Source organism: Anomaloglossus baeobatrachus, chromosome 5 (genome assembly GCF_048569485.1).
Source record: "Anomaloglossus baeobatrachus isolate aAnoBae1 chromosome 5, aAnoBae1.hap1, whole genome shotgun sequence".
NCBI classification, from domain to species: domain Eukaryota; kingdom Metazoa; phylum Chordata; class Amphibia; order Anura; family Aromobatidae; genus Anomaloglossus; species Anomaloglossus baeobatrachus.
The window spans coordinates 449,431,650-449,503,738 of NC_134357.1; the positions used below are offsets into that span (position 1 = coordinate 449,431,650).

General features: G+C 47.8%; 1 protein-coding gene across 1 annotated transcript; it reads left to right on the forward strand.

Moving 5' to 3' along the window:
- The first annotated feature begins 15,627 nt into the window (after positions 1 to 15,627).
- Positions 15,628 to 44,625, forward strand: SLC52A3 (solute carrier family 52 member 3). The gene is made up of 4 exons (XM_075350520.1): positions 15,628 to 15,918; positions 18,094 to 19,284; positions 23,489 to 23,612; positions 38,243 to 44,625. The coding sequence occupies exons 2-4, from the start codon at positions 18,251 to 18,253 to the stop codon at positions 38,453 to 38,455; spliced, it is 1,371 nt and encodes a 456-aa protein (XP_075206635.1). The 5' UTR covers positions 15,628 to 15,918; positions 18,094 to 18,250; the 3' UTR covers positions 38,456 to 44,625.
- Positions 44,626 to 72,089: the final 27,464 nt, after the last annotated feature.

The window sequence follows — 72,089 nt, forward strand, 5'->3', positions numbered from 1 at the left end:
CTCCTGGCAATAAGAGTCCTGGCCCCGATGGGCTCCCCGCTAAATTTTATAAATCCTTTTCAGAACAATTAGCGCCCCTTATGCTCTTTTCCTTTAATTCAATTTCAGAATCTGTCCCCTTTCCACCCCAGTCCACCACGGCTCATATCTCGCTACTCCGTAAGGCCGGAAAAGACCCCACGGCGGGTAGTAGTTTAAGACCGATATTGCTTCTTAATGTAGATTTAAAAATCTATGCCAAGCTTTTGGCAAATAGACTTGGCCCCCTGCTCCCTGACTTGATCCACTTGGATCAGGTCGGGTTTGTCCCTGGTAGAGAGGCAAGGGACAACACCATAAAAACTCTGGATTTAATCCAACACGCACACACTAAGAAACTCCCCTTGATGTTGCTGTCCTTGGATGCTGAGAAGGCTTTCGACAGGGTGTCCTGGCAGTCGCTCTCTCAGACCCTAGAACATATAGGCCTGGGACCGGTTTTCTCGTCTAAAATTATGGCTTTATATAATTCCCCGACTGCCCACCTTAAGATTAATGTCACTCTGTCGAGACCCTTCTCCATTCGAAACGGGACCCGGCAGGGATGTCCCCTGTCACCGTTACTATATGTCTTAGTTATGGAGCACTTGTTGTCGGCCATCCGGGCGAACCCGGACATACAGGGCATCAAGATCGCCAATTGGGAGCATAAGTGCGCTGCCTTCGCTGACGATCTCCTTTTATATCTGTGTAACCCCATCACATCCCTCCCGTCCTTAATGACGGTGCTAGACCGTTTTAGCAAGTGGTCCAATTTTAAAATCAATTTCGATAAATCAGAGGCCCTAAATATATCTTTACCCCAATCAACTGTGAATGTTATAAAACCAAACTTTCCCTTCAGATGGCCACCTCACGGTAGTATTGGATATTTAGGCATCAAAATCCCTTCTGACCTGTCCAGGCTCTTTCAACTAAACTACCAAAGCTTCTTGTCACGGCTCGAGGGGGATTTAGCTCTGTGGCATAGGGGTACTCTCTCATGGTTTGGCAGGATCAGTGCACTTAGAATGACGGCTCTGCCAAGATTGTTGTATTTGATAAAGGCGGTTCCTGTCTATGTTCCAGCAACCTATTGGGCCAAGATGCAACGCATATTCGGTCGATTTGTTTGGTCTGGAAGGCGTGCCCGTATAGGGAGTAGCGTCTTAACTAGGACTAAGGGTGCGGGAGGAACGGGATTGCCTGACTGCAGAAGGTACTACCTGGCAGCCGCCCACGCCAGGGTCCTAGACCTTTTGCATAACTCTGGCTCTAAGCTTTGGGTTAGCCTGGCACAAAGTATGTGCCCCTTATCACTACTGACCCTGCCCTGGACTTGGCCGCTCCTCACCAGGCATAAGATTGAGATGTCCTATAGTACTAAACAAACATTCAAAACGGTCCACTCTGTGTCATCACGCAATCTCCTGATCCAGCCTAGAGGGCCCCTTATGCCACTGACCGATAACCCGGAGTTTTTACCGGGAGCGTCATCAAACAATTTTCTGGGAAGCACGAAATCGAATCCTTTGAGACTAAATCGGGTGGCCCCGGGGGGTCCCTCCTCCCACTACGGGAGATGATAGAGAGCCGTAATTTCAAACTACGATTCCATTTTGAATATGCCCAACTCAAACACTTCTTGACCTCACAAGACACTGTCGTGGCCCACCCCTCGCCCCAAACGCCCTTTGAAGACCTTTGCACTGGTTCCTCTGATACGCGCCATGCAATATCAAGAGTGTATAGGATTATGACGAGTGCAGTAGAGGTGTCACCTCCTCGCTTTTGTAAAGCATGGGAGTCAGAGCTCAATCAAATGATTTCCGAGAATCAATGGGAGCGTTGTTTCCGCCTGACCCACAGGTCCGTGGTTGCCACTAGGATGCAAGAAACCAGCTATAAAATACTTTCCAGGTGGTACAGGGTCCCGGCGTCCCTTCATGCATGGTGCCTCGAAATACCTGACACTTGCTGGCGATGTGGAGCCCAAGGTGGCACCATGTCTCACATCTGGTGGCACTGTCTGAGCCTGTCGGCCTTTTGGAGCAAAGTACTGGCAGCCATACAGGAGGCCACAGGGATCGTAGTTCCCAGTCACCCGGAGGCAGTTTTATTGTATATCTTTAGCATAGCAGAAAGGGTTTTTAAGAAATCTATCTTGGGCCACCTTCTCCAGGCCGCTAAGACAGTGATTCCTCGGCACTGGAAAGATTCTAACCCTCCGACGTTTGACGAGTGGGTAACTGAGGTAAATGTGATTCACCGCATGGAAATGGTGATGGCCCAGTCATGTGGGCAAACGGTGGAGACAGCCACTAAGTGGTTCCAGTGGGAATCTTTCCTATCTAGTAAAAAATTTCTGGACCTAATTTAATCTCCAGAATGGGGGCACTCTGGTTTTTTCTCTTTCAGACAGCTTACGCCACACTTTCAACAAATCTTAGCTCAATAGACATTGTATCAGTCCCGGTCGCTTCACCCTACTCTCATTCTGCTTTTTATCTCTCCTCCTCCTCTTCTGAATTACCCCTTCTTCTCTGGATTCTATGACTTTACTTGCCTTAAGGCCCCGTCACACTAAGCAACATCGCTAGCAACATCGCTGCTAACGAACAACTTTTGTGACGTTGCTAGCGATGTTGCTGTGTGTGACATCCAGTAACAACCTGGCCCCTGCTGTGAGGTCGTTGGTTGTTGCTGAATGTCCTGGGCCATTTTTTAGTTGTTGCTCTCCCGCTGCGAAGCACAGATCGCTTTGTGTGACAGCGAGACAGCAACAACTAAATGTGCAGGTGTAAGGGGTAGTCGGACACCTGGTAGTGAAGGAGTGGTTTTTCCCCCCCTGAAGACACCACAGTAGTATGGTGGCAAATTGTAAATGTTGATGGTAAAATGGTTACTTGTCATAAACTGTTTCCCCACTAGGTGCCAGTGTAGAGCAGTGGTTCCCCTGGTAACAGTGGCAGGGAAGGAAGGGGCAGGGCAGCCTAGGTGGGGAAGGAAGGGTCCTGAATTCAGAGTCCAGTGTGCAGTGAGATGTGAGAGGCGAGCAAGCTCGGTCTGAGGTGACGGGGCAGAGTGTGGGAGTGAGACGAGGCAGTCAGCCTGAGTGAGTACTCTTGGCTAGAAAGCAGAGGAAACCCATGAGAAACGGTGGAAGAGTTGGGACTAGTCCGGAGCCGGTGGTGTGTACTAGAGTGGAGTGCAGCTATCAGGGGGATAACAAGTGGCCCCTGCAGGCGAAGGTCAGTGCCCTGACAAAGAAGTGGAGAGGTGAGAACTTATCCAGAGCCGGTAGTGTGTGCTGGATCTGCCCTACAGTAAATCTGGGTTAGAGCGCAGCTACTAGGGGGTTAACGTATGTCCCCTGCAGGCAAAGGAAAGTACCCGTAGAGAAAAGGAAACCGTTTTTGTAGAAAAGGACCTGTAACTTGTAACGTACTAAAGTAAACCTGCTGCAAACAAAAAGATGGAAGCTTTGTTTAATAAATCGGTGTTTGGTTTATCCGCTGCCTGCAATTGTCTCTTTCCTGAAACTGAAGGAGCTGGAGAGCACAGAAAGAACGCTGTCATGAATGGGCCCCATGCATCCACACTCTGCCCCAACAACACACCTGTATTGCAAGTAACGGCCGGGCCGGGGTTCAGCCTGCGGCCCACAAGGCGAGGGGACCCGACTACACCCCCTGAGGCGCCCCCTGCCCCCGTTACATTTTGGCGTAGTCGGCAGGATCAAGCCCGCAGAAGAGAAACCCCGAGCAGAGACCAAGTGGTGCCTGATGTACTGAACAGGCCACAAGATGGCGGCAAGATGGCGGCCGTCCTCATGGATTTAGTGAAGGCGCGAAAAGTGCGCGCCAAACGAAAAGCGCTGGGCTGGCCTGTAAGGAAGAAGCCCGGAGTGCACCGCCCAAAGAGGGGAGGTGCTTGCCCCGAGATACTGCAGAGGTCTAGAGACGTGGGCGGCGCCGCAAGAAAGAAGAGGCGTCGCAAACGCTGTGCCGACCTGGTGGGTGAGGCCGTGGGCGGAGTATGGGCAGAAGCGGGAAAAGAAGAACCGCCTCCACCTTCCCCGGCGCGATTGCAACCTCGGCAGTGGAAGAAGAAGCAAACTCCAATACCTGGACCAAGCAGAATGGAGAACAGAGCATGGCACGCTCAGCATAAGCAAGCACTCGCTGAAGCCTGTGGGCTGAAGAGTACCCCGACGTTCGCGCCAAAAGCGGCCGCCGAGTTGTTGTCGGCAGCCCACTGCGGTCCCGTCCAGCTACCCCCTCACCCCCGCAGGAGGCTGAAGGGCCTGAACCGGAGACGGAAGTACCGGAGCTACCGGGTTATGAGCCGTTTCGTAGGCTACCCCGCTTACCTGGACAGTCCCTCTCCGACCATGTGAGGGCCCAGCGGGCTGAATGGCTGCGTGCATACCACCCAGTGTGAGGGTTAATCATCCGGAAGAAAAAGATCTGTTTGTTGTCGAAAGCCGGTACTGTTGGAAGCCGGTGAGTGTTTCTGGTTAAAGCTACGTTAAAAGAACTGAACCCGGGAATAGAAGAATGCAGGGACTATGCATGGACTCCTTCCGTGACTGTTAAGAAGGAATCTTGTTGTCCTGTTGTTTTCTGCCCACCCAAAGACCGGGAGCGCTTGGAAATAGCCTCCGGGCAGGAGGTCAGCTAATACCGGGAGCGCCTGAGGAGGGCCACCGGGCAGATGTGCGACTAAGACCGGGAGCTTCCCTGGAGGGACTCCGGGCACCAAACTTGTGTGCCAGTCTGTGTGTTTTAAGTATTGTGTTTTCCTACATGTGTTGTTTTGCAGGTACGAACCTCGCCAGGAGGCTGAGGTTAAAGAGGGGAGGAATGTAAGGGGTAGTCGGACCCCTGGTAGTGAAGGAGTGGTTTTTCCCCCCCTGAAGACACCACAGTAGTATGGTGGCAAATTGTAAATGTTGATGGTAAAATGTTACTTGTCATAAACTGTTTCCCCACTAGGTGCCAGTGTAGAGCAGTGGTTCCCCTGGTAACAGTGGCAGGGAAGGAAGGGGCAGGGCAGCCTAGGTGGGGAAGGAAGGGTCCTGAATTCAGAGTCCAGTGTGCAGTGAGATGTGAGAGGCGAGCAAGCTCGGTCTGAGGTGACGGGGCAGAGTGTGGGAGTGAGACGAGGCAGTCAGCCTGAGTGAGTACTCTTGGCTAGAAAGCAGAGGAAACCCATGAGAAACGGTGGAAGAGTTGGGACTAGTCCGGAGCCGGTGGTGTGTACTAGAGTGGAGTGCAGCTATCAGGGGGATAACAAGTGGCCCCTGCAGGCGAAGGTCAGTGCCCTGACAAAGAAGTGGAGAGGTGAGAACTTATCCAGAGCCGGTAGTGTGTGCTGGATCTGCCCTACAGTAAATCTGGGTTAGAGCGCAGCTACTAGGGGGTTAACGTATGTCCCCTGCAGGCAAAGGAAAGTACCCGTAGAGAAAAGGAAACCGTTTTTGTAGAAAAGGACCTGTAACTTGTAACGTACTAAAGTAAACCTGCTGCAAACAAAAAGATGGAAGCTTTGTTTAATAAATCGGTGTTTGGTTTATCCGCTGCCTGCAATTGTCTCTTTCCTGAAACTGAAGGAGCTGGAGAGCACAGAAAGAACGCTGTCATGAATGGGCCCCATGCATCCACACTCTGCCCCAACAACACACCTGTATTGCAAGTAACGGCCGGGCCGGGGTTCAGCCTGCGGCCCACAAGGCGAGGGGACCCGACTACACCCCCTGAGGCGCCCCCTGCCCCCGTTACATTTTGGCGTAGTCGGCAGGATCAAGCCCGCAGAAGAGAAACCCCGAGCAGAGACCAAGTGGTGCCTGATGTACTGAACAGGCCACAAGATGGCGGCAAGATGGCGGCCGTCCTCATGGATTTAGTGAAGGCGCGAAAAGTGGGCGCCAAACGAAAAGCGCTGGGCTGGCCTGTAAGGAAGAAGCCCGGAGTGCACCGCCCAAAGAGGGGAGGTGCTTGCCCCGAGATACTGCAGAGGTCTAGAGACGTGGGCGGCGCCGCAAGAAAGAAGAGGCGTCGCAAACGCTGTGCCGACCTGGTGGGTGAGGCCGTGGGCGGAGTATGGGCAGAAGCGGGAAAAGAAGAACCGCCTCCACCTTCCCCGGCGCGATTGCAACCTCGGCAGTGGAAGAAGAAGCAAACTCCAATACCTGGACCAAGCAGAATGGAGAACAGAGCATGGCACGCTCAGCATAAGCAAGCACTCGCTGAAGCCTGTGGGCTGAAGAGTACCCCGACGTTCGCGCCAAAAGCGGCCGCCGAGTTGTTGTCGGCAGCCCACTGCGGTCCCGTCCAGCTACCCCCTCACCCCCGCAGGAGGCTGAAGGGCCTGAACCGGAGACGGAAGTACCGGAGCTACCGGGTTATGAGCCGTTTCGTAGGCTACCCCGCTTACCTGGACAGTCCCTCTCCGACCATGTGAGGGCCCAGCGGGCTGAATGGCTGCGTGCATACCACCCAGTGTGAGGGTTAATCATCCGGAAGAAAAAGATCTGTTTGTTGTCGAAAGCCGGTACTGTTGGAAGCCGGTGAGTGTTTCTGGTTAAAGCTACGTTAAAAGAACTGAACCCGGGAATAGAAGAATGCAGGGACTATGCATGGACTCCTTCCGTGACTGTTAAGAAGGAATCTTGTTGTCCTGTTGTTTTCTGCCCACCCAAAGACCGGGAGCGCTTGGAAATAGCCTCCGGGCAGGAGGTCAGCTAATACCGGGAGCGCCTGAGGAGGGCCACCGGGCAGATGTGCGACTAAGACCGGGAGCTTCCCTGGAGGGACTCCGGGCACCAAACTTGTGTGCCAGTCTGTGTGTTTTAAGTATTGTGTTTTCCTACATGTGTTGTTTTGCAGGTACGAACCTCGCCAGGAGGCTGAGGTTAAAGAGGGGAGGAATGTAAGGGGTAGTCGGACCCCTGGTAGTGAAGGAGTGGTTTTTCCCCCCCTGAAGACACCACAGTAGTATGGTGGCAAATTGTAAATGTTGATGGTAAAATGTTACTTGTCATAAACTGTTTCCCCACTAGGTGCCAGTGTAGAGCAGTGGTTCCCCTGGTAACAGTGGCAGGGAAGGAAGGGGCAGGGCAGCCTAGGTGGGGAAGGAAGGGTCCTGAATTCAGAGTCCAGTGTGCAGTGAGATGTGAGAGGCGAGCAAGCTCGGTCTGAGGTGACGGGGCAGAGTGTGGGAGTGAGACGAGGCAGTCAGCCTGAGTGAGTACTCTTGGCTAGAAAGCAGAGGAAACCCATGAGAAACGGTGGAAGAGTTGGGACTAGTCCGGAGCCGGTGGTGTGTACTAGAGTGGAGTGCAGCTATCAGGGGGATAACAAGTGGCCCCTGCAGGCGAAGGTCAGTGCCCTGACAAAGAAGTGGAGAGGTGAGAACTTATCCAGAACCGGTAGTGTGTGCTGGATCTGCCCTACAGTAAATCTGGGTTAGAGCGCAGCTACTAGGGGGTTAACGTATGTCCCCTGCAGGCAAAGGAAAGTACCCGTAGAGAAAAGGAAACCGTTTTTGTAGAAAAGGACCTGTAACTTGTAACGTACTAAAGTAAACCTGCTGCAAACAAAAAGATGGAAGCTTTGTTTAATAAATCGGTGTTTGGTTTATCCGCTGCCTGCAATTGTCTCTTTCCTGAAACTGAAGAAGGAGCTGGAGAGCACAGAAAGAACGCTGTCATGAATGGGCCCCATGCATCCACACTCTGCCCCAACAACACACCTGTATTGCAAGTAACGGCCGGGCCGGGGTTCAGCCTGCGGCCCACAAGGCGAGGGGACCCGACTACACCCCCTGAGGCGCCCCCTGCCCCCGTTACACAGGCAGCAGGAGCCGGCTTCTGCGGAGGCTGGTAACCACAGTAAACATCGGGTAACCAAGAAGCCCTGTCCTTGGTTACCCGATATTTACCTTTGTTACCAACCTCCGCCGCTCTCACTGTCAGTGCCGTCTCCTGCTCTGTGCACATGTAGCTGCAGGACACATCGGGTTAATTAACCCGATGTGTGCTGTAGCCAGGAGAGCAGGGAGCCAGCGCTTAGCATTGTGCGCTGCTCCCTGCTCTGTGCACATTTAGCTGCAGCACACATCGGGTAATTAACCCGATGTGTGCTGTAACTAGGAGAGCAGGGAGCCAGCGCTCAGTGTGCGCTGCTCCCTGCTCTCTGCACGTGTAGCTCCGTGCGCTGGTAACCAAGGTAAATATCGGGTTGGTTACCCGATATTTACCTTAGTTACCAAGCGCAGCATCTTCCACGCGGCGCTGGGGGCTGGTCACTGGTTGCTGGTGAGCTCACCAGCAACTCGTGTAGCCACGCTCCAGCGATCCCTGCCAGGTCAGGTTGCTGGTGGGATCGCTGGAGCGTCGCAGTGTGACATCTCACCAGCAACCTCCTAGCAACTTACCAGCGATCCCTATCGTTGTTGGGATCGCTGGTAAGTTGCTTAGTGTGACTGGACCTTTAACCTCCTCTTGTTGTTTTATCATTATCTAAGGCCTTAAATGATTATCTATGTACCATTTCTGCCATCCATAGAATATTACAAAGCCCGGGAAGGCTTGGTGTTGCATTGACTTTTGATTAGCATCATTGATACAACATGGATGTGTGTTCTAATACTGTATTCTTTTGAAAATTAATAAAAAAAATTAAATTGTAAAAAAAAATAAATAGAAAAGCAGTTAGGTAGTATAGTTAGGAAACGGTAGGGAATTTTTAAGTCAAGTATATTAGAAAATAGTTTAGATTATGGCACTAAATAGATAGGGATTTAGGAAAATAATTACTTTGGCCTTCGGACCAACTGTTAAAACTATGAAAACATAGAGGCCTAATGGAGGGGCCTTTCACCTAATGTATGAGAAGGAGTATCTGTGGTGGAGAGCACGGGGCAGGCAGTAGTTGTGGCAGCAGGGGAACAACAGGCCACAGCTCAACCTGTCATTAACCCCTCACCTCCTAGTCGCTGCCACACACACAGGAGGACTCCGTAACAGTCTCAGGCGACACACATTCACTTCTCTTCATCAGACAATAAAGTTCAGACTCGGGTCTTTCTTAAAAAAAACATTCCAACTTTATTCCTGGAATCTTCATACAACTTTGGTACGCATCCTGCCGGCACCGGTATCTGTCTCATGGGGATTCACACTTTATACAATTTTGCAGCAATTGGTTCTCTGGCACCCGGGCACCATCTAGATTGTATGGGCCTCTCTTTCCCTCACTTCCCTTCATGTACTGCACAGGTGCCCGGATGCGTCCAGGGGTCTCCCCTTCGTGGGAAGCCATCCAGACATACCCCCACCAACCTTTTCCGTGAGTTAGGGCTTCTTTTGGTTCCTGCCAGCAGACACCGACGCCAAGCACCCAACTGTCTGACTAAACCTCTCTGCCTGGGGGACGCAGTTCCACCATCAGTACAGGATCCCGCGTGTCGCAGCCGTGTGGCTGACCCATAAGGTCAGGACTCTTTACTTGGGGGCTCATTCCTCTACATCTCCCTGGGGACTCTCCTCCTTCTCTACCATCAACTTTCCCTTATATAGTCCCTGTTCTCCTCCTCCTGCCTACCCAGGTGCCAGGATATACACACTGCCATCTGGTGGCAAACTACACAAAGTATTTACAGTTACAGGCCATAAGTGTGTCGGTTACAGATGCAGGGGTGGGCCTAACCCTTAACCTCCCTATACATCTACAAGGGGGAAAATGATCAAAGCAGCATCTGAGTAACCTGCCGTGTGATGGGCCCTCCTCCCCTACAGTCCCCTGTGCTGCTGAACTGGCTGCACATGTGGCATGTCCATCCCTGAGGTAAACTACAGTCCCTTACAGAAGGTCTGTTGCTTATCCATGTTATGTAAATAAAAGCTTATAACTAGGGATGAGCGAATGTATTCGCCACTATTCGCTATCCGACGGCTAATATGGTATTCGCTTCGATACTTTCATTTTCATTTCTGCCTTCCTGGCGCCTGTTTTCCAGCCAATGAACACATCTGATGTTGCTTGCCCTTACAGTAACGCCACAGCCATCTTTGTTGTGATGTTACTGTGATTGGCTTGGCCGTACAGGGGCTATATAAGCCTGCGACCATTTTGTGAACACGCAGCCATAGGGAGCTGGCGGTTTGCATAGACTGTATTGTGTGCGGGAGAGCGTTCTTAGATCCAACTAATAAATAGTCTTTGTAAGGGCTGAACACAGTGTCAAACAGCTCCATAAATGGCTTTTTTGACAAACAGAACGCAGGTCTTTCGCTCTCTCTCTCTGTCTGTCAGTCTATCCCTCCCCCCCCTCACACTCACCGATCACTGCCGCGGCGCTGCACGGCTGTCACACTGCTCTTGCGGCTTCTCCAGCTTTTGAAAATGCTGGGCGCTCATTATTCCATCTCGTATTCCCTGCTTCCCCCGCCCATCAGTGCCCATAATTGGTTGCATTTAGACGCGCCCCCACGCTGAGTGACAGCTTTCTCACTGCAACCAATCACAGCCGCCTCTGTCAGCTCCATGCAGCAACTGAAGTGAGACGCGCAATCAGCGGTGACGTCACTCAGGTGACCCGCGGCCACCGTTCTCAGGTGGAGGACTGCAGCTGGCCGCGGGTCACCTGAGTGACGGCACCGCTGATCGTGCAGCTCACTTCAGTCACTCAGGGGATTTGCAGTCACTGGTGAGTCCTTCACCTGTGATCACAAATCAGGCTGCGGGGCACAGACAGAGCCACGCGATGACAATGAAGTCGGGTACGGCTCTGTCTTGCAGCCAGCCATGCTCTATGCTCTGCTTGCTGCCAATAAATAGAAATATTCCCCATCATCTCTGGTTGCTGTCATTAAATGTAAACAGTTCCCAACACATCTACTTGCTGTCATTGAATGGAAACATTCCCCAACACGTCAGCTTGCTGTCAGTGAGTGGAAACATTCCCCATCATCTCTGCTTGCTGTCATTGAATGGAAACATTCCCCAAGACATCTGCTTGCTGTCAGTGAATGGAAACATTGCCCACCATCTCTGCTTTCTGTCATTGAATGGAAACATTCCCCAACACGTCTGTTTGCTGTCAGTGAATGGAAACATTTCCCACCATCTCTGCTTGCTATCAGTGAATGGAAACATTCCCCATCATTTCTGATTGCTGTCAGTGAGTGGAAACATACCACATCATCTCTGCTTGCTGTCATTGAATGGAAACATTCCCCAACACGTCTGCTTGCTGTCAGTGAGCGGAAATATTCCCCAAAACGTCAGCTTGCTGTCAGTGAATGAAAACATTCCCCATCATCACTGCTTGCTGTCATTGAATGGAAACATTCACCAACACGTCTGCTTGCTGTCATTGAATGGAAACATTCCCCACCATCTCTGTTTGCTGTCAGTGAGTGGAAACATTACCGATCAGCATTTTGGATGCATTTTTGACAGTGCGGTCCCACTCGTCTTGCTACATCCCCATACAACATGGCTGGCTGCGAGACAGTGCTGCGCGATCAGAATGAACTCTGTTGAACTTCACCCGACTTCATTGTCATCGCGCGGCTCTGTCTGTGCACCGCGGCCTGATTTGCGACCACAAGTGAAGGACTCACTGGTGACCGCAAATTCCCTGAGTGACTGAAGTGAGCCACGCGATCAGTGGTGCCATCACTCAGGTGACCCGCGGTTAGCTGCAGTCCTCCACCTGTGAGCTGTGGCCGAGGGTAACCTGAGTGATGTCACCGCTGATTGTGCGGCTCACTTCAGTTGCTGCATGGAGCTGACAGAGCGGCAGTGTTCCACGGCCGCTCCTGTCAGCTTCACGTAGCAGAGCTGGATGCGTCACGAGACCTTGTGAGGATTACGCCGGACCTGGAGGGGTATTTAGGGATTTTAATAAAGTTGTGAAAGAAGGTGTTTTTTTTGTCTTTTATCCAAACAAAGGATTTTTTTCGGGTGTATGCGTTTATTTACTTTCACTTACATCATTGGGGGTGTCTCATAGACGCCTGCCATGATTAACCTAGGACTTAGTGGCAGCTATGGGCTGCCATTAGCTCCTTATTACCCCAATTGCCACTGCACCATGGCAATTCGGGATGAGCCGGGTAGAGTCCCGGGGCTGTCGCATCTAATGGATGCGTCAATTCTGGGCGGCTGCTGGCTGATATTTTTAGACTGGGGGCTCCCCATAACGTGAAGCTCCCCATCCTGAGAATACCAGCCTTCAGACGTGTGGCTTTATCTTGGCTGGTATCAAAATTTGGGGGGACCGCACGCTGTTTTTTTAAATTATTTATTTTACTGCACTACATAGACCCGCCCACCGGCGGCTATGATTGGTTGCACTGAGAGAGCTGTCACTCAGCGTGGGGGCGCGTCTGAATGCAACCAATCATAGGTGCCAGTGGGCGGGAGAAGCAGGGAATATGAGATGGAATAATCAGCGGCCGGCATTTTCAAAAGCTGGAGGAGCCGCTGGAGCAGTGTGATAGCCATGCAGCGCCACGCTGGTGATCTTTCAGTGATCGGTGAGTATGAGAGAGGGGGGAGAGGGAGACACCAACAGACAGAGAGAGACCAAAAGACCTGCGTTCTGTTTGTCAAAAAAGCGATTACTTTGGTTTGACATCTGTTCTGGCGACTACTAAACGCCACGTGCTGCTCTGAGCACGTTATTCAAATACACCAGAAATGCAGTAACGCATGGGCTGTGCCCATACTGTTTCTGCCTCTTCACATCCATTTTAGCCTTTTCCTCAGTCACCACAGCTCGCCGTTAGGCCCAACGTGAAATTATTCGAGTTTCCCATAGATTTACATTGCACATCCAATATTCGCGAATAGTCGAATAGTGCCGACCTATTCGTCGGATATTCGTTGAAGCGGATATTTTGGTATTCAATCATCCCTACTTATAACCTGACTTTAAATTCATCCATTGGTTTCATAAATTACTCTTTTGAAAGCTGAAACCCTCCCAAATTTGGTTTAGGTTATGAAAATAAAGTTGCTGCAAAGCTGAAATATTGATCATTTAATGAACACAGAAAGGTCAGATTTTGGCAAGACAAAGGTTTTGTCGCCTTGTCATATAATGTACCCAATCCTAGTTTACATCCTCAACTGTGCTCACTAAATGATCGGTTAATTAGTGGGAGTGTATAAAAAGAAACCCAGCACCCCAGACCTTCACTTGAACTTCAACTTGACTTCTGACAACATGCCAATAATCCACCCTGGGACCAAAGCCTTGATTATCAAGACGATGAAGACCAGATCTACTGCAGAGGTGGCTGGCACCTTTAATGTGTCTCAGCGTCAAGTACAAAGAATTAAAAAAAGATTTGAAGAGACTGGAGATTTTTGACAAGCGCAGGTCCGGCAGATATCGCAAGATAACTGCTCAAGAGGAACGTTTGTTGGTTAGAAAATCCAAAGCCAGCTCCTCTTTCACTGCAGCAGAGCTCCAAAAGGCCTGGTCACCTCAAGTCCCTGTGTCAACTAGAACAGTTTGTAGGATTCTGTCTCGAAATGGCCTCCATGGTCGAATCAGTGCCTAGAAGCCAGCACTAAACAAAAGGCAATTAAAAACCCATGTGGCATTTGCCAAGTCCCACAGCCTGCTAAACAGATGGACGCTGGAAAAGTGGCAGAAGGTGGATTTCTCTGATGAATCTTGAGTTGAATGACACCACAGCCACTGCAAATACTGCAGGAGACCTACTGGAGCCAAAAACAGTTAAGTTTGGTGGTGGAAAGATCATGGTTTGGGGTTACATTCAGTATGGGGGTGTGCAAAACATTTTCAAGGTGGAAGGCAATATCAATAGCCTAAAATATCAAGAAGTATTAGCTACCTCTTACATTCCCAATCATAAAAGGGGTCAAATTCTGCTCATACATCCATCTCTACAACAAAGTTCCTCCTGGCAAAGAAGATCAAGATGCTCAAGGACTGGCCAGCCTAGTCACCCTACATGAACACCATTGAGCATGTTTGGGGTAGGATGAAAGAGGAAGCTTGGTAGACAAAACCAAAGAATCTATATGAACTCTGGGAGGCAAGTAAGACTGCATTATTTGCTATTCCTGATGACTTCATCAATACATTTTATGAATCATTGTTGAACCGCATGGATGCAGTCCTTCAAGCTCATGGAACTCACAAAATATTAAATATGACTCTAATAGCACCACAACTTCATTCACCAATGTTATGCAACATATCTTTGTATTAGAAGTTAATTATATGTTTGAATTTCACATTACTTTCAGTGGATGACAAAACATTTGTCTTGCCAAAATCTGACCTTTCTGTGTTCATTAAATGATCAATATTTCAGCTTTGCAGCAACTTTATTTTCATAACCTAAACCAAATTTGGGAGGGTTTCAGCTTTCAACAGAGTAATTTATAAAACCAATGGATGAATTTAAAGTCAGGTTATAAACTTTTATTTACATAACATGGATAAGCGACAGAACGTCTGTCAGGGACTGCATGTCACTTTGGTAATCTAAACTATTCAACCACCGATGATAACCTCAACTGATCAAGAAGATGTATTAGACGTTTATTCACAAAATATTAAACTAACCTCATCCAAAGGATAGGTGCCAACTTATTGATTGCTGGGGATCATACTGCACGGATCTCCACCGATTCTGAGATTGCAGCTCTGGACCACAAACCATTCTATTAAACACTATTCAAGTGTTTTTGTTTTTTTCATTTCACCCCTGAAATGGTGCATAAAATCTAAGTCCCCTACCCCTGTCTTCTACTCACCCTCTTGCATCTTCATCTGTTATCTGTGTTGCTCCCGTTGTTCTTCAGCAGTTTGCAACCTCCCGGCAGATCCAGTGTTTCATGGATCGTGCCAGAGGTCACTCTTCAATTCAAGTCTATGAGAGCATTGTTCTGCTCTCATAGACTTGCATTAAAAGCTTGTGTTGTGACTTTTGATTTCCAGATAGTCAGACGTTACGGGTACAAGATGGCACTGTGGGAGAAGAACGGGGTCACTAAGAGGTGAAAACGCCAGAGAGTGAGTATAAGACAGGGGGCACGGCACTTAAATTTAACGGGACAAATTCACTACCCTGATTCACTGCACAAGGGACAGATTCAAAGCACCCCTCCAACAGTGACCTCCCCCCCCCCTGCCAAATGCTGGAGTGGTGATTTAAAGATCCCAGTCTTGAATGGAGAGAAACTGCACATTCATGAACACTGCGCCTATCATTGTCTACTGGACTGCTAAAAATAACAAAGCACAGAGCTCAGCTGTCCCCAGCAGTCCCACCGGTAATGAGATGGAGCGAAGGTTGAGTATGTGCACCTCCACTCTGCAGATCTGGGTGCCGGTCTTCTAGAGCCCCTATGTCCCATGCCAGCGATCTGTAAATTATCCCGTTTACTGTAAATAGGGCATAACAATATTTTGGGACTAATCCTTTAATATGTTGCAGAACTTGTTATTGCACAATGATGGAGCTTCCTTTGCATAATGAGGAAAGAGATGTTATCCTGAAACTAGAAATAAAGTCTGCTGAAAAGAAACAATGAAAGACATTGTGAAGTTAGCGGAGCCGCTGGGTGGGTATGTTGGTATTTAATGGGTATTTCATGGAAAACAGGTAACTGCAATCCTGAGGATCGAGCGGGGGTTCATGCAATACTGCTCTGTTCAAAGATTAACAGAAGGGGCAGAGTGTCAGGAGGTGGAGTTGGAGATACTCGTCTTCTCTTGCCAGTACCAGATCTACAGGGACTGTTCTTATGTCAGGACATCTGGATTGAAAAACTTTTAGTATTATGGCCGCTTTCCATTTTTCAGCAGGCATGTGTGACGGGGTCTTCTATCAAATTCACCATAGTAAGTATGAAAGATCACAAATGATTACCTTCATGTATAAATTCCAGCATTATTTTCAGTATCTATGAGTGGTCACTTAAAGGGAATCGGCCATGTTCAAAACATAAACAGGGTGTTATTGAGCGAGAGGAGCTGATCAGATTCATGTATACAGTTGAAACCAGATTTATGAAGTCACTCTATGTGACTGCGGACTGCCCAATTGTGATAATGTGTGGTGCAAGCCAGGACTACCTTTGTAGGAACAAAGAATGGGGCACCTATGTAGCCAAGCAACTGATTCCCTTCATTGCCCTACAGTCCTGCAGAATATAGGTTGCCATTTCATACAGCCTATATGCTTCCACAGGCTGTAAGACCCTGCTCTTATTAAGACTAATTTTGGTCATAACAGCAAGATGTCTGACAATATAAGTTTATGAATTGCTACATTTTTACATACCATTGGCTCATCAACGCTGAATTCACGATTTAAAGTGAATGTCCACCGTTCAACACTGTGCTTTTAACTTAAACTTAAAGGGGTTGTCTGGGACTTTTACACCAATGGCCTATCCTTAGGCTAGATCATCAAAATCTGAAAGGTAAGGCACCTCCACCAACCAGCTGTTCCTGGTACTGGCTGGAAGTGTTTAGGGCCACTATGCAGTTGACGGAGCTGTGCTGGGCAACTTCGTGACTGAGAATAGCTGATTGGCAGGGTTGACGGATATTGAATTTCCATCCTAAAGGATAGGCCATCAATGTAAAAGTCCTGGACAATTCCTTTAACCCTAGAACGCGCAACCATAGAAATCTACCATAGAAAACAAGTAACCTAGCAGGCCGCGAGGCCCCAGGTATGCGTTCTAGGGTTAAGTCCAAAAATCTGTGCAGATTAATATCTCAGTTTTTCTGATACAGAGCTTAAATGCCACTCAATATCAATAAACAATATCAATAAAGTTCTCTTTATCTGTCACCTTAAAGAGTTTTGGAGCTGTTTGAGTACTGATTATACAATGAACTTGATAATACAACAGTATGCAGTAAGCTCCTGGGCTCCCCCTTGTGGTACCTATAGGCTGTCAATACTAGTTCTTGATTTAGGTCTCCCCTGACTTAATAGTTCTCTGTGTCAAATTTTTTTTGCTCTAATCGAAGTGTAGATATGTTATACAACCAGCACAGAATGTTGACCCTAAAAATGCCATGGAGATAAAACGTTGTGTATGTAAAAGATCATAATTTGTATTGTAATTATTCATTAGGGAGTTTATAAGACCCATCTCAAATGCATTAGAGATGCTACCTTGCACCCAGCAAAGGAGACGAGAGGGAATTTCCACTTTTGTGAATTTTGTATGGTCACCTTCCATAAAACAGAAATATTGTTGGCACCACAGTTATCAGTCTTTCTGCTCCTGCACGAGAAGATGGCCATAGATGCCCAGAACTGGAGAGAGGATCATTGCAGAACACGACCGGTAGTGGTTGGTTGAAGGCAGATGAATGATGTCTCCTTGCACAGGTTGTTACTACTGCAGAAAAAAATGTGGTTGGCAAAGCACCAACAATGTGCAGGAAAGAAGCAATTGATGAAATATGCAATGGCAATTAGAAGCATTCATGGTTTCTAAATAATTGCTGTCATATATTTATGGAATGTGGCTACTCGATAGCTTCAAGAATATGACATGAGGTTCAGGAGTTGAGCTGGCTCATGACAGAATGGACTTTGGCTACAGAAGACGAGATAAGATGCAAAGTATTTTATAAGAAGCGGCAGGATCAGGGAAAGTGCTGGTTACTGCCTTACATACAGTGACAGAATACGACTGTACTTTCTCTCAGGACACAAGAATACATTCTTGACTTCTCTATTCACCCTTGTGATTTGCTGAGAGAACATTGAGTCATGGACGTCCTCACTTCCCTCTGACTGTTCCATAATTGGATGGGTTATGTTGCAATTAATACTCTGCCCTGGCATAGAGTGGGTAACATTTTACATTGCTTTTACAATGAAATGCTACATTGCAATCATTGGATAAACTAAAATGTGAAATTCTTCATTAATATAGAAAAGTGTTTCTTAAGATTCCTAAAACCTTTAATGAAAAGTCCTTATGCTTTATTATTTGGAGAAAAGTTTTACCATAGTAACTAATGTGATTGATGTTGTTTTCTTTCCAGGGTCTGTGAGCTGATATCTTCTTGGACGGAGAAGTCTCAGCTAGGAGGCACAGCCAAAGAACAAAGATCTACCTTTGACTGTTGATAATCCCTTAACTTTCAGTCTGGACAGTCTCTGCTGCTTGGACACTTTGTGGTCCAGGTAAGGTTGCTAGACATGGCCTTTCTTACTCACCTGTTGGCCTGCCTCTTTGGAACCGGTGCATGGGTTGCCATCAATGGTCTATGGGTAGAACTTCCACTTATTGTGAATGATCTTCCTGAAGGATGGTACTTACCATCCTACCTTACTATACTCATCCAGATGGCCAACATAGGGCCTCTATTTGTTACTGTAATGCACAAGGTGAAGCCTGGCTTGGTGAAGGAAATCGCTGTTATATACATCATTATTGCTCTTGGAATCATGGCCTTGTTTCTCCTGGCTTTTTTCTGGAAAGAGACCACATGGATCGCAGGGCAGATGCACAGTACTGGATTCCTGATTCTAACCTTCTTTCTGTCGGTGGTGGACTGTACTTCATCAGTGACCTTCTTGCCATTCATGATGCAGCTGCAACCCAAATACATCACAACATATTTCATTGGAGAGGGCCTCAGTGGTCTCATCCCAGGATTGTTGTCCTTGATTCAAGGCGTCGGGATGATGAAGTGTGTTAATATTACAAGGAATGATAATACAACCTGGTTGAATGCTACAGATGATGGATACCACATAGAAACGCAATACCTTCCAGCTAACTTCTCAGTTCAGGTCTTCATGTTTCTACTGTCAATTATGATGCTCTGCTGCCTGGTGGCTTTTTTCTTCCTAACTAGGGTTTCCCAGGAAGACAGCTCCAATACGTCCTTACTTCAAAGTACAGTCACCCTGAACTCCTACTCAACAACTGATATAGAGGTATCATGTAACACCGGTCCTTCAGATACAAATAAAAGCACAGAAGACATCCATCATGGCGGCAGGATGTCTTCAGACTCTGATAATAATTTAGTAAACTATTCTTGGGCTCACTATGCTCTCATTTACTTCCTTACTGGATGGGTGAATGCTCTCACCAACGGCGTCCTGCCGTCTATACAGACATACTCTTGCATGCCATACGGTAATTTGGCCTACCATCTCTCTGCTGCCCTGGGCTCCATGGCTAATCCTTTGGCTTGTCTAATTGCCTTGTTTTTACCTAGCAGGTAAGTGCCCCAAATTAATGGGAATAGACTGTAATCTGAAAAACACTACAAAATGTGTAAACCAATTTATTAGCCTAAATTACAGAAGTAAAGACATCTTTAGCTAAGGAAATTGAGAACCTACTGTATTTTAGTCAATACAATTTTAGGCAGGTATACGACAAGTATAGTTTACATTTTCAATAAGTAATTTTTCTGAGACAAGTCATACTCTTCGTAGTTGCAGATCATGTAATTCATTTGCACAGGTTTTACTCATATTTATCGTAAGGCTGTAGATCAACCTTGGTTGTTACATCTGAATAGTACATGATTTTGTTTCCAGAGAAATATTGGCTCATAGTGACTTGCAGTTAGTCTAATAACACAATGTCTATCAAACTTTATAGCTGGCCAAATAACTTAATGTTATCACCAAATTAATGGTTAATCTCACTATTAAGTACTGATATCTACTGCCTTTGACCCCATAGCCCAACACCACATGTCTCACCTACTCTACCATGTTTGGGAGCTGCTATTCTAATAAAGAGAACTTGACATCATGATTTAGCATGTTAAAGTAGAAACATGGCCATGTTGGTGTTGTTATACAGACTGAATAGATAACTTTAGAGAAGAAAGAAATGGACAACCCCTTTAAACAGTTGGGTTTCAGCTATATTCTCGTTTTTGTCATAACTATGACGATGGTGTAGAAAAAATGTTTTAAAAAAAAAAAAAAGAAGTGTTATTAGTTTATTTGTTATCTATCAGTTAAAGAGATTGTTCTCTACTTAAACATTGAAGACCTAGCCGGGGTCTGACAACCGGCACCCTTGCCAATCAACTGTTCCCGATACCAAAGGCTGGAAATGCTCAGTTCTGAAGGTGCTCAATCTTCTGTTAGTGGCCAAGACCAAGTACTGCACATTTATTTATATCAGTACCCAACCAAGTGTCAGACATTCATGACCTATCCTAAAGGCTGCTTTACACGCAACGACATCGCTAGCGATGTCGCTGGTGAAAGCACCCGCCCCTGTCGTTTGTGCGTCACGGGCAAATCGCTGCCCGTGGCGCACAACATCGTTAGTCCCCGTCACACATACTTACCTGCCCAGCAACGTCGCTGTAGCCAGTGAACCGCCTCCTTTCTAAGGGGGAGGTTCGTTTGGCATCACAGCGGCGTCACTAAGCGGCCGCCTAATAGAAGCGGAGGGGCGGAGATGAGCGGCCGGAATATCCTGCCCACCTCCTTCCTTCCTCATTGCCGGCGGCCGAAGGTAAGGTGTTGTTCCTCGTTCCTGCGGTGTCACACATAGCGATGTGTGCTGCCGCAGGAATGACGAACAACCCGCGTCCTGCAACAGCAACAATATTTGGGATTAGAACGACGTATTAACGATCAATGATTGGGTGAGTAATTTTGGTCGTTAATGGTTGTTCCTGCGTTTCACACGCAACGACGTCGCTAACGAGGCCGGATGTGCGTCACGAATTCCGTGACCCCAACGACATCTCATTAGCGATGTTGTTGCGTGTAAAGCCCCCTTAAGACTAGGTCATCATTGTTTAAGTAGTGGACAACCTCTTTAACAAAATGCAAATTGAATGAACAAAAGAGAAATCTAAATCATATCAATATTTGTTATGACCATACTTTGCCTTCATCCATTCCTCTAGGTATACTTGCACACAGTTTTTGAAGGAATCCGGCTGGGAGGTTCTTCCAAAGTTCTGAGAGAACAAACTACAGATCTGTGGATGTAGACTTGTGCAAATACTTCTGTCTCTTCATGTAATCCAACACAGACTTGCCACTATTGAGATCAGGGCCCAGAGGGGCGACATCATCACTTCCAAGAATCCTTGCTCATCTTTACACTGAAGATAGTTCTTAATTTACATTGGCTGTATGTTTGTGGATGTGATTCTGCTGAAGAATAAACTTGGAACCGATCAGACGCCTGTATGTTTGTGGATGTGACTCTGATGAAGAATAAACTTGGAACTGATCAGACGCCTGTATGTTTGTGGATGTGGTTCTGCTGAAGAATAAACTTGGAACCAATCCGATGCCTCCCCAGATGGTATTACATGATGGATAAGTATCTGCATGTATTTCTCAGCATCGAGGACAACAGTAATTCAAACCAAATCCCAATTTGCTAAAATGCAAACTTCCAAGCACCCTCCATTGTGCTTTACTGTTGCTTGCAGACACTTATTATAGTATGGTTCTCTAGCCATTCAGCAGACAAACTGCCTTCAGTTACAGTCAAATATCTTACATTTTGTCTCATCAGTCCAGAGCACCTGCTGTAATTTTTCTGTACAAAGGTTCCTATGTTTTAGTGCATAGTTTAGTCACTTTGCCTTATTTCAATGATGAAGGTTTGGTTTTTGGCCTTAATTCTTCCACGATGACCACTTCTTCTCCAAACACCAGATAAGTGTAACTGGGTTCCACTGGTTGCTGCCAGTTCTGAGTTGATAGCAGTGCTGGACATCTTCAGATTTTGAAGTTCAGTGAGGTCTTTCATCTCCTGCACTGAATTTCCTTGGCCAACCACTGCATCTATGGTCATCAATGTTGGCCATTTCTTAAAGTCCTCTATGCTGAGAAATACAGGCAGACACTGTCTTGCGGTGTCCTCCCCTCAATCACTAGGTGCCATGACCATTCCAAACTCTGTTCACATTGCATAGTCTGGCAGCCAACCTGTTGCTTCTTAGATGCTTAGCCAGAGTTGGAGTCGACTGTTTAGTGCTCTCTGGTGATCGGTGTAGCAGAAGTTAATTCCTGCTGGCTGGTGAATTGCTGATGGGTTTCCAGGTTGCTGACGTCCTATCAAAGCTGCCCGCACCATATTAAAAATGGTGGAACTTAGCCTCACATGCCGAAGATAGATAGCTCTAGCTTTGCTCTAGCGATATTGGTTTTTGTGTGTGGTGATCCAGTTGTTGGTGAACTGTTGTATGCAATTTGCTGTGCTGTGGAAATATCCTTGTTGTTTATTTCCTCCCTGTACTTTATTTCTCCCTGAACACGTATTGTCTTTTCCCGTGTGTGCTTGCTGTGAGTTTGAGTATTGATTTTTTCCCCTTCTGTCGGTATTTGTGAGATTCTTTACTCCTGTCCCAGCCTTCCACGAGGGTGTTAGACCAGGGCTACTCAGGAGTTAGGACTACGCTGGCGGTCCAGAACTTGCCACCATTTGGCGTACCTATGGGATAAGGGACAATTTAGGTCCCATAGGCTGAGGGTCAGTCTAGGAGTCCTGGAAGTGATGATACGGCCTCAGAGCTCTGATCTCAACATTGAGTCTGTCTGGGATTATATTAAAGAACAGAAGAATTTGCACAGGCCTCACACATCACACAACAGAAGATCTGTGGTTAGTTCTCCAAAATGTTTGGAACAATTTGCCTGCTGAGTTCCTTTAAAAACTGTGCAAGAATAATTGATCCTTTAATTCTGTTTTGAAGGCAAAAGGTGATCACCAAATATTGATTTGATTTAGATTTCTCTCTTGGTCATTGACTTTTCATTTTATTAACCGTTAAAAATAAACTATTTGCAATTCTATGTATGAAAGCATTCTTACTTTGCAGCAATTTTTCCACACCTGCCTAAAACCTTTGCACAGGACTGTAAATATTGTTTGTGAAGTGAGAAAGCAGTCATATTTATCAAGTCATGTGAGCCCTGGTGAACCGACACCGGTCCCGGAGGTGAGTATAGGTTTTATTATTTGACTTAGGCGAATCATAGTGATTGAGAAGGGTATGTCTGAGTAGTGGACAACCCCTTTAATGGCAGGAATGTTCATATTACATCCTGCAAGTTGCATATTCATATCGCAGAGGAGTAGCTGTAGGGGTTGTAGTTTTGCCCAAAGGCCCTATTGCCAAATTTAAGAAAACGGTAATATGACTGGTAAGTAAAGGTTGGGCGACCCTGGCATAGATTATTCATAGTTGCCCAGAAGCTAGAATAAAATTAGTTGCTGTTATAAATGACGATCTGATCTCCTCCAGCTCTGACCTAGCAGAAATCCATATTGTCAGTAAATTCCTGATCTCTTACCTTCCTCATTACGTCCTATTATTGTAAGATTTGGCTTCACAGGATTCATTACAAAGGGCTAAGCATAATAATAATAATAATATAGTGGTGATGTTGCAGAGGTAACACTTCAATTTGACATTGCACCCTCAGGTCCCTCATAATCCTTGTGCTGTTGTCCGTGGTGGGGACCGGATTTGGGGCTTATAACATGATGACAGCGGTGATGAGTCCATGTCCTATTCTACAGGACAGTAACTGGGGAGTCGTCCTTATCGTAAGTATGACCTTTACATCAGGAAATAGTATAGTTACAAGTTAATTTCTGATATGGATTTTTAGCAAAAAGATAAATAAAAAGTAATAAAAATAAAAAAGCAAGGGAAATAGAAGCAATAAAAATACAAGTATAATCTTGGGTATTTTACATTACGGCTTTATCCCAATGGCAGGGTTTGGATAAAGACAGAAGAAAGTGGGAAAAAATACAGCGCCATCTTGTCACGAGAGACAGTTTATGTTGTCTAAAGGCCGCTTTACATGCTACGACATCGCTCGAGCGATCTCGTTGGGGTCACGGAATTTGTGACGCACATCTGGCTGCGTTAGCGATGTCGTTGCGTGTTACACCTATGAGCAATTTTGCATCGTCGCAAAAACGTGCAAAATCGCTAATCGGTGACATCCCCGCCTATTCCCAATTATCGTTGCTGCTGCAGGTACGATGTAGTTTGTCGTTCCTGCGGCAGCACACATCGCTATGTGTGACACCACAGGAACGAGGAACCTCACCTTACCTGCGGCTGCCCGCAATGAGGAAGGAAGGAGGTGGGCGGGATGTTTGTCCCGCTCATCTCCGCCCCTCCGCTTCTATTGGGCGCCCGCTTAGTGTCGTCGCTGTGACACCAAACGAACCGCCCCCTTAGAAAGGAGGCGGTTCGCTGGTCACAGCGAAGTCGCTAGGCAGGTAAGTAGTGTGACGGGTCTGAGCGATGTTGTGCGCCACAGGCAGCGATTTGCCCGTGTCGCACAACCGATGGGGGCGGGAACGCATGCTAGCGATATCGGTAACGATATCGCAGCGTGTAAAGCGGCCTTAAGGGCTCCTGCACATGACTAATCGACAACTCCATACAAAGTAGTAATATAGTGGCCATATTACACCTTAGGCTTTTGATTTTATACAGAACTTGATTTTACCAGATGGCAGTATGATTTAGCAAAACTCTGAGATGGAGACACTTGCCATATTCTTTGTGTCATACCCAATGCATGGCCTATGGGGGTCAGCGCAAGACACAGGAATTCTGTCTTATGTCTTCTTTAAAGGGAACCTGTGATTAGAATCATGCTGCCCAAAACAATGGCAGCATGAATCCGAACCCATATGCACAATGGCAGCCAGGTATGTTTTTCTCTACAATCCTCTCGTGTTCTTTCCCCATTGCTCTAGTTGATTTACAGGTCTGTCCTATGTGTGTACATATGAAGAGACCTGTCAATTAACTAAAGAAGTGTGGGGATCTTTAAATGCCGGCGCGTTTCAGAGCATAATATACCTGGCCGCAATCGTGCAGACAGGCTCTGATTGGTGGTTTAGGCAGCATGAATCCACTGATAGGTTCCCTTTAAATCCTGTCTTTTTTTACACTACTTATTGCCCAGCAATAGATATAGCCTATGGGATTGCCTGGAGAGACCCTTTAGGCTGTTAGAAAAATGTAAAAACAACAAGTAAAAATGTAACAAGGTCTAAATATATACTACATACGTTATTAATATTAATACATGACAAAAAGTTTCCAGTCAACTTGTTTGTCATGTATTAATAAAGTATGTAGTATATACTGTATTTACACCTTGTTTCGTTTTTCTTGTTGGTTTTATGTATTTCTCCAATTGGTCATTATTGTCCTTTAAAGGGTGCTTTACACGCTGCGACATCGCTAACGATATATCGTCGGGGTCACAGTGTTTGTGACGCACATCCGGCGTCATTAGCAACAACGCAGCGTGTGACACCTATGAGCGACCTTAAACGATTGCAAAAGAGTTAAAAATCGTTGGTCTGTGACACGTCGTTCATTTACCAAAAATCGTTGTCTGGTCAGTAGCGAGGTTGTTCGTCGTTCCTGCGGCACCACACATCGCTACGTGTGACACCGCAGGAACGACGAACATCTCCTTACCTGCCGTCCACCGGCAATGAGGAAGGAAGGAGGTGGGCGGCATGTTCTGGCCGCTCATCTCCTCCCCTCCTCTGCTATTGGGCGGCCGCTTAGTGACGCCGCAGTGATGTCGCTATGACGCCGAATGCACCTCTCCCTTGAAGGAGGGATTGTTTGGCGGTCACAGCGACTGAAAAGGTATGTGCGTGTGACGCTGCCGTAGCGATAATGTTTGCTACGGCAGCGATCACCAAATGTCGCACGAACGATGGGGGCGGGTGCTATCGCACACGATAGCTAGCGATGTTGCAGCGTGTAAAGCACCCTTTACTCTTGCACTTACGTCCATCTTTCTATTTTAGGTACACACCAGTACAATCTTACTTTTTAAGTGTAGACATGGTTTATATATAATATCTGTTACATATGTTTGTCAGGCAGCCCGTCTTTAGCAATAAATCTGGTTCAGATTATTTAAAGGCAATGTAAACCTTCAAATAGAAATTTTTATTGTCCATTTGCTTCCTAAATGCAAGGTTAAGCAAATTACTAAATAGTATTCTCTAAAACGTTTTTACCATTTTGCTGCTGCAGAGTTTCCATAAATCCTTTTGAAAATTCGCACAAATCTGTAAGCGCTCCTGATGGTCATCTGCGGCCCCTTCCCTTCTCTCAGTGTTTGTGCTCACTCACATTAGTGTTTAAATCAGATGAGTGCAATGTGAGAAAATCTCGTAGTGCATGCGGGCCAATGTTAGTGTCAATGTTGCAGACAAGATCTGTGAGGTTTTTTTCAATCAGCTCTAAATGGATGGAGGAAAACAAATCACATCTGTCAGGGGGGTGTCAGGGTAACTGCAGCAGGGAGCTCTAAATTGGTCCTCAGACTAGGGTAGCCTTAATAGTAGCCAGGTCTGGACCACCAGCGTGACCCTAACTCCTGACCGAACCCTAATCTAACACCCCCTCTCGCCCACCCCAGAAGAGGGCTGGAATCGGAGAAGCAAGCCCCACACATACCACAGACATGGGAAAAACCAAAACACATGCACACTGTAATCAGACACAGGGGAGAGACAATTAGTGCCCAGGAGGAAATAAACTAACAACAGGGATATTTTCACACCTCACAGGAAAGCAAACAACAGATCACCAGGCTCTGGATCACTACAATAAGGGTGGATATCGCTGGAGCAATGCTGAGGTATATTTGGTGAGGAGCAACCGGATCCAGTACCTTATAAAGAGTGAAGGCATCTGTGAGTGGTCCAATTAGCCTGAACTTCTAACAGCAGTTCACAAAGCCAGCAGGAATTAACTCCTGCTGAACTGGAGAGCAGTAAAGCTAAAATAGCCGATGCCCGAGTCAGACTAAACAACTAAGAGACCTCAGGTTGTTTGTTAGACTCTTGTGGTGTGAATAGAGTCTGACACTGCCATGACACCCAACGAGTGCAAAGCTGAACACCACATGAGAACATCATGCTGTGATTGGCAGTGTGTCTCGGATCACACGCTACTTCAAGACTGCACTGATGACATCTCAGTGTACTGAGATATATACGCAGAAGATGGCGAAATTAATCTCTCTATCTCCTCTCTTATCCTCTGATTTTCGTATGTGAGGGAATCAGATCACAGTGAACGACACTCGGTTACACTCACAGCAGATGACACTCGGCTCACAACAGATGACACTCGGCTCACGCTCACAGCAGAGATTGAGCTGCATGTCATTAGCATATCACATCCGATTCTTTATGCTCACCTGAACCCGACCTTTGTGATAGTGTGCCGCCTCCGTGGAAGCAGCTGAGCTGCTCGGATCCGGGTTCGCTGTGGGTCGAGGGTCTCCGGACCCAGGGGTCGTCCGACCACTCAAATGTAAGGGGGATATTTATAGGGGGGAATTGGTATGTAGTTCGTGATGCCACCCGTGGTGTACGGTAATTTGGAAAGTACCACCGCTGCCGTTGAGAGTACCTCGGGTGATGAAGTGGGGCAGCAAGGTGTTCTAACCCTCCACGGGTTGGGGAATGCCCCGGGACTCAGTGAGGGGGTGCCGTGGGTGCAGGGATCACTCTTGTACTGACTCAGTTCATAAGCACTGACCACCGGGTAAACCAAGTCTCTGGGTACCGCTGCCGCTGAGGGGAGATCGTCCAGGTCCCGTCCCCAATGGTGCTGCCTGGTGATCCGTGACCTGCCTCCTGGCACTTAGTTTGACTTCAACTTCTGGGTCCGGTAGCATGAAACTAGCCAGGCCCCGCTCCCTACTATGGTTCGGTATGGGAGCTTGCTCTCTGGGCTCACGCTCACGCTTGGGATTTTCTGGACCGTTTTGGATTTGGAAAATCCTATCCCCCTCGTTGCGTTAATGCCCCGATTCTGGAGCGGGTGGGAACGGATCATAAAGGCTCCGTTCTCCTCAGGTGAATTGTCGGGTTGCCTGAAGCTACTCCCCGACCTAGGGTCCGTGTACCCCGTCATGCCTTTGGTCCCGGACCGGTGATAGTGTTTGGCTGCCGGCTGTCCTCCTTGACAGATCTAGGCCCCTTGCCACAATCCCCTGCGACCGGGGGTCCGACTCCTTTCAAGGATCCACCGCTCCCAACTTCCTCTCATTCTCAATCTTTCACTGACCAACTAACTACACTCCTCACCTTCCCTCCCTGACCCCCCAGGTGGGCGACTCTATTCCACTCAAGCCGTCCACTGGTGTGTCCGGTGGGTGTGATGCAGTGTGTATCTAGGATTTGATTTGCTGTTGAAGGCAACACCATTTAGTTAGGGACCCAGAACCAAGAGGGAGGCAGAATACTGCATGGAAGAGCAGCTTGTGCAGTACCCTGTGATGACCTGATAGTCCAGGGGCGTCACAATAGCAATATGGAGAAGGTTTTACACAGACCTCCACAGTGTGTAGAGAGCAGAGAGCATGTACAGTCCCAGGGAGGGCAGAGAAAACAAACTACAGATAAGGAGGAAAGCATATGAAGAGGAAATAAATGCAGGATAGAAGCTGTGCTGATATAGGAGCTAATGAAGACAGCAGCACCTTGACGCTCACAGGGCTCACATCCAGCCTATATTACTGGGTGGGACATTTCCCCAAAAGAAATCTAAAACGTGAATTCAAATCACAATACTGTGAGGACTAAAAATGAAATGATTGCAGACTGAAACTGTCATTTTTTTTTCCAACTAATGATAACCACTAACTTATGTAAAAATCAGTTTTTCCATGTCAGAGGTGCTTTAAAGGGGTTGTCCACTATTGAACAAATACTGCTTAAACAATTCAGGTCCCGAAGTTTAAACAAAAAATTAGATACCTCCCAAAGTGGGCTCATTCCAGCAAAGTTGCATTTCTGGTGGGCGACTTGATATTGTTGTGTCACATGACCACTGCAGCTAATCAGCAGCCACTGTTTGGCTGCAGCCTATTAATATTTTATCACAGTGGACTTCTCTGACTGAGTAGTGAAGGCTGCAGGCAAACAGTGGCCACTAATTTGCTGCAGCGGACATATGACACAGCTATGCAACATCACCCACTGGGAATAGCGGAGGCGACAAACTGGAACTATGTTCCTGTAGGAGGTAATTATCCATTGTTTTTATTAAGATTGGGGTCCTGAATTGATTACGTTGGAGTTGTCCAATAGTGGAGTGGACAACCCCTTTAAGTGTATAGATAAAGTCTAAAATAATAGTGAGCTCAGGGTCAGTAATGTACAGGAGGCTTCTGTCTATCACTTAATCCTAAACTGGCTATGGCTTACAGAGTCTAATGGCCCTGTCACACACAGAGATAAATCTGCGGCAGATCTGTGGTTGCAGTGAAATTGTGGACAATCAGTGCCAGGTTTGTGGCTGTGTACAAATGGAACAATATGTCCATGATTTCACTGCAACCACAGATCTGCAAAAGATTTATCTCTGTGTGTGACGGGGCCTTAACGCTAGCAAGACAGGCAATTTTCACGCTGGTTTTGATAAGGAGTGCTGGAGTCAGACGCTCCTGGTTCATTAAGAGGCACAGACCTTCTAATTACTCAGGAGGGTCAGACGCAAGGCATGCGCCCGGCTACAAATGACTGGAGTAAGATTTCTGCCATGAGGGATGGCACAGCTTGTGATGAATTAGACGAGCTGTGGCGATAGGCCCACATCCACACATTTTGACAGAGCTGGGAAAAACTGGTGTAAAAATGCCAAAAGTTATACTTTTTTTGTACAACTCTACCTTGTGTAAACATTTTACATCTTATAAAAGCAATTAACGCCAGCTTTCTGGTGGAATCACTTTGCTCAATCATTGCCTATATATATATATATATCTATATCTATCTATATATATATATATATATATGCATACATACATATACACACACACACACACACACACAATAACGTACTGAGGAATTGTAGCTATACATAACAATGAATAGTGCATCTTTATAACAAATACTATAAGGAGCTTGCGTTTTTAGTCTGGGTGGTCAGATTGGGGTGGGAGTTGGATCTGGGGTCTTACTTCAGGTACAGAAATGTGTTCTTATTATGTTTGTATGAAATTAACATAAATCAGCGACTGACAGAATATGCAACAAATTGCATAAGAATACAACAGTGAGTCTTCTGGTCATGTGTGTTACACCTAGTGGCTCTCCTGTGGCAAGGAACGAGGCAGTCTCCTTGCCTGCCACGAGTGCTCCTCCTCAGCAGCGCCGAAGGTCTGCCAGACTGCGCAGAGTGCAGGAGAAACCTCCTCAGAGAGGCAGCACAAGGGTGACACCTAGTGGTACTCCTGTTGCAAGAAATGAGACGGTCTCCCATTCCTTTCCTGCCGCAGCTCCTCCTGCTCAGCAGCCTCGAAGGTCTGTGAGGTTGCGCAATGTGCAGAGGTTTGCTGCTCAGGGAAGCAGTGAGACTCCCGTTATCTCTACACATTGTGAGACCGAGGATCCCGCCTCTATTTCCCAGAGGCAGGAGGGTGAGCATGTGCTATGCTTGGTGGATCCTGATTCGCCCACTGACGTCACACGGCTTGATGACAAGGCTGGTGACGTGGTGAATCCTGACTGGCCAGGCTGGGATGTCGTGGATCCTGATTGGGTCAAGTCCGTCATCTCCGCCTCGCGCCCGCCCTTGGCTGGAGCTACACCTCCTTAAAAGCTCCTCCTGCCATCATGGCGGTGCGCGACCGTCCTTCTATGTTTGGATGTCTGGCAGCGTGCTGCCACGCCACTGCTCAGGCATTATCTTCCTCTGTGGGCTTTGCCCTTGCTGCTTAGGCAGCCCCTGGTTTGCAGGCCGTGTCCCTGCCTTACTGCTCCGGCAGTAGCTCCTTCTACAGGCCGTGTTCCTGTCCCAGGTGAGCTCCTCGAGTCTCCACTGGACTCACCTGGTTATTGAAAGCACACGTGCGTGGGCACCTCTGTGCTACCCTGGTGCCATATTCTCGTGACTTCCACTGGCACACGTGCGTGGGCACCTCTGTGCTTCCCCGTGCAACAGGTACACCGAGCCGTGTGATCCCTGCCATACAACCCACACGGGTTAGAGCAGACCGGTGTACATAGATCGTCTGTGACATTCCAGACGATCGCTAGCAGCAACCCGCTCACTCTTCACCCACCATAGCAGCGGTCCCTTACACCGCACAGTGGACCTTGACCGGCGGAAGCTGTCCATTCCCCATCTTGGCACGCTTCCCCGGGTCCCCCTCGTAACATTACGGTCGCGCCAAAGGTCTGGCTATGGCTGAAGAGCAGCAGCAGTTGCTGCGTTATGTGCAGCAGTTGGAATCACGATTGGCAGCAGTGGAGCAGTCTTCCTCCGACAAGACTGCTCTGACGACAGTCGCCACCCAGGCGGCTACCCAGGCTGTGCTATTGGGCGGAAGGTCTCCTCGCCTTGCGCTTCCAGAGCGCTTTAGCGGGGACAGCTCCGAGTGCCGTGGGTTTATAAACCAAGTTACCACCTACTTAGAGCTGTCCGCGAATCTTTACGCTACCGAGAAGGCGAGGGTAGCCTTCGTCCAGTCCCTGCTCACAGGGAGAGCGCTGAAGTGGTCTACGCCGTTGTGGGAGCGCGGAGATCGGGTGGTGACTAACTTAGCATCTTATCTTGGGGCCATGAGAATGGTGTTCCTCGGGCCTCAAGTCACCCACGACTCCGCGCTGCGCCTCCTACGACTTCGGCAAGGGTCCACTTCAGTCGGGGACTTTGCCGTACACTTTAGGACACTTGCCGCAGAGCTGGACTGGCCCGATAAGGTCCTTGTCCCTGTGTTCTGGGAGGGCCTGGCAGGGTTCGTCAAAGACGCACTGGCCACACGTGAGGTGCCTGCTACTTTAGAGTCCTTGATTGTGGTTGCCTCTCGCATAGACATCCGCCAGGCGGAGCGGAGGCTCGAGGTCTCTTCAGCACCCACGTCCTCACGGCCTAAAAAGCGTCTGGCTCCCGTCTTCCACCAGACAGGTCTCCCAGCCAGCTCTGTAGGCGACTCCGTGGAGTCAATGGAGGTGTCCAAAGCGGTCTTCTCTACCCCAGGTTCTCGGTCTGGTGTCATCTGCTTTTCCTGTGGGCAGAGGGGACACATAGCTACCCGATGTCCCAAACCGTCGGGAAAAGACAGCGTCTAGTTTCCATCAGAGGGGGGTTCCTAGACGCTGCTTCTCCCTCTAGGTTGACTATCAGCGCCCAGTTGCAGTTTGGCACTACTCTCTTCTCTGCTCTGGCCTGCCTGGACTCAGGCGCTGATGGCAATTTCATTTCGACCTCCCTGGCAACCCGATACTCAGTTCCCCTGGTTCTCTTGCCCAAGCCACTCAGGGTTCGGGTAGTCAACGGGTCCCTACTAGTCGATCCCATCACCCAGATCACCATCCCTCTCAGGATGGAAGTATCACCAGGACACCATGAGCAGGTGTCCTTCCTGGTGCTTCCAGGGGGGACGGATGAGATCCTACTGGGCCTCCCCTGGTTGAGACAGCATGCTCCTATACTCAACTGGGCAACAGGGGAGATCTCATCATGGGCAGGATCCTGTAGGGAGCACCTCGTGACTACCGAACCACCCGCTACCATTAGGTCGGTTGGGTCCTCAGGGAATACAGGGGAGCCAGGATTACCGACACCTTATGAGGCCTACAGGGACGTCTTCTCCAAGAGGGCCGCAGATACCCTTCCTCCCCACCGGCCATACGATTGCCGAATAGACCTGAAGCCAGGCTCCGAGCCCCCTAGGGGCAGAGTGTATCCCCTCTCTGCTCCAGAGACGGAGGCTATGTCCAAATATATTCAGGACAGCCTGGCAAAAGGGTTCATTCGCAAGTCTATTTCACCGGCCGGTGCGGGGTTCTTCTTCGTGCAAAAGAAGGAAGGGGATCTACGCCCCTGTATCGATTACAGGGGATTAAATGCAATCACGATCAAAAACAAATACCCTTTGCCCCTCATTACGGAGTTATTTGATCGATTCCGCGGGGCAAAGATCTTCACGAAGCTGGATCTACGCGGGGCGTATAATCTAGTGCGAGTCCGAGAGGGCGATGAGTGGAAGACCGCCTTCAACACCAGGGACGGTCACTACGAGTATCTCGTAATGCCCTTCGGACTCTGCAATGCCCCCGCCGTATTTCAAGACTTTGTGAATGATGTTTTCCGGGATTTGTATCTTTCCGTGGTTGCATACCTGGATGATATCCTTATCTTCTCCCCCGATCTTGCCACCCATCGGAGGGATGTCATCCGAGTACTTAAGAGGCTCCGCACTCATTCGTTATATGCTAAGCTAGAAAAGTGCGTTTTTGAACGTGAATCCTTGCCGTTCCTGGGGTATATCGTGTCCAGTCAGGGGTTAGCAATGCATCCGGGGAAGTTGGAGACAGTGATGAAATGGCCTGAGCCCCGCTCGCTGAAAGCGATCCAGCGATTCTTGGGGTTTATCAATTATTATCGCCACTTCATTCCCAACTTCTCGACGGTGGCAGCACCCATCATTGCCCTTACCCGCAAGGGCGCTAATCCCAAAGCATGGACACGGGAAACGGTAGAGGCATTTCACACTCTCAAAACTTACTTCTCCAGAGCTCCCATCCTTCATCGTCCAGACATCTCCAAACCCTTTCTACTAGAGGTAGACGCCTCTTCGGTCGGTGCTGGTGCAGTCCTGTACCAGAAAGACGAACGAGGAAGGAAGCATCCATGTTTCTTTTTCTCCAAAACCTTTTCTCCGGCCGAGAGGAACTACTCCATAGGGGATAGGGAGTTACTGGCGATGAAACTAGCATTCCAGGAATGGCGGCATCTCCTGGAGGGTGCGAAGCATCCATTTGAAGTATTTTCCGACCATAAAAATCTCACATACCTCCAGACAGCACAACGCCTGAACCCAAGGCAGGCCCGTTGGTCCTTGTTCTTCTCCCGGTTCCGCTTTATTATCCGCCACCTGGCCGGTGAGAAGAACGTACGGGCCGATGCCTTGTCACGTTATATGGTTGTGTTGGAGGAGGACGAGGAGGAGCCTCGTCTTATACTACCCCCGGACAGCTTGAGGATGGTCACTCCCACTTCTTTGGACCAGGTGCCACCTGGCAAGACCCTCGTTCCCCCTGAACTACGGAATGAGGTGCTATCGTGGGCCCATGCCTCCAAGGTCGGGGGTCACTTTGGGGTCAAAAGGACCAGAGACCTTGTGACTAGGCACTATTGGTGGCCGAGACTACCCCAGGACATACAGGAGTATGTGGGAGCCTGTATGTCGTGTGCACGGAATAAGCCGTCCCGGCAGAGACCGGCAGGTCTTCACCCACTGCCAGTGCCGGATCGTCCCTGGGAAGTGGTGGGAATGGACTTCCTGGGAGATCTGCCCAAGTCAGCAGGTCACAAGGTCGTATGGGTCATCACGGATCACTTCTCTAAAATGGTCCACTTGGTGCCTCTCCCACGACTCCCGACGTCACGTGCTCTCGCCACCTTATTCATTAGGCATGTATTTAGGCTGCATGGCATGCCTGACAAGGTGGTGAGCGACCGGGGTCCCCAGTTCGCGTCTCGCTTCTGGAGAGAGCTCTGTAAGCTCCTGCAGATAGAGCTGAACATCTCCTCCGCATACCATCCCGAAACCAATGGACTGGTAGAGAGGACCAATCAGACCTTGGTAACTTACCTCCGCCATTTTATCTCCGCGCACCACGACAACTGGGCTAACCTCCTTCCTTGGGCCGAATTTGCCATTAATAATTCGGTCCATGAATCCTCTGGTCAGACTCCGTTCCTGCTCAATAACGGACAACATCCCAGAATCCCGGTTCCTATGCCCATAACATCACCCGATCCTAGAGTGGAGGATTGGGCGACCGAGGCCCGGGAGATCTGGGATAACACCCAAGAGGCCCTTAAGAGGGCTAAAGACCGGATGGTGACAACGGCTGATGAGCGCCGCCGCCCTGCACCATCCTTCGCCCCTGGTGACCTAGTGTGGCTGTCCTCTAAGAATGTTAACCTACGGGTACAGGCAGCCAAGTTCGCCCCTAGGTACCTGGGTCCGTTTAAAGTGCTAGAGCAGGTGAACCCGGTGGCATACCGACTCCAGCTCCCTCCACGCTGGGCTATAGCCAACACCTTTTCACGTGTCCCTCCTGAAACCCGTACGACTTAATAAGTTCTCAGGGTCCCTGACGCCTCAAACTGACCCCCCGCCCGACGACTCTGAGGTGGCGAAGCTTGTGGAGACAAAAGTTATACGGGGCAGGAGGTACTACCTTGTGGAGTGGGTCGGCCGTGGTCCGGAGCATAGATCCTGGGAATTGGAGGATCATATCCACGCCCCGGGTTTGATAGCGGCCTTTGAGCATGGGCAGGGGGGGGGGCCTAGACGGGGGGGTAATGTTACACCTAGTGGCTCTCCTGTGGCAAGGAACGAGGCAGTCTCCTTGCCTGCCACAAGTGCTCCTCCTCAGCAGCGCCGAAGGTCTGCCAGACTGCGCAGAGTGCAGGAGAAACCTCCTCAGAGAGGCAGCACAAGGGTGACACCTAGTGGTACTCCTGTTGCAAGAAATGAGACGGTCTCCCATTCCTTTCCTGCCGCAGCTCCTCCTGCTCAGCAGCCTCGAAGGTCTGTGAGGTTGCGCAATGTGCAGAGGTTTGCTGCTCAGGGAAGCAGTGAGACTCCCGTTATCTCTACACATTGTGAGACCGAGGATCCCGCCTCTATTTCCCAGAGGCAGGAGGGTGAGCATGTGCTATGCTTGGTGGATCCTGATTCGCCCACTGACGTCACACGGCTTGATGACAAGGCTGGTGACGTGGTGAATCCTGACTGGCCAGGCTGGGATGTCGTGGATCCTGATTGGGTCAAGTCCGTCATCTCCGCCTCGCGCCCGCCCTTGGCTGGAGCTACACCTCCTTAAAAGCTCCTCCTGCCATCATGGCGGTGCGCGACCGTCCTTCTATGTTTGGATGTCTGGCAGCGTGCTGCCACGCCACTGCTCAGGCATTATCTTCCTCTGTGGGCTTTGCCCTTGCTGCTTAGGCAGCCCCTGGTTTGCAGGCCGTGTCCCTGCCTTACTGCTCCGGCAGTAGCTCCTTCTACAGGCCGTGTTCCTGTCCCAGGTGAGCTCCTCGAGTCTCCACTGGACTCACCTGGTTATTGAAAGCACACGTGCGTGGGCACCTCTGTGCTACCCTGGTGCCATATTCTCGTGACTTCCACTGGCACACGTGCGTGGGCACCTCTGTGCTTCCCCGTGCAACAGGTACACCGAGCCGTGTGATCCCTGCCATACAACCCACACGGGTTAGAGCAGACCGGTGTACATAGATCGTCTGTGACATTCCAGACGATCGCTAGCAGCAACCCGCTCACTCTTCACCCACCATAGCAGCGGTCCCTTACACCGCACAGTGGACCTTGACCGGCGGAAGCTGTCCATTCCCCATCTTGGCACGCTTCCCCGGGTCCCCCTCGTAACACATGTGCATTAGCCTGTATACAGCGGAGACAATATAAACTGTCCCCGTCACAAGGTGGCGCCGTGGCCTCTATTTTCTGCTGTCAGTTTCAGGACCCCGGCAGTGAGATGAAGCCGTAACGTAAAACACACAAGACTAAATTGATTCGGCTGATGAGTGTAAATCCATACAGTTTCTTGCAGAAATCCTGTTTTTCACAGAATTCAGAGCACGGTTGATGGACGGACTTACTGAATGACTCCAGCGACACCTGTGGCAGAGCAATTAATATTCCAGGCATCTTTTATCAGAGACTGGAATTGCTGATTGATTTCCAATTTCTGACCTGTGAGATTTTGCACTTGAGATCTTTCCCTGAGCAAAGTGCAGCAGATTTTTCACCTTAGGGAAGCAATAAATGGGGTTTTATAGATGTTACAACGCAGAAATCTGTAGTTGTCAATTATCCGGTTCTTTCTATAGGTTATTATAGTATAACGAATTATAATACTTTGTGACTTACAATATCAGTACGAGCTGTAGTTTTGAATAACACCATTCATTTTACCATGCAATATACAGAAAATTGGGAAAGGAATTCCAAGTGGGATGAAATAGGTTGTGAATTTTTCTTAACCACTAATATGTATATTTACACAGCTCTGGCAAAAATTAAGAGACCACTGCACAGTTTTATAAAAATCAGCTTCTCTACATGTCTGACAGCCATTACATTCCAGTGTCAGTTGAATTCCAGCCAGAGTACAGACCGGCAGAGGGCGAAAGTGACTCTCCACTGACCGGGATGACCGTCATCTTATTCGAATGTCACTCAGCAACCACGACCCCTACCCACGGAGGGGGAAAACAACATCCCAGCTGCTCCCTACCATCGCTCCCGGGATCCCCGTCACCAGCAGCGGTGGTGCCCATCTTCACCACGACCCGTGGGTGGCGTCACGGACTAAATCCCCCAAACCAACCACCCCTTTCACTCACGGGCGAGGGGCGCCGCTCGAGTCCCCGGATCCGGCCCACCGCTCGAGCCACCGAGCAGCCATTGCAGCAGCGTCGGACCCGAGCATTAGCGAGAGCGCAGCAGCGACGGCGTCCTCCCCGCCCGCGACACATCTGCAATGCCGTACAGAATGAGTGTGGTTGTAGAGTATGTGCAGAGCCGCTGATCATACCTTGTTTGACAGCGCTGAACTCCATCAGCGGCTTTTGTGCCTCCACAAAGACACTGCGGTAGATGTCATGAAAGATCTTTTGTCCACAAATGATTTTTGAAAGATTATTCATCTTTTGTCTGCTGTCATTGAACATGCATGAACGACTATAATGGTCAATATGGACTAAAATATGTATAGCTATGTGGGATAAACTATAGTTTATAAGGTTCTATCTACTGTATACAGTATGTCTTGGAAATTTACAAAGACAGGCCTGTATCAAATAATAGCTTGGATACATGATAAATGCTGACGTAGATGGTGACATTAGTGCTTTCTAACCTGGAACTCTTCAGCATGCTGGAAGTGAAGAAATGCCACGCTGAAGAGCCACGGGGTTTACACCACTGGTTTACAATGTATTGTCCTAGCATTGATGACCTGCCATTATTATAACTAACCAGATGTTTGTACTGTCAGCCTCTATTTCTTTCTTTGCAGAACAGACAACATAATCCCAAATAGAACCCTTCTCTATCCCCCATTTATTCCCCTCTCTAATGAACAGTCCTCTATTATGACTTTTGAATCTGTCTTTTCAGGTGATCTCCTGGATCCTCTTTATTGGGACACTGAGTTACGTAAAAGTTATGATCGGAGTCATTCTCCGCAGCCGAAGTCATAGTGCCCTTGTGTGGTGTGGCGCGGTGGTACAGCTGGGATCCATGATTGGGGCTCTTGTCATGTTCCCCTTGGTCAATGTGTACAGCTTCTTCAGATCAGCAGATCTCTGCAATATGAACTGTCCTAGATAAGTCCTCAGAGAAGAGATGAGGAGAGAAGAATATTAAATATATGCCTCCACATGGAGAGGAGAAGCATAAATGTATGGGCTATAGGGGTGATTTCAGTACCGTATCTTCAGACCCTCCTAATCTTTCTAGTGTATAGTTGTCTGTGGGATCGCAGGGTGATAGCACCACCGAAATGGATTTACAACAAACCAAAACATCCTGGACATTGTCTACTGGCTCTTCTATTACATAGTACTCGAGTTTCTTCCACATTAGGTATCGCAAGTCATCACTGCACATATAGAATTATATAAATATGATGATTGGCTGTAGCGGTCCAGCAGAGAAACATCCAATGGCGCGCTCTTCAAGCCATCTGACCGCTGCAGTGGTCCTGTGACTTATGAGTGGAGCAGACGTTGCTTCTGGAGCAGACGTAGACCTCCAGAGTGGCCTGCACAGGAAGGTTAGTGTGCTTCCGTTTATTACTTTAAAATCCACCAATGCCTAAAAAATATTTCGGTGTTGGATGACCCCTTTAACTTGTGCCAATTTTGAGTTACATCTTGTATTATATATTTCTAAATGTAAATCACAATTCTATTTGTTTTTTTTTGGAAACAGAAAGAAAGCTTGTTAGACACTCCAGCAGCTTAGCCAAGTTCTCACAAATACACGGGGCAGTTAGCTCTTACTACAGGTTTCCGTAGAATGACAAGTGGGGAACGCTGGGAGATTTCAACACCCAAGCAGTGCAGTGTCGGACTGGAGTCCCTAGCCAGTACGGCCCACCCTACTCATACTCCAGCCTCATGCACATGTACGCGAGCCACAATATAGTGTATAAAACAGTGTGTGCCTCTTACAGTAGAGTCACACTAGCATCTGACTCACACAAGTACAATGTGAGAAAATCTCGCATTGTACTTTGGCCAATAGTATGTAATAAGGCAGCTCAGATCTGCGATGTTTTCCTCAGTCCTAATCAGACTCAGGAAAAGAATCTCAGCATACTGTGATTGGCAGCATGTCTTGGATCACTCGCACCCATACAAGTCTATGGGTGCATGTGAAACATCGGACCGCACTCAGATGACATCCAAGTGCAGTGCGATATATGCAGAGATAGGCAGTAGAGAAGTTGGAAAGAATGGGATCATAGTTGCATGACACAAGGCTCACATTCACATGAGAGCTTGAGACAAGTGTCATTAGCATATCGCATCCGATGCATATGCTAATGTCACCACGGCCTTACTAATATTGACGCAATTTTTCAGCTTACATGCGCAACCACAAGAAATTTACTGCAATCAGGGACTGGCTTCCAATTCAGTTGTATTTACACCACTTTGGTAAGTAAACTATGTTGAAATTCTTGGCCATGCTCTCCTGCACTCCCTTTCCATGAAGCTTTGTTCTCCATTAAAAAAGTCCCCCACCCCACATAAAACATACATAGCCTAGTCCCCATCTCCCACATATAGTGTGCCGCCCCCGTGCCAGCAGCCGGCGCTGCTCGGATCCGGGCCTGCTGGGGTAGTGGCTCGAGGGTCTCGCGGACACGGCGAATAAATGGGGGGGGCGTAGATGTACGGGCTAGGCCGTATTAAGTTTGTGACACCACCCACCACCGCTGCTGTTATGGGGCACCCGGGGGAGATGTAGTGGCAGCTAGATGTTAACTCCTCCGTGGGTAGGGATGGTTGCCCTGGGACCCAGTGTCTGGTGCAGGGTATAGCGACGGCAAGGGGGATGTTTGATTACTCACAGTCAATAAATCACACAAGTCTCTGGTAAACCAAGGTGCTGGTGGCCGGTGCCGCGGCCGGTTGCATTCGGGTCCCCCACCCATACTGGTAGTCTCTATCCTATTCCTCTGCACTGTTTTGTGTAAGGTGGACTTCCTAGTCTGGAACTCAGGAGTCCGCCCCCGGCTAGATGTGGCCTAAGGAGCCGTGCTCGCAGACGCTGGCCCGTGGGATCTATGGGCCCTAGCGGTGACCTCTTATCCCTATCGGTGGGCTGTTGTCTTTTATGAGGGACTTTGGGTGGGACAGGACCTATAATCCTGGCCTCAATCGGTTAATTAACAAGGAGAAAGTCTGGCTACAACTGCTACTAGTCTAGGTGCTTGCGGGTAATGTAATAGTCAAAAAGTAGAAAAACCCGAGCACTCAATAAGGGAAAAGAGAGGTATATGGATGCAAGTGTTTTTTATTTACAATCAACAAACTGCAGAAAGTGAACCCTGACACATAGCAACAACCAACGTTTCGGCTTTTAGACCTTTCTCAAGGTAGTTGCCTGTGAAGGTAGACATATGGTGAGTACATATAGTGAGTATACACAAGTGCAAGACAATATTATATACATTTATACAGATATATACATAATATATATATATACATACACATAACAGAGATGCTATGAAGTACGGGTCACAAGGACAGCCGCGTCACGCTGCTGTCTCCACTGCCACCGCTGCTCCAGCACTCCATGGTCTCCAAGCAGGCGTCCTCTCCTCTTCCTCCTCGCCTCTGTCTGTGTTCACCACACCACCACCTCCTCGATACCGCATACTGCTGAATGTGATGCCCTGCATGTTCTCTCTACCCTGACGGCTGTCTTTAGATAAAAATCCGTAAGGATTCAATAAAGGAAATGATGATGTAAATGATGTTAAAATTATTATTTTTATTCAATGATTAAAATAAATATTTAACAAAAGTCCATATAAATACAAGGCAGGAAAAAGTCCCATAAATATAGCAGCGGTTTTACTAGGAAGATAAAGTGCTTAGTGCTAAGACCACTTTTTAATGAATATCTATCTATTTTTCATATATAACAAAGTGCATAGTGCAAATTATAAATATCCAAATGATATGCTACATATGAAAAAGATTATGGTATAATTATTCTATATAACAAAATATTATAGCCATATACTGATTTGTAAGGAAAATTATACCTACAAAGTGGTCTTTGAATGATCCAAAGGTATGCCATTAATGCCCCGACGCGCGTTTCAGCGATCCTTTCCTCAGGGGGTGAGCCAGGAGGCAGGTTAAGGACCACCAGCAGCACTGTAGGGGACGGGAGCCAGACGAGCTCCCCTCGAGAGGCAACGGCGTTCAGAGACTTGGTTTACCCTGTTGTCAGCGTCTGCTTCATTGCTGAGTGAGTACCCGACTGACCACTGCACTGCGTCCCCTCATCCTCAACCAGAGTCCCGGGGCCTACCCCTACCCGTGGAGGGTAACGTCATCTTGCTGCCCCACTTCATCACCCTGGGTACTTCCAACGGCAGCGGCCGTACACCACAGGTGGCATCACGAACTACACCAAATCCCATGTGAATACTCCCTTTCCATTTGAATGTGGCCCCTAAGCGCCCGGGTCCGGAAACCCTCGAGCCACGAACGATCACCACCCCCGGATCCGAGCGGTTCGATCCGCTGCAGGGGCGGCACAGATGCAGATTAGCTCAGCAGTGAATAGTTGTGCTAAGGTAGGAAGAGGAGGAGCCTTCCACCTCTTGTTAGTGCCAGTCCTCCTGCGGAGCCCACCAGAGGATTCCCCGATTTCTTGGTGGGCCAGTCCAAGCCTACACACAAGTACGTACAATTATGAATTCAGCTCTGGAGTAAGAATGGCCATACACATTGGATAGATTTTGGCCAAAAGCCTGAACCCCAGCAAATAGTGAGTGTTCTAGAGTATAATACAAGATATAACTCAAGATAAGGACAAAATAAGAAATTTAGTGTTAATACACAGTGATTTCACCAGCTGAATAGTTAATATAACTCTTGGGCACAGTCTGATAGCTTTTCCTTCCAATGCATTCCCTCCATCATACTCGTTAGTCTGAAATCAGCTGGTTATTCCCATAATCGCATTATTTTTCACAAAGCACAGTAAATGCAAACTTGTTGTAAATATACAGATAATATAGAAACAAGCAAGAAACAGAGTGCATATGAGGTAAGGTGCATATGAGGTAATCACCTAAACAATATACAAAATGTCAAAAAATACCAAGCTATTAAAAAAAGGACAAAACATGAAAAAAAAAAAAAAGAAAAATCCATGATATGATAAACCCCAATGCTATACCAAACCTTCCTACATAATAAGGTCAATTGTAAATATAGGAATTGAATATATCAAGTATAATATACTGTATGTAAACTATAAAAGCCAATAACTACCCACATACCGGTACACAGAACTACATTAATGGTCACAATAAGGAATAGATATAACGAGAGCCAAGCTAGAAATACTTCTGCTGAGAAATACAAAAAAAAAAAAGTGTGAAAGAAAACAGTATACAAAAGAAGGCATATTATAGTCCAGGAACATGGTCACAAATGAGAACTCCAGTACAAGTGGGGCATAGCAGGCAAGAAGAACTCCACCGGTTCCTCAGGTGTGATGTACCCCCAAAAGGTGAATATATAGACCAAGAGCAACACAAGATGTGGTTTTTTTTTCCATCTACATTTACCCCTGTGTACATCCAGCTGTACATAGCTTTTTCAACACTGCATTTCCCAGCTGCACCTTGCTTCTCTTCAGTTCTGCAGACGCCTCTCCCTGGATCCTTTGTGATTTTCATCAGCCCCATTTTGCTGACCTGATGACTCTGAGTTGTACTGGAAGCTAGCAGACCTATGAATAGGCATCCAACACAGTTCTGCTATATTGTGCTCAGCTCAACTGCATCCACCACAGGTATTTGGCACATCGACAAGCTAATCTATGTTTAGAATACACTCAATTATGTTACGTACTATATGGTACTGTACACAACTCTGTCTGAAGAATTTTATGTTCTGCCATCTACAGCTACATAGCAACAAGTGTATTTTTATATCATTGATCTGTTAGATGGTTCCCTGTAGAGTTTCTGTCCTGCACTCTACTCTGTTTGCACAACGTCTAATAACTAGGCACAAATGGATAACACAAGCAGGGCTTAGCAATGTTTGAGACCTGCTGCTGACATATCAGTAATGCAAAACTGCATGTGCTGCTCAGTTGATGCATATGGCAGAAGATTATCTTCTGCCATGTGAATCAACAGAGAGCATTTTCATTTTTATATCACCGTTTTCTCAGCATCAACCATCAAAACACAGCTCAGCTCTGTTAGTATCAGCTATGCAGTCCTCTGTTGTGCAGGCAATTGTTGTCTATTTTAAACCAACTAAAAGCTCAACGGTTAACAATACACAAGGCAGAATGCTGATGTAGCTGTCAGAAGATAAAATCCTTCATGCAGAGTTGTGCACAAGAACAAAGAGTGTACAGCAGAATAAAGTGCATGCACCTTATATTAGTGGTGTAGGCAGAGCAGAGCTATTCTGGAAGCTTTTAGCTCCTAGCTCATATAGTGTGTACCCGAAAATCATTTTTTAAGTGAACATGAAATTTGGGATAGAAAATCTTTAGAGTTAAATGGAAGCCCTCTTAAGGGGTTTCCCCTGGCAGGAAATATTTCTTGGAGAACAGTACAGCCCCCGGGGGCACTGCAGTATGTCAGCCCTCACCTTTGTGAATTTCTCCAAATAGTGATAAATAAACTTGTCTTTGTGTCTCATCTGCTGTGTGTGTGTAGTTTTCTCATTAAGTAGCTGGAGAACAGACGTTAACCCTCACAGACCTGGCAGGAAGCATTTGCAATTCTCCAGAGAGTGACAAGGGTCTGGCCGTTAAACTGCAAGGTGCAGCTGAGTCCCCCCTACACAAGGTGGCCTTCTTCTGAGATGGGATCAAAGGGGAGACAATAGGGGATCTGTGTCTGCACCTTGTCCCTAATCAGAATATATGAGAGCGTCAGCTGCAGGCCCCTGTTTATCAATTACAAGCTGCAGCGAAGTGATATGCAGCCTTTCGTGACAATTATTAGCTTTGTAATTAAATGTCTTTCAGGGTTCCCGAGTCCGTCCTACAGTTGAAGGCAGAATAAAGAACATTGTCCGTGAAAAATCAGTAGAGGACAGATTTGTTTCCAGTCCATCATTTTATTGTACTAGGAAACAAAAAGTGCAAAAAAAAAAATGCAGGACCTTCTGTAGCCACTAGGGGGCATTGGTATAAAACTCTGATGACTCTACCGTTGTCTTATATCACTTGTTATATCCCTTGTTGTTCATTTTTTTGTTTTAATTTAGCTTGAAGCCTGTTGCAATAAAATAAAAAACAAAACACTGCATTGTCTAAATACAATGGCCACAATATATAAACAATGAGTTTTTTTATGCCAGGATTGATTGATGAAGAGAAAACTGGAGTAAGATGCGCCAAATTCATTTACAGGTATTCATATTTTAGCTGTCATGTGCTATTGTAAGCAATGTACGCCAGTAAGGGACGGGAGCATATTTCTGTTGTAATTTTATGCTAATTTTGTGGTGTAAATTATGAAGAATTTCTCAGTCTGCGCTAAGTGATACCGGCTCCTCATCGAGCTCCAACCACTTTTCAAAAAGTTTCCGTCGTTGGCCGGCACTGGCATGAAATATGTCAAAAGTTGCAACATTTTTGCAACATTCCAGCAGTTTTAACTAATGAGTTGTTATTTCTGCTTTTTTTGCAACTTTTCTACAGTCTTAGGCCCGTTTCACACGTCAGTGAAAAACACAGACGTTTTTCACTGGCGTGTAAAACACGCACATGTCCCTGCGTGTGCCGAAAATCACGGCACACGTGGGTTGTCTAAGTCCAATCCAGGCTCCGTTCTCCGTGGCCCGTGATTGCACTTAGAGATTCACTCACCTGTGCCCGCTCCCGCTCTCCATGGTGCTGAACGCTCCCGCGACTCAGCATCTGGCCGGCGGTGACCCCCGCAGCAGCTGCTTCCGGGTCGGCTGTGTCGCGCATAATGAATATGCGCAACAGTAATCAGCCGGCTTAGAAGCAGCCGGCAGAACGGGCTGCAGAGGACATCGCTGGACGCCGGGTGAGTTAAAATGTTTTTTATTTTAAAAGCACGTTTTTTTCTGGCACGTGTTTCACGGACCACACCACTGCGTGGTCCGTGGAACATCAGTGATGCCAGAAAAAAAATGGACATGTCTCCGTGCAGCAATCACGCACACGCGGGTACGCTGCACGGAGACACGTGCAGTGAAAAATCACTGACGTGTGAGCAGACCCATTCATTATAATGGGTCTGCGTATGTCAGTGATTCTGGTACGTTTAAAAAAAAGCACAAACGTCCCAGAATCACTGACATGTGAAAGGGGCCTTATGTGTTTTTTTTTTTATATGCAGTATCCTCTAGGCACGGAGCCTTTCCATAAAGTTAGTTTTTCCACAAAAATTTCAAAACCTGATGCTGTTCCTCCACTGTTAGTGCTGTGTTCCCCGGTGGTCATGTAAAATAAACAATGTCGCATAACAGTTGCAGCTAATGATTAGTGAACAATTTCTTTAGACTTCTTTCACACATCCATGCAAAACACACATGTTTTGCAGGGACCGTGTTGAAGGTGCATATTGCCATACGTGTGCCGTGACTTTGGCACACTTGTATTCTCTGTGTGCTATCCATGATAGCACACGGGAATCAGGAAATTTTTACTCACCTGTCCCTGGTACTGCTGTCTTCAGCGCTACTGCTTCCGGGTCCGTGATGCACTGAATATTCATGAGCATAATGAGCGGGCCTAGAAGCAACTGACAGCAGTGCCGAAGACAACAGCGCTGTAGATAGGTGAGTATAGAAAATCCGTTTATTTCAAAGACATATTTTCTCCGTACATGGTACACGGATCACATCAGTGTGTGGGCCATGTGACATCAGTGCTGCTGGAGAAAAATGGACTTGTCTACATGCGGAACACACAGACACACGTCCGTGAGAAAACACAGATGTGTGCGCAAACCCAGTGATTTTTAATGGGTCTGCGTATGTCCGTGTCTCCGGTACATATGAAAACAGTCGTCATACATACCAGAATCACGGACGTGTGAAGGAGGCCTTAAAGGAAAACTCTAAGTGCAATGTATATGGGGAATGAGGGGCGACACATGGCATACAGATACAAAAGTAAACATCAGACAGACTCTCGGGGTTAAAGGGAACCTGTCATCAGAAATTTGGCTTTCAACCTAAATGTTTCCCCCTCTGCAGCTCGTGGGCTGCATTCTAGTAAGGTTTCTATACTTTTTGTGCCCCCTTTTAAACCAAAATAAATACTTTATAAAACTGTACCTTTCGGTTTGAAAATCTTGTAAATTCTCCATGGGGTCGGGCCATGTGGCGTCCGTTGCTGTATCTTGCGCCGTCCCCCATGCTCCAAATCATCCCTCAGGACGCCGCCCACTGCGCCCGAGGTCCCGTGCACGCCGGGACACCTAGTGACGTGGTCGCAGGCATGAGCGTATGGGCGGCACTGTGATTGCATCGCAAGTGCCCGCCCATACTCTCGTGGCCGCGCTCTCCCCTCTGTACGTCGCTCAGATCCTCCGCTTCTCCTGTAGTGGCCTGCTCCGCTCCTCCCATCTATTTCCTGCTGCAGGGTACGATGGGAAGGAGGTGATGTCGGGCTGGCGCAGAACGCTGGAGGCAGTGGGGAAAGGGCGGGCACGAGAGTATGGGCGGGCACTTGCGATGCAATCACAGCGCCGCTCATAACCTCGTGCCTGCGACCACGTCACTAGGTGTCCTGGCGTGCACGGGACCTCGGGCGCAGTGGGCGGCGTCCTGAGGGATGATTTGGAGCATGGGGGACGGCGTAAGATACAGCAACGGACGCCACACGGCCCGCCCCCATGGATAATTTACAAGATTTTCAAACCGAAAGGTACAGTTTTATAAAGTATTTATTTTGGTTTAAAAGGGGGCGCAAAAAGTATAGAAACCTTACTAGAATGCAGCCCAGGAGCTGCAGAGGGGGAAACTTTTAGGTTGAAAGCCAAATTTCTGATGACAGGTTCCCTTTAAAAACCCAAACCGTTACACGTTTGTTATACAAACTGGTCCTTCCAATCTCGTGTTGTCCATTTTCTTTAGGAAGAACCTTTAATTTTCATGAGTTAATTTAGTCCGCATATCGGACCAGAGAAAGACGTGGGTTTTTTTTTTTCCATGAAGACACTTGATCCGGGGAAAAAAAGACAAATTTGTGAATATCTCCATATGTTGCGTCAGTGTGCCAAAGAAATGTGTGTGAATAAGGTCCTACACGTGTCCGTGTCCTCACACATTGCATCGGAAATGATCCCTAAGGGTGGAAACACATCTATGCGAGTAAAATCGGTCCGACTGGGCTGAAAAAAACTCGGCTGATTTTAGTTCACGTTAGGTCCGAGTGCAACGCAAGTGCGATGCTTTTTCTGAATAAATTAATGATTTTACTAGCGTGTGTAATGCGTGAGTAATGCGTGTGTAATGCGTGAGTAATGCGTGTGTAATGCGTATTTTTTACTATGTCATCTGCCATTCAGCACTGATACATGGCCGCTGACAGCAGACACAGACACAGCCGCACAATCAGAATGAACTCGGGTGAACTTCACCCGACTTCATTGTCATGCTGCGGCTCTGTCTGTGCCGCGTCCTGATTAGCGGTCACCAGTGAAGGGCTCACCGGTGACCACTAATCCCCCGAGTGACTGAAGTTAGCTGCCCTCTCTCATACTCACCGATCCCCGGCGCCCCGCTGCGCTGCACGGCGTTCACACTGCTGAGTAGCGCGATCTGCTGAGCTGTCACTGAGGTTAATCGCGGCCACCGCTGGATCCAGTGACAGCGGGTAACCTCAGTGACAGCTCAGCTGATCGCACTACTCACCTCAGTTGCTGCTTGGAGGTGACCGGAGCGGCGGTGTCTGCTGCAGCTCCTGTCACCTTCATGCTGAAAGCGACGCTGGAGGTCCGTGGATTACGCCGGACATGGAGGGCTTTTTGGGGCTTATTAAATTGGTAATGAGGGAATTTGTTTGTGTTTTTTATTTCTAATAAATGATTTTTTCATGTGTGTGTGTGTTTATTTACTGTAACTTACAGATTAATCATGGAGGGTGTCTCATAGACGCCTGACATGATTAATCTAGGATTTAGTGGCAGCTATGGGCTGCCATTAACTCCTTATTACCCCGATTTGCCAACGCACCAGGGTAAATCGGAAAGAGCCGGGTACAGTCCCAGAACTGTCGCATCTAATGTATGCGGCAATTCTGGGCGGCTGCTGGCTGATATTGTTAGGCTGGGGGGCTCCCCATAACGTGGAGCTCCCCATCCTGAGAATACCAGCCTTCAGCCGCATGGCTTTATCTGGCTGGTATTAAAATTGGGGGGGACCGCACGCCATTTTTTAAATTATTTATTTATTTATTTCACTGCACAGTATAGACCCGCCCACCGGCTGCTGTGATTGGGTGCAGTGAGACACCTGTCACTCAGCGTGGGGGTGTGTCTCACTGCAACCAATCATAGGCGCCTGTGGGCGGGGAAAGCAGGGAATACGAGATTGTTTAATGAGCGGCCGGCTGTTTCAAAATAGTAAAAGCCGCCGCAGCAGTGAGAAAGCCTTGCAGCGCCGCGCCGGAGATCGGGGAACTATGAGTATGAGAGAGGAGGGGAAAATGACCGACAGACTGTGAGAGAGGGACAGAGATAGTGACGGACCAACAGAGAGAGAATAGAGACCGAGAGGGAGAGACCGACTGACAGAGAATAGTGATTGACAGACATTGTGAGACATCGCTCGTTTCCAGTGTTTTAGGAGACATGCGAGAAATGTATTTAGAAAATCGCATGTCACTAGGATGGTGTGAGTGCCGTCCCGTGACATCCAATTTTTTACACGCTCCCATAGACTTGCATTTGAGAGACTCGCAGTAGAAACTCGCAAAAAAGCAGCATGCTGCGATTTTTTTCTCAGTCCGATTTGGTAAACAAACTTTATAAAACATGATCTGTAGACAAATTACGTATATAATCCATACTAAAAGACGCGCCCAAAAAAGCAGCAAAAGCAAAGCAAAACTGGCTTTTTTGTAAGTAACTTTTTTACTGCTAAGGCCGGTTTCGCACATCCGGCTTTTAGGCATTTTGCCGGATTCGGCGCACGCCAGTACAGTGTGTACAGTACAATGGCAGCGCGACAAGTGCCGGTCATATACTGTCATGTGACCGGAGCATGTGACCCGGAAGTTGCGGTGCTGCCACTGTACTGTATATACTGTACTGGCGTGCACCAAATCCTGCAAAACGGCAAAAGCCGGATGTGTGAAACTAGCCTAAGAGAGCAGGTTTTTCCTAAAGGAAAAGAAAAGTAATAAAAAAGCATTGTGTGAACACAGCCTTAAAATGATCACTTCTTTTAATAGGGGAACCAGAATACACCCATGTGCCACCAAGAATCAGAGCGATATCCTGAGAGGCACCCACAGTGTTTAATGCCCACAGGCACACAGTTTTGGTTAATTTGACAGATCCAGCTTTATTTTGCCAATAAATAGCATAAAAGTAATATCACTGTGGCATAAGTCATTTACTGCCACCCGCCTTAGTAATGGTGCATATCCCTTGAGTTTCCTCTCCCTGACAAAGTAACCCTTCCCTTTATCTATTGGGGTATTGTCCACTTTCCATATGGTGTCATGGACGCTGCCCTCATATAACCCTCTATAAAATGCTTTAGGTTATTCTGACTTGTGGATGGAGTGAAAAGACCCGGAGAAGTTGTAAGGGGCAATGCGAGCACAGACACGGGGTAATGTGAATATAAATAGCCATTTACCACCGGGTGTCCTCTCCACCAGTCACATGGGAGTTTCCATTTCTCCTCTCTATTATGACGGCCTCGGATAATGAACTCAAAGACAATAAAATGCTCATTTTGCTCCTTTGTAGCACTGCAGCAGGCTGCATTGAGATGCAAAGTGCTGTGTGACAATGCTTCCTTCCCTCAGCCTGTCAGATGGATCCTGAGTTGCAGCTGGTCAGGGGACTGCCACCACCTGGTCAACGAATGTTCTCACGAGCTCCTGCATCAGCCTAGAGGGGTGGACAGAGCAATCCTCTCCCATCTGCTCACAGACTGCTGCCCTTCGCCCCCTGAATCCTAACCTGGAAGCAAAGTAACAAAAGAGTCTCCGCGACATCAAAAAGCCGTAACCTCAATAGTCCCCTTGACCTCGTGGTGGAAGTGCATGGCCTGTTTTGTGCACAGGATCACAGTGATGGCCACAACACAATTCATACAGAGAGTCCGATCTATCATTTATTATTAGCTACTACTACCAGAAATTAATGATCTGTATTCCCACTACACCAGTACTTGGCTGATCCCATAGACAGAGAAGACCCATCTGCTGTACATAATCTGCTATACAGACCGAGTGTCATTCATTTTCCTACTGTCCAATTATACATCTCAATTTTGATGATGGGTGAAAATTTCCGAACTCACTGTTCAAGATTATAAATGATTTTTAGACCTCAAGGCCATTGGAGATAGTCAAAGTTCTGGTTGATTATTGAAGGTCTCGACTTGTTGGTTTCTTTGTTTAAGGATGCTTTACACGCTACGATATCATTAGTGTTTTATCGTCGGGGTCACGTTGTTAGTGACGCACATCCGGCGTCATTAACGATATCGCAACTTGTGACACTTACCAGCGACCTTAAGTGACCTCAAAAATGGTGAAAATCATTCACCATGGAGAGGTCGTCCCAAAATCAAAAATCGGTAATGGTTTCGATGTTGTTCCTTGCTCCTGCGGCAGCACACATCGCTGTGTGTGACACCGCAGGAGCGAGGAACGTCTCCTTACCTGCCGCCGGCCGCAATGCGGAAGGAAAGAGGTGACCGGGATGTTACGTCCTGCTCATCTCCGCCCCTCTGCTTTGATTGGCCGGCCGCTTAGTGACGTCGCGGTGACGTCGCTGTGATGCCGAACGTCCCTCCCCCTTGAGGGAGGGATTGTTTGGCGGTCACAGCGACGCCGACGACCAGGTAAGTGCATGTGACGCTGCCGTAGCGATAATGTTCTACGGCAGCGAACACACGAGATCGCACACACGACGGGGGCGGGTGCTTACACACTCGATATCGCTAGCAATTGCTAGTGATGTCGTAGCGTGTAAAGCCCTCTTTAGAGGTGTAGTTTGAAGCTACTGCGCCCAATGATATATCAAGAGGGGTCAGGGCTCTTTCACACACCAGAACTGGCCCCTGACAGCAACTTCTGCATCTGTGACTGACCTTCTACATTTAGGCTACTTTCACACATCCGGTTTGAGCAGTGCGTCTCAATCCGGCTGTGAAACCTATGTAACGGATGCGGCGAAAACACCGCATCCTTTGCATAAGTTTTTACATGCGGCCCGTCCATTTTTTTCCGGTTGCGGCATGCTACTGAGCATGCGCAGTGGAAAAAACCAGATGCGGCAGCCGGATGCGTTTTTTTCCGCATCGCGCCGCATCCGGCGTCCATAGGCATGCATTGAATAATGCGCCGCAGCGGCCGGATGCGGTGCAATGCGTTTTTTTTGCCGGAGCAAAAAACGTTGCAGGCAACATTCCATCCGGCCGCGGCATCGGCTAAATCTGCCGCATGCGGCAAAAACCGGACCGAACGCAAGCCCATGCGGCACAATACGACACTAATGTAAGTCTATGCAAAAAAACCCGCAACCGGCAGGAAAAAAAACGGTTGCGGTTTTTCTGCAGAGCGCCGTATTGTGCCGCACAGGAAAAACCGGAGGTGTGAAAGTAGCCAAAGACTTTGTGACAAGCCCCTCATACACTGAGATGAATGATGGTTTGGACAATCGTATGGCCAGCAGCTATCTTGCCTAGACTCCCCCATTCACAGGAGGACTCACTTTGCCTTGTTTTCTATGAGAGAGACGCTGTCCGACACCTCTGGCAGCATCTTTTCTCTTAGAGGACAAAAGGATAGGCAGTCTGAAGTCAGACATGCAGAATCTTTATTTCTTCTGAAGTCATCCTTTGAGGGAGAATCTACATTACACTGTTGCCCAAACCTGTCGGCATCGGCAGGTTTGTCCAACATTAGGCTAATGTGCATGGGGCTTTCATCTTGTTTATGATAGTCTGGGCACATTGCCTCTAGATGCTGAACAAACTGAGACATTGTAAGACACATTTTTATACTGTAGCAATGTTACACAAATACATAAACAAAATTTTTCTTGTAATTAGTCACTGTCTGGTCTGACTATTTGTGCACTATATAACTGTAAAGTAGCACGGGGCAGTAGCCATGGACGAGGTACTCACTTTCCACGTCCTGACACGCTACAGAAAGATGGAGGTCTTGGGTGTGTGTGGTGCTACTGTTGCTGCTCTGGATACCTTCAGGTTCAGCCGTGCCGCGCTCTGTGTGGCCCCAGACCTCTTTATCTCTTTATCCCAACACGAGGAAGCGAAACAAATTTGTAAAAACAGAGTCCTTTTTAGTGAAGAATATACTTATCATACAATAAAACCAATGAGAAATATAAGGCCTAATATGTGCATTTTAATTTCTCAGATTAAAACAAAGTTAAAAATAAATAAAAAAATGTAAATATGGAGATACAAGTATGGGGATCGGACGGAGATTAATTACATCCACGTACAGATAAATATTGACTCAATGAATAAATATGCTCCATGTGGGGTATATATTGTGTGTTTAAGGCGTCCCTCTACTTGATATAAATAGGTTGTAAATAAAAATGTATTCAAAATGTTCACGTGCTTAATTACAGCCTATGAAAATGTAGCGCCCCTGAATACATCAGGGTGCTACAGGGAACTGCATCATTCTCCCAGGGTGCAGGACCTACCCCCCCATGGTTCCAAGTTCCCAGAAACCGGTGTCACCTCCATCAGCACCACAAATGCCAATCAACACCTCACATCATGACCAGTCAGACACACCAGTGGGTTGGTCTAGCTGGAAAAGGGACACCCACCTAGGGGTCAGGCAGGCTGGTGGGAAGTTAGAAGAGGAGTCTAGTGAGAGCCCTCAAAGACAGAGGAGCTGGGGAGTGTGAGCTCCTGGAGAGCCAGAAGGACTGAGGTTGGGTCGCAGACAGTGGTCCGGGACCAGAGGAGTTGGGGACCAGTAGCAGTGACATTGGAAAAGGGTGTGACGGACATAGTCTTGGAGGACTGTCGGCACCAGAAAGCCCAAGAGAACTGACCAGCACCGAGCACGACGGGGTACAAGACTCTAGGTCAGGAGCCGATTCAACGTCCTGACAATTGACCTGCAGAGGAAGGGGACCTCCAGGGACCTTCCCAAAGAGCTCAGAGACTGAGGGCATCAGCACACCGCGGGGGACAGGGTTTTCCACAGAAAGCAACCCACTAAAGTCCCATGTGCCAGCCCTTGGGAGCAAGTCTTCACTTAAAAACTGAATAACGGGACCTTACAGCTCCAAGCTATAGGGACCCACATGGACACGAAACTGTGCACGGAGGCAGGGTCCGGATTACTATGTGACACCGGTGGGACCGGGTACTTGAATTGGCTCCCCGTAGTGGCAGCGGCACACGAAGAATTTGGTTTACCTACAACGTGTGTGTTTCCTTTATAAACCTCATCCAGCACCACAACTACTAACAGTGAGTACCTTGGTCCCCTGTACCCTGCTCTCCCAAATAACTACCAACACCCTGAGCCCTGGGCCTTCCCTACCTGTGGAGGGACTAACATCAGGCTGCTTAACTCCATCTGCCCCAGTACTCCTTTACAGCAGCGTCGATACTCCTATTACCGCAATCCACAGGTGGCGTCACGAACCTCTCCCCTGTAAATATCCCCATTTATGGATCAAAGTGTCCGCAAAGCCGGGTCCGGACCCCTCGAGCCACCACGATCCCGGATCCGAGCAGCCCGACTAACACCGGGGCGGCACAAAAACAGGTATTTAAAGTGTCAGTGTGCCTTTTCTGAGTTATAAATTATAAGTAATACAAAGAACCCATATCACCACAGTGTGTGTGGGGAACACAAAAATGTTGTGTGCACACAGGATTGTTGTCCAAAGCAAGGTCACTTGAAGGTATAATACATTTTAAAGTAGTTGATGGGCTGTTACCAAAATTGCCTCAGCTATGTAGAGTCTTACTGATTAGTTGGTGGTATAGGTCCATCCGGTCACAAATATGATTGGTGTCTTCAGAGGGAATACGACAGCCTTTCCACCTCATTACATTCCACCCCTCTTTAATGATGGTCATCCTCAACCATCCGAAAACCTGCAAGACAACAAAGCATAACACATAAAAACACAAAAAAAACCACACTTAAAACAAAAATCTTTTCTTCTCCGAAGAGCAGGTGATATCACATTCTCCTTTAGGTCAGCACAACCTTGGGCCTACTTGGTTAGGATCACAGAACCAAAGCGTTCAAGTTCTTTAAATAAGGGGCCTTTAGGCCAACACAACAAATATCCCTCTCAGTCCTAGGGATCAGTCCTTTTTCTTCAACCCGACATGGGAATAGGGTTATTCATAATTCCCCCGACCCCTAACAATAATCCTTAGGACATGGAGACAGTCCATGATAATCTTTACACAGGGGCAAAGTCCTTATGTGTGGGCAAAGGGCAAAGTCCTTCAGTACGCCAGTGCCCTTAAAACCAGCAGAAAAGGATGCAACAAAAAACAAGAGTCCAGGCTTTTTCAGCCACGAGGGGCATAAAAACAATTCCTCCATTGAAACAGTCCCCACACTCAACACCTGACTCTTCCAAGCTAGATTGTTTCAAGAACAGTCCCAGAAAACTAAGGCTCCTGCACCTTTAACTTAAGTCCAATGGATCCGACTGGTCCAAGCTTTATATTTTAGAGATCTCTCTGGAACTAGCTCTTCCTATTTACATGTCTCGTTGGCACAATGTGAGCAACCTGAATCTCCCTTTGCAGCACCCTCTGGGGCTTCCACTGCTCCGATGTTACTGTTTTGGGGATCATCTCTGCCTCCCCTCCCAGTTCCCTTCTGCCAGCCAGACTGCGGATCTTCACTTCCGTCTTGGCTCACCATTAATGTGGCGCCCTGGACAAGCCAGGGGCCACAGAGAACAACACCCACACACCCCACACTCCCAGCAGGCACACCGAAGTCAGAACACAAAAACCCTTGTTGCCTTCCTCCAGGGGCTGATGTTCACACCAGGGGGTGGGCCAGGCGGTTGGTCCCGCCCACCAAGGAGTTCACAGTCCTGGAGGCAGGAAAACCAGGCAGACCAGTGTTGGTAGTGAAAGTGGAAGGAGGGAAAGTAGTGAGAGAGGAGAAAAGTGACAGCTAAGCAGCCTGAAGTTGGTCCGGGTGTGTGGCCCGGACAGATCAGCAAGGTTGGCAGACGGTGGTGACCGTCTGCAGGAGTGGCCAATTGGAGTCTACCGTAAGGACCGTGGACGGGCGGTGGCCCGGCGGTACCGGACCGGTACGCAAAGAGAAGCCAGCACCATTGGCAGGGGCTTACGGACCCCGGCAAGGCTAGGAGTCGCCGTGAATTTGCCGAATCCGTTAGTGAAGGGAACCTCCTGGGTTTCCCAACGACCAAGTCCCGGTAGAAGGCAACAGTCCAACCAAGTGAGGGAGACACCGCAACCGCCAAGGCAACCGTTTCCCAGGGCCAGAGCCTGCGGGCAAAAGGGGCTCCTCCGGCCCACATCCAAGCCGGGGAGTGGGTTACCGGTGGGAACCCATTGGAACCAACTACCCTAGGTGCAGGGAAAGGCAGTCATCACCAACCTGCCGGGAGCAACAACACCGCAGCCGTCTGAGGGACCCGTCCATCCAGCCGTTTGTTTTACCGTGAACTGTGTCCTCATCATTGGGCTGAGTGAGTACCACCGTGCCATGCGGCGCAGCGCTGCCCCCGCGACCCTGCACCTCACCAGGCCCCGCAACCCGCCTGCCATCCATCCCTACCCCATCACCGGGCCCCGGGACAACCAACCCCCTACCCACTTAGGGGAGGACTAACAACAAAGCTGCTCCCTGTCACCGCTCCTGGGATCCCCGTCCAGAGCAGCGGTGGTGTCACCAAAATCACCACAACCGTGGGTGGCGTCACGGACAATAACCAAAACCCCCACAATCAAAATCCCCCCTTTTCACTCACGGGCGAGGAGCGCCGCTCGAGTCCCCGGGATCCGGCCCACTGCTCGAGCCACCACCGAGCAGCAGCAGCCACAGCAGCAGCGGCAGCCGGACCCGAGCAGTGGGAGAGCACAGCGTCCCCTCCTCCGCCCGCGACATTAGCAGTACAGATGCTTCTTTTTGCTCCTTACTGTAGGCAAAGAACATGGCACCTCCCATACTTGAGCGAGGCTGTGCATCAGGGCACTTTTGCTTGTGCCGGGTCCCAGCTGGCAAGCATATCTTCTTTTGGGCCGGTACTCCAACATGCCTCCAAGCACTGTTCAATTCCACCAAAAAGCGGATCCTCCTCCTTTCCGTCCATAAGTCATCACCATCTTGTAGCCCATGCTTTTGTCTTCCATCTTGAGTCACTCAACTTCAGGAGCTATTCTATTTGCGCCACGGATCTAAACAATCCAGTTTTCTACTTGTGAGGAACTCGCATCCTGCTGACTACGTCAAATGTATCGTGGCTCGGGGCGGAAGCCGTGGGTAAAGTATTCACTTTCCATGTCCCGATACACTACAGAGAGATGGGGGTCCTGGGTGTGTGTGTAGTAGTACTGTTCCTGCTGTGGAAACCTTCAGGTTCAGTCTACCACATTCTGTGCAGCGCCAGACCCATTTATTCCCAAGATGAGAGAGCCAAACAAGCTTGGAAAAACAGAGTCCTTTTTACTGAGTAGCAGGTATTACACTTGTAGTTCACTTCTGAAGCACATGCATAGTGGTACTAGATGGTGGCACAATACTTGTGAACATTTCAGATGATCAGCACGGCAATAGAGGTGACTCTGTAACACCCTGGGGTCGAGGGGGTTTTACCCGACTCGTCGCCGGGCTGGGGGTGCAGATCCTCTGGGTTGTCACAAGCTGGCCTGGCCCGATTTTGTAACCCCGAGGCGTACAGGAGGGAGGGAAGGTGGTGGATGGGAGGAATGATGGAGGATGGGGGTAGTGATGGCGAGGAAAGTCTTTTTAGATCGTGATGCAACCTGTGGTCCGTGGCCAGAGATCGGCCGCCGCTGCGGGTGCTGCTCCCCGGGGCTGATGGTGATGGTCGCCAGCTGGGATGATGTCGCTCCTCACAGGCGGAGCGGGATTACCCCGGGGAGGATGATGGAGGACAGACGGGGTGGTGGTAGTCCTCGTTGGCGCCGCAGTGCTGGGCGACGGCGCTGGCAAATGAGAGGCAGAGGCAGGGGCTATGGTTCCAGGTGTTTTACTCACTGGTAGTTCAAGCGCTGCCCCAGAGTACCAGTCTCTGCCACGATGGGCTCCAACCGATCCCGGATAGTCGGCAGTCACAGCTGGTTCTCGTGGTAGTCTTTCTAGTGAAGTGTCCCCCGTTTGCTATCCGAAACCCAGGCTGAGACTCCAGCTCCAAGCCACGGGCCCCACGAAGAAAGAGAAACACTCGACTCTTGTTGTCTGTGTGAGATGTTATTCCAAGGTGTGCCCGGGAAAGTCTGTTCTAGTGAGATGGTTGCACCTATTTCTTACCCCAAGTGGTGCCTGCCCCCAGTGGTTGACCTAGCGACTGGGGAAGTCCCATGCTTCATGATGGCTAACTTCCCTGTCTGCCCTAGTCCACCCCCCCGTGGGAATGCACCTTATTCTTTTAGGTGCGTGGTTTTGTGAAGGCACCGGCAGTTAACCCCCTCCTAACCCGGGATGGATATTACCCCTTAAAAGAGATGTAATACCCTGTGGCGCCTGAAGCCTCAGGGGCACCACAACTCCATTCTTTATGAAACTAACGTAGGGGGAGTTCTTGCTAGCTACCATCCTACTAAACGCACCACTGATCTGACCAAATAAACCTTCTCTTCAAGGATGTTCCCCAGAATTTAAGTATACTACTCCTGCATTACAGCTGTTTCATTTCCAGAGTACTCCTACTCGCTGTCTTAAGATAGCTACCACAACTGTAGGTTCCTTGCTGGCGCTTTCATACTTCTGGATTTTTTATCCACTCCTGGTTATGGCTTACAAATGCTGAGGCAAAAAAAAATGACCAAAAACTCAAGGTGTATGCATGTGGCCTAACGGAGCAAGCATTTATGTAAAGTTAGAATAGGCCACCAGAATAATTCTTTAAGATGGAGCCAAAATACCTTAGTAAAAATGGCTTCATGTCAACAGAGAGAAGCGAAGAATAATCTAAAGTAGGGGTGGGAAATTAATTTTGCTGAGGGGCCACATGAGAGACCGTGACTGGTGTGGAGGTCCGAACCAATAGACTGAATTTTATTCTGCTCAATATTAACATTCATTATCATTATTATATTAATTATATCACTTAATATTGAATAGAATTAAGTATACTGATATCCCCCTATATTCAGTATGAGCCCCCACATAGTTCTCTATATACAGGATGAGTCCTCACATAGCTTTCCAATATGCAGGATGAGCCCTCACATAGGCCCCTATATACAGTATGAGCCCGGACACAGCCCCCTACATACAGCCCCTATATACTGTATAATCACCCCACATAGCCTCTCAATATTCACGATGAGCCCTTACAAAGCCCCTTTTATACTTTGAGACCCAACATAGCTCCTCTATATACAGTGTGAGCCCCCACATATCCCCTCTATATACAATGTAAGCCCCCACATAGAACCTCTATATACAGTGAGAGTGCCCACATAGCCCCTCCATATAGAGTTTAAGCCCCAATAGAGTCCTTCTATATACAGTATGAACCCCAACATAGCCATTCATATACAGTTTGAGACCCCACATAACCTCTTAAATACAAAATGAGCCTCACAGAGCCTCTTAAATACAGTGTGAGCCCACACATTGCCTCTTTATATACAGTGTTAGCCTCCACATAGTGCCTATATACAGTATGAGCCCCTACATAGTCCCCTACATACAATATGAGCTCCACATAGCCCCTCAAAGGGAATCTATCAACAGGTTTTTGCTACTCTATCTGAGAGCAGCATAATGTATGCAAAGAGATTCTGAAACTAACCACGTTTAACTTAGATTACAGGGTGCAGCTGTTCTGACTTTATCTCAGAACTGAATTTAGCAGAGCTGGGAGCTGTCCCCACCCACACCAGGCTCTCATTAGAGATTGTGCATTGACTGTGAGGCATCACGGGTGTCCCACGAACCGCACACGGACCGCACGGATGTGATCGGTGTGACAAGCACCATAGAAAACACACGTGTCTGTGAAATAAAAAGAATTTCTATACTCACCTTCTCCAGCTCTGCTGTCTCTGCCGCTGCTGTCACTTGCTTCCGACCCCCGCTCATTATGCTCATTGCATATTCACTCAATTGCGGGCCGGATGCAGCAGCAGCAGCGGGGAGTCTGCAGGACCGGAGACCGAAGATCAGCACCACAGACAGCAACGCCAGGGACAGGTGAGCAGAAAGTTCCCGTTCTTCATGTGTTATCACGGATAACACACGGAGAACACATGTGTGCCATAAAAACGGCACACGGAGGGCAATATGCGCCTTTGACACGTCCGTGAAAAATGTGCGTGATTTTCACGGACATGTGAAAGAGGCCTTAAATTCAGCATGAGGTCAGCATTACCTCCTAGTTACAGCATGCAGCCCCACATAGCCTCCTATATATATTATGAGCCCTACATAGCCTCCTATATACATTATGAGCCCCACATTGCCTCCTATATATATCATAAGCACCCACAAAAACAATTTACATTATAAGACCCATATAGCCCACCTATATACAGTATGATCCCCCACATAGCCCCATATGTACAGTATAAGCCCCCACATAGCCTCCTAAATACATACAAACATCCCATACAAATATGAAAAAAACCCACGTACCCACCTTGCTCCAGTCTCTGGAGCACTGATGCACCACACAGCACACGTGGTGATGTGACATAATCTCATTTGCTGTCACACACGCTGTTTGGTGGAAGGAGCCTCCACCAATGTATTTACTGCTATCGGCAACCTGAGGGTGCCGATACCAGGGATATCAGGAAGTGGGTTGTGCTTGGGGACTGATGACAGGGAGGGCATGGCGCGAACCGCGGTCCACTGTTTTCAGCCCTCGGCTGTCTGGTCCATGGGCCACACTTTGCCCAGCCCAGATTTAATGCATGGTTACAAACATGACTTTTATTTTTCTGGAGAGCTTATTAAAAAATCGCAAACAGACAAAAAAATATATTTTTACTAACAGGGCAAAAAAGTGCCCTATTTTTACGGACTATCTTAGAATTTCTGGACGGTTGACAACCCAGACCTAACGGGTCTAATCATATGTTGCTACTAACCTGTGAAGGACCAACCATTAGTTTCTCTCAAGAGTCACATACACATACCTCCTGCTGGAGGTGAGAGAAGGCCCTCTGATGCTCATCATGGCTGCAGGTCCTGGTATATACATTCAGTATACGGCCAAATCACCGGTTTACAAGAACGCACTTATAAATAATAAAACAACAAAGGTTTATTAAGGAATTTACAGAATGGAGCGAAGAAATGAGACAGTGGGCAGATAATCCCCACAGCTCTCCTTCATATGAGATACCTGAATCCTGAGTATTGAGTCAGCTTCTGGGAGAGGATGGAGCCTGCTGACACAGCACATGGTGTTAATGACTCCTCGCTTCTTTTATGAGGCTGGAATTATCCAACGACTGAAAATACTAACAGGGGTAAACATGAAAACCGCGCTTCATGTTGTCACAGAGCAGCACACTTGTCTAATACGGAGGCTGAATTCATTTATTGCAGGTCCCCATGGGCCGGATCCTGATCTGTAGAAGGAGATATCCTCTTAAATTTCTGTCGCTCTTGAAATAGGAAGATCCTTATCTCTTATCCAAGAGTGACAGGGATTATAGAGAGTGCTGCAGGATAATAGCGCTCCGCTGAAAACAAGTGTGAAGCAATCCTAGAAGGGGCTAGAAATACATATGAAAGCTTGAGGTCCAATAGTATATTGTACAAAGGGCGTAAGGAACGGACAGCAGGGTGTCAGCATCAATCTGCTAGTGACCAAGGATGAGCAAACACATTCTCCCATTCTCAATTTAGGTTTTGTAGCTTTACCACCATAGGATACATTTCACGATCCCTTTGATGAAACAAAAGCAAGTAATTAATAAATCCATTGCATTTTCCAGGCTGGCACCTGCATAACAGCCTTTTGGTAAACTGTTACTAAATATATAAATAAAAAAAAAATAAAAAAAAAATAAAAAGCATATATATATATTATATCAAGTTAAGTGTATGTATGTATGTATGTATGTATGTATGTATGTATGTGTGTGTATGTCAGCTAAAGGAATCTGCACCGTCGCACTTACAATCACGAAATTTTGCACCAACACCTCATTTGACTCAGGGAAAGTCATAGACTATGTTTTGAGGGGTATATTTAACCCCGTGCTTTACAGTTATTCACCAAAAAAAACTCCTTACATTAAAGTTAATGGAGCTGGGAACTACAAGTCATTAATAGGAACTGTGATCGGTTGTTATAGGCAACGAAGGACATTCTTAGTATAAGAAGATTATGTGTTAGGTAATAAGATTTCAGTGGAGAGACAGAAAGAGACAGACAGAGACAGAGAGAGAGACAAAGAGATACAGACAGAGAGAGATAGAGAGAGAGAGAGGCAGACATAGAGAGTGACAGACAGAGAGAGAAAGACAAAGAGACAGAGAGAGAGACAGACAGATAGAGACAAACAGAGACAGAGAGAGAAACAGACAAAGAGATACAGACAGAGAGAGACATAGAGAGACAGGCAGACAGGGAGAGTGACAGACAGAGAGAGAGAGAAAGACAGAGAAAGAGATAGACAGACAGAGAGAAACAGAGAAAGACAGAGACGGAAAGAGAGATGTGCATTGAGAAACAGAGAGATAGCGAGAGAGACAGACAGAGAGAAAGAAAGAGACAGAAAGAGACAGGCAGACAGGAAGAGAGACAGACAGAGACAGAGAAAGAGACAGACAGAGCGGGAGAGTGGGATAGAGACCGAAAAACACTTATTTACTATCCGGGCAATGGATATATACTAGCTGTAGTCCCCGGCGTTGCCCGGATAGTAAATAAGTGTCTTTTGGTCTGTCTCCCACTCTCCCTCTCTGTCTGTGTAGCGCCCTGGACAAGCCAGGGGCCACAGAGAACAACACCTACACACCCCACACTCCCAGTCAGGCACACCGAAGTCAGACACAAAACCGTTGTTGCCTTCCTCCAGGGGCTGATGTTCACACCAGGGGGTGGGCCAAGCGGTTGGCCCCGCCCACCGAGGAGTTCACAGTCCTGGAGGCGGGAAAACCAGGCAGATTAGGTTTGGAAGTGGAAGTAGAAGGAGGAAAGTGGTAGAAGAGCAGCTTGAAGTTGGTCCGGGTGTGTGGCCCGGACGGATCAGCAAGGTTGGCAGACGGTGGTGACCGTCTGCAGGAGTGGCCTATCGGAGCCTACCGTAAGGGCCGTGGACGGGCGGTGGCCCGGCGGTACCGGACCGGTACGCAAGGAGAAGCTAGCACCATCTGGCAGGGGCTTACGGACCCCGGCAAGGCTAGGAGTCGTCGTGAATTTGCCGAATTCGTTAGTGAAGGGAACCTCCTGGGTTTCCCAACAGCCAAGTCCCGACAGAAGGCAACAGTCCAACCAAGAGAGGGAGACACCGCCACCGCCAAGGCAACCGTTTCCCAGGGCCAGAGCCTGCGGGCAAAAGGGGCTCCTCCAGCCCATATCCAAGCTGGGGAGCGGGATACCGGTGGGAACCCATTGGAAGCATCTACCGTACATAGGTGCAGGGAAAGGCAGTCACCATCAACCTGCCGGGAGAAACAACACCGCAGCCGTCTGTGGGACCCGTCCATCCAGCCGTGTGTTTTACCGAGAACTGTGTCCTCATCATTGGCTGAGTGAGTGCCACCGTGCCGTGCGGCACAGCGCTGCCCCCGCGACCCTGCACCTCACCAGGCCCTGTAACCCGCCTGCCATCCATCCCTACCCCATCACCGGGCCCCGGGACAACCAACCCCCTACCCACGGAGGGGAGAATTAACAACAAAGCTGCTCCCTGTCACCGCTCCCGGGATCCCCGTCTAGAGCAGCGGTGGTGTCACCAATATCACCACAACCGTGGGTGGCGTCACGGACAATAACCAAACCCCCACCATCCAATCAATCCCAACCCCTTTTCACTCACGGGCGAGGAGCGCCGCTCGAGTCCCCGGGATCCGGCCCACCGCTCGAGCCACTACCGAGCAGCAGCGGCAGCCGCAGCAGCAGCAGCGCCCGGACCCGAGCAGTGGGAGAGCGCAGCGTCCCCTCCTCCGCCCACGACAACTGTCTCTCTTTGTCTGTCTTTCTCCCTGTCTGCCTGCCTCTTTCATTCTCTCTGTCTGTCTCTCTCGATCTCTCTGTCTGTCTCTCTCTCTCCCTGTTTGCCTGTCACTCTCTGTCTCTCTCAGTCTCTTTTTTTTATCTCTGTCTCTCACTCTATCCGTCTCTGTCTTTCTCTCTGTCTCTCTATATATATTCAATGATGTGAAATGTCCACCTTTGATAATCTTTTTTATGTCTAATATTCTGAGCTGATACATTTTTTATTACCTCTATAGTGGCCGAAGTTCAGCTTTTTCTGATCCACAGCACCATTCTTCAGCATGTAATAAAGCAGTTTGTGCAGCCTACTGTGACCACAAGAGGGAGTTCAGAATTATATTGCATCCTGTCTCCTTAAAGGGATTGTCCAAGAATTTTTTTTTTAAATTTCCCGAGGGTTGTGATGGAATTACATAGTCAACATTCCCGATTTGTGGTTACTGTGGTCCTGTTGGACTTGGCTAGCTGTACTACATCTATGTGACTGCTGCAGCCAATCACTGTCTTATCACTGGAGTGGAAGTGATTTATCAGGTGAGTTTATGTTATTTTGTCATTTTATCACTACCACCACTTTCTGGCCATTTAGAAAAAAAAATGGACAACCCCTTTAACTTCAATGATTTAACAGTATGCATTCAGTTCCTTAAAAGAGTTTCCTAAAAGAAGACTATTGGTTTTAGGATCAGCCATAAATATCAGACTGGTTGGAGTCCTAACCTTGACACCCCTGTTGATTTGCTGTTTGAAGGGGCCATGATGCTTGTGTGAATGTTGTAGCCTTGTCAATGCTCATGTTGTAGCGGTGCAGAAAATTGCAGCATTGTTCTATTGAACTGAATTGGACAACACTATAAAATATTCCATTACTAAAGCGGGCTTTACACACAGCGACATCGCTAGCGATGTCGCTGGTGAAAGCACCCGCCCCCGTCGGTTGTGCGTCACGGGCAAAACGCTGCCCGTGTCACACAACATCGCTCGGACCCGTCACACATACTTACCTGCCTAGCGACGTCGCTGTGGCCGGCGAACCACCTCCTTTCTACGGGGGCGGTTCGTTCGGCTTCACAGCGGCGTCACTAAGCGGCCACCCAATAGAAGCGGAGGGGCGGAGATGAGCGGGCCGAAAATCCCACACACCTGCTTCCTTCCTCATTGCTGGCGGCCGCAGCTACGGTGATGTTCCTCGTTCCTGCAGTGTAACACATAGCGATGTGTGCTGCCCCAGGAACGATGAACAATCTGCGTCCTGCAACAGCAACGATAATCGGGATTAGAACGACAGGTGAAGGATCAACGATTAGGTGAGTAATTTTGATAGTTTAACGGTCGTTCGTGTGTTTCACACGCAACAACGTCGCTAACGAGGCCGGATGTGCGTCACGAATTCCATGACCCCAACGACATCTCGTTAGCGATGTCGTTGCGTGTAAAGCCCGCTTAAGAGTGGGACGTGATGCTAGACAGTGCAATGTAAAAACTGACAAGACTGCAGCACTTGTATGCCTGCTCCGCTCTTTAAAACTGCATATTGTTGGGGCGTGTAGAGGGTCAGATCCCCACCGATCTAAAATTGATGGCCTAGCCTTATGATAGGTCATCAATAGTACTGCCCTAGAAAAAAACTTTAACTCACTCTAGAGGTGGTTGACATGCTCCATACTATGTAAGACCTTCACAGGACAAAGTCTCCACTTCCTTATAAGATGGTTTCTCGGATCCTTGCTTTACAGCAGAGACTGAAGTCAATTGATTGCCTGTTGTAAAGATCTATATTGTAAGTTAAGCTATTTTATATACACAAATATGTGATATTGGTGGAAATGTTTATGGCGGCTGTGCCAAAAAAATCTCGGCCAAAATGTTAACTGGGATCCAAACCAAAGACTGTATAGCTGAACAAAAGCGGGCAAATCATGCCAACATGCAGAGGAGAATGGGCACAAGATTCTGCTGGTAAATCATGTAGCTATTCACCACGGCATGTGGCCCTCATTTCGCCACACCCTCTTGTTTCACCATTTAGCTATGGTGCCACATGCATTTTTTAATTTACTCTCATTTGGAAATAATTTCTAATAGTTTATAATAATCCATTTGAAGTTCGCTGTAACGCGTCATGTGGCCGGACCTCAGCTGTGTTCTGTGCGTGTCACACGGAGTTTTGCACAAACATTTCTGACCATCAAGGTGTCATTGGGCGCTGTTCAGATTGCAGATTTTGACACTCCGCCTGATGGTTTCTCTGGTGTCTGGGATCTACACAGGCAGACTCCAGACCTCCTGTGTGCTGATCCATAGGCAGGCTAGCAACAGTTAATCTCTGCTGGTCTGCTTGCTCTTTTGGCCACATGTTGTGGGGAGGCCTATCACATCTGCTGCCCTTCTATTTATGCTGGTTGAAACCTTCCACCCATGCCAGCTACAGTTTATTCTCTGTTGGTCTGTGAGGTGTGGTGTCCCAGTTTTACTGGTGAAAGTTGTGCTCTTTGCTTGGTGCGGTTGTGGAGTTTACTCCTGTTTTGTACGTCCTTCCTTCTCCTTCTCTTGTTTTCCCTCCTAAACCTCTTATTGTCTTTACCTTTGTGTGTGCATGCTGTGTGACAGAGTTTTGGTTTTCCTTTGTCTGTCTGTATCTATGGGTTTCAGCACAGTCTTGTCCCATCCCTCACTGAGGGGAGGGGGGAATCAGATCAGGACTGGTCAGGTGCAGGGCCAGGAAGGAGACTCAGGCCTCTCCACCATCAGGAGTATCCATAAGATTAGGGATAGCATAGGCTCTCGTAGCTTGAGAGACAGCTTAGGAGCCCCAGTTCCCCGCTATCCCATAGTCATCGTGACAGTGTGTGCAGCAAAAATTAGCCTAAATTAATAAAAATTGAGTGAAAAATAACCAACAAACCTTAAAATGTGGACACATTTTTGCACAGATCAACTTAAAAGCAAACAAAATGCTACAAGTCCCAGGTGTGAGTGACCCACCTTATGTTTTATTACTATTTTCTGTTTCAGCCGGTATGTATTTTTCTAATTTCATTCTCCCTGGAAAGTGTCTGATTTCTCTTCCCCAGAGTCAGATTGTGATACTTGTTAATCCATTGATTATTGAGTTTTTGGCGAGCACTTCTAAGCCGAATGTTCCCAGTTTGCAAGAAAATCAATAGCATCTTAAACTATTCTGCTCTGTGTCCCCCATACAGGGGCCTCGTATCATCCCCGGAGGCTCTTTGGTTAGGTACAAAATGAAAATGGTTATTTTGTATTTAATTTACACAAAGTGAACAGAAATGAAAAATGTGGCACAGCAATCAATCAATTAAGTATTTTCTAAAAAAACCCCCAAAAAATAAAAAATAGTTGTACATGAATTTTTTGATGAAAAAATAAAATAAACTAGGAAAAAAATAAATGTCCTGTATAATTTTTAACATGTCTCTTGTACCTTTTGACATGTCCTGTACCTACTGAAATGTTCATTAATATATGAACACTTGATAATTAAGGGGGAAATATAATAAAATCATCCTCTCACATGTCAAAGAGACCTAGGAGCTCATTAATAGCTAAATTTAAGGAGGTATAGACATGGAAAAAGAAAAATGTTGAAGCCCATTAGAAATTGTATTTTTAATGCAATTCAATATTTTATGAATACTATATTGTCACGGTGAATAAGGAGAGGAGGTGACTGAGGCTCCTAGACTGGCCTTCAGACTAGGGGGCCCTTAGATATCACTTATCTCAGCGTTACCTCTGAAGGTGAGGATGTCTGAGCTGCCAACCTGACCCTGCTCCTTACGAGCCCTGATCTTATATTGCCTCCCTCCCTACCGTGGGGGAGGGCCGAGACAGGAGTGTGATAACACCAACAGAGATAGACAAACAGGGGAACCAAAACTCTATCTCACAGCAGGCTCACACAAAGATTTAAGACAATAAGAGGTAAGGAGGAAAATAAGAGCAGGGAGGAAACAACAAGACAAAGAGAATTCTACAACAACTCCAAGCACCACGTAATATAATCCCCAGCAGGACTGGGACACAACAGTACACAGATCATCAGAGCAAAGCTATAGTTGGCATGGGAAGACAGATTCAACCATCTTAAAAAGGCGGGGAATAACGGTGATAGGTTTCCAACAACATGTGATACCAGAGGTAACCAGCAGGTTAGCAGAGTTTAACTCTTGCTAGCCTGTCCATTAATGAGCACACAGCTGGTCGATGCACGAACCTACCTGCGTAACTCAGAGAGAAACCATAGTGTGCAGTGTCAGAATCTGTGAACAGCGTCTGATGCACTCGGCGAGTTTTGAGCAAAACTCCGTGTGACCCTCAAAGTGCGCATGTGACCTCAATGTGGAAATGTGACATTAATTTCAGGTCAAACATCTTTCAATTAGTCATTTTTGCATTGCATGTGCATAGATTTTGATATTTGGACAGGTAAAGGGGTGATGGTGCCCAGCTAGTACTCTCTGTAGGATCCACGCAGTGCCCTTTATAGTAAATATCTAAAATGTTTCCAATAATGTAATTATTGCCACAAATTAATACCAGGGCCACAACTTAAAGACGGAAGAGACATCACATGCTAAACAATAGGGAAGGAGAAGACCTGCGACCCCCTTCTTTTCTACATCTCTAGGGGGGATGTCTGGTGCAAACAGATGGATATGGGCGACACATGGGGTGAGGCGTTCTAGTGTGAGACAAAAAAAAAATGAGAGTAAGAACGAATGGCCCAGTCACTGTGATATCATCACAAAAGCAGGTCTGTGCTTGGGCACTGAATGGGTTTTCACGTCATCCTCCTTATCAGGTTTTACAGACCCAGAGTCGGAGCTGCCTGCTCTTCCACCAAATGATTTCCCCATTCACAGGCACACAAAGGCCAGTTGGCTTGTAAAGTGTTGAGATTAATTGCCCAATAACCAGAAATCTTGATTCAGTCTGCACAGACAGCTTTGCCCTAAGGGTAAGGAGGGGGAAGAGGGAGTCGAGGGGGATCCCATAATGAAGTGTGCAAAAGTTAATTTGATCCTTGACTCGTTGTTTGTTGAAGGGGCAAACAATGAGCCTTCTCCTCATCAGTATAATTGAGAGGGTTACGCTCTGTGCTCGGCCTCTGTAACATGATTACATCTTATGGCAACATAGCAATAGAAAATGGAAAGTAAACTGCAATGTGTGCGGCACACCGGCACTGGGATGCAATGAGCCCAATATATAGAATATGCTGGAGCTTGTGATGACATTAATTTGGCTAATAGGCATGTTCCCTGTATACCATGCCCAGACACACGGTATGTAGTATTGATGAGCTGAGGACAAATTCCATTAATCTACGGCTCTATTATTCTATTTATCGTAACCTGCAATACTTGGCACGCAAACAACTCATCCTGAGATGAGACGTCCTTGGTGGTAGTCATCATCCCCGGCTCACGTCATTCTAAATGCTTCTATTCTTAGGTCACTGCCATAAAATAATATAATGGCTGTTCTTATAATGGATTCACTCGGGTTGGTGGATATATTTTCTATGTGGCCCCCATCGACATCAGTGTGAAGTTGCGCTATTTACATGCAGCTCACTGTGAACTTTCTTGAAGTAAAACTGTCATATCAAACAAAACTGCCGAAGCCAATAATCCCATATTGCCAACTCCAGAGTAACTCCTTGTCCTTATTTATACATGTGTTCTCATGCATCCCCCTTAAAGGCTTCTAATGGCCAATCGCTCCGGTGTTCTATAAGAAAAAGCCTCTGCCAGACTCCTCTGGTAAAGTCTTATCCAAAGTCCAAAGAGCCTAATGAGCAGGATCCTTTTCTCCCATGATATCATCTGTCAAAGAAGAGGCAAGAGACCCTATACACATGCTAACGACCAATACCACCAATATCTGTGGGACGGGACAACTTTAGTCTGAAGTGTGAGGCCCTATACACATTCTATCGACCAAACACACCAATATCTATGTGATGGGCCAACTTTAGTCTGAAGTCTGAGGCCCTATACACATGCCATCTACCAATCCCACCGATATCGGCAGGATGGGCCAACTTTAGTCTGAAATGTGAGGCCCTATACACATGCTATCGACCAATCCCACTGATATGAGCAGGATGGGCCAACTTTAGTCTGAAGTGTGAGGCCCTATACAAGTGAGATCGACCAATGCAACTGATATAGCCGAGATGCCACAACTTTAGTCTAAAGTGTGAGGCCCTATACACATGCTATGGACCAAATCCACCAATATCGGCAGGATGGGTCAACTTTAGTCTGCAGTGTGAGGCCCTATACACATGAGATCAACCAATCCCACTGATATCGGCAAGATGCACCAACTTTAGTCAAAAGTGTGAGGCCCTACACACATGCTATCGACTAATTCCATTGATATCGGCAGTATGGGCCAGCTTTAGGGGTACTTTGCACACTACGACCGCACCTGCGATGTCGTAGTGTGCAAAGTACCCCTTTAGGGTCACTTTGCACACAACGACATCACAAGCCGATGCTTGCGATGCCGAGCACGATAGTCCCTGCCCCTGTCGCAGCAGCGATATCTTGTGATAGCAGCCGTAGCGAACATTATCGCTACGGCAGCTTCACATAGATTCACCTGCCTTGCGACGTCGATCTGGCCGGCGACCCGCCTCCTTATTAAGGGGGCGGGTCGTGCGGCGTCATAGCGACGTCACATGGCAGGCGGCCAATAGAAGCGGAGGGGCGGAGATGAGCAGGACGTAAACATCTCGCCCATCTTCTTCCTTCCGCATAGCCGGCGTGAGCTGCAGGATGCAGGTAGGAGATGTTCCTCGCTCCTGCGGCTTCACACACAGTGATGTGTGCTGCTGCAGGAACGAGGAACAACATCGTACCTGTCGCAGTCGCGTAATTATGGAATTCCCAGGCACTACACCGATGATACAATTACGACGATTTTGCGCTCGTTAATCGTATCATCTAGGATTTACACACTACGATGTCGAGTGCAACGCCGGAAGTGCGTCACTTTCGACATGACCCCTCTGACATCGCACCTGCGATGTCGTAGTGTGCAAAGTGCCACTTAGTCTGAAGTGTGAAGCCCTATACACATGCTATCTACCAATCCCACCGATGTCGTCAATATGGGCCAACTTTAGTCTGAAGTGTGAGGCCCTATACGCATGCTATCGACCAATCCCACTAATATTGGCGTGATGGCCCAACTTTAGTCTGAAGTGTGAGGCCCTAAACGCATGCTATCAACCAATCCCACTGATATCGGCAAGATGGGCCAACTTTAGTCTGAAGTTTAAGGCCCTATACACATGCTATCAACCAATCCCACCAATACCGGCATGATGGGCCAACTTTAGTCTAAAGTGTGAGACCCTAGACATATGCTATTGACCAAATCCACCAATATTGGTGGGATAGGCCAACTTCAGTCTAAAGTTTGAGGCTCTATACACATGCAATTGACCAATCCCACCGATATCGACAGTATGGGCCAACTTTAGTCTGAAGTGTGAGGCCCTATACACATGCCATCTACCAATCCCACCGATATCGGCAGGATGGGCCAACTTTAGTCTGAAGTGTGAGGTCCTATACACATGCTATCTACCCATCCCACCGATATCAGCGGGTTTGGCCAACTTTAGTCTAAAATGTATTGGGGATTTAAACTCTGTCAATTCCCCTTATAGGCTTCCATGATATTGATCCATCAACCAACCAGGGATTGAGAATCCTGTAAAGGCCCCGATTCATCATGGTGTATATTCTGACATAAAACACCTTCAAATATCGCAGAATATTTGCAGATTTTGGCGTTTGTATGCCAGTTTCGGGAAACTCAGCCAAAATGGGCAGAATTAGTGATAGGGTGTGGCGAACAAAAAATGTATCAAAAGAGGCTGCATTCCTTAAGCCAGAAATGTAACTCCAGCCCCAGACTGGAGTAACATTTTGGGTGAGGTGTACCGAGATGCATGGCATTGATGAGATGCATAGAAATCATTAAGTGGTGCGCTCTTCTTAATGAATTAGGTGCGTCTCATTCATGCATGCTCCTCATTATCACTAGCGTACGAAATGCCAGTCTTAATTCATCGGGACCTGACAACAGACT

Bases quoted from the DNA above. Each gene is read 5' to 3' on its own strand.
- SLC52A3 (XM_075350520.1), top strand. From the start codon at position 18,251: ATGGCCTTTCTTACTCACCTGTTGGCCTGCCTCTTTGGAACCGGTGCA. The intron at 19,285-23,488 runs GTAAGTGCCCCA...TTGCACCCTCAG, and splicing joins GCCTTGTTTTTACCTAGCAG to GTCCCTCATAATCCTTGTGC. The intron at 23,613-38,242 runs GTAAGTATGACC...CTGTCTTTTCAG, and splicing joins ACTGGGGAGTCGTCCTTATC to GTGATCTCCTGGATCCTCTT.